This window comes from Carex rostrata, chromosome 10, assembly GCF_964058835.1.
Source record: "Carex rostrata chromosome 10, lpCarRost1.2, whole genome shotgun sequence".
Lineage (NCBI taxonomy): Eukaryota > Viridiplantae > Streptophyta > Magnoliopsida > Poales > Cyperaceae > Carex > Carex rostrata.
In genome coordinates this window covers 7,553,958-7,607,350 of record NC_135927.1, presented here as the reverse complement: position 1 = coordinate 7,607,350, position 53,393 = coordinate 7,553,958, and the positions used below count along the sequence as shown (strand labels likewise).

The 53,393-nt window shown below is 32.7% G+C and overlaps 6 protein-coding genes across 8 annotated transcripts; 2 read left to right on the top strand and 4 right to left on the bottom strand.

Annotated features, from left to right (window-relative positions):
- The first annotated feature begins 5,478 nt into the window (after positions 1-5,478).
- On the top strand, positions 5,479-7,692 carry LOC144560991 (non-functional NADPH-dependent codeinone reductase 2-like). The gene is made up of 4 exons (XM_078310212.1): positions 5,479-5,874; positions 6,149-6,398; positions 6,791-6,976; positions 7,433-7,692. Exons 1-4 carry the CDS (start codon positions 5,552-5,554, stop codon positions 7,661-7,663), a joined length of 990 nt encoding a protein of 329 aa, XP_078166338.1. The 5' UTR covers positions 5,479-5,551; the 3' UTR covers positions 7,664-7,692.
- An 11,931-nt stretch (positions 7,693-19,623) lies between these two features.
- On the top strand, positions 19,624-23,125 carry LOC144560453 (alpha-1,3-arabinosyltransferase XAT2-like). Of its 2 annotated transcripts, XM_078309653.1 has the most exons (7): positions 19,624-20,114; positions 20,275-20,334; positions 20,529-20,624; positions 21,075-21,194; positions 21,561-21,894; positions 21,998-22,617; positions 22,721-23,125. In XM_078309653.1, the coding sequence occupies exons 1-7, from the start codon at positions 19,910-19,912 to the stop codon at positions 22,975-22,977; spliced, it is 1,692 nt and encodes a 563-aa protein (XP_078165779.1). In that variant the 5' UTR covers positions 19,624-19,909; the 3' UTR covers positions 22,978-23,125. The 2 variants fall into 2 exon arrangements, with proteins under 2 accessions (XP_078165779.1, XP_078165780.1); XM_078309654.1 differs by lacking the exon at positions 20,275-20,334 and having other exon boundaries at positions 19,840-20,114.
- Positions 23,086-28,213, bottom strand: LOC144560454 (non-functional NADPH-dependent codeinone reductase 2-like). Of its 2 annotated transcripts, XM_078309656.1 has the most exons (5): positions 27,833-28,213; positions 27,085-27,328; positions 26,508-26,678; positions 26,025-26,265; positions 23,086-23,115 (listed from the first exon to the last, which is right to left on the bottom strand). In XM_078309656.1, exons 1-4 carry the CDS (start codon positions 28,147-28,149, stop codon positions 26,035-26,037), a joined length of 963 nt encoding a protein of 320 aa, XP_078165782.1. In that variant the 5' UTR covers positions 28,150-28,213; the 3' UTR covers positions 23,086-23,115; positions 26,025-26,034. The 2 variants fall into 2 exon arrangements, with proteins under 2 accessions (XP_078165782.1, XP_078165781.1); XM_078309655.1 differs by lacking the exon at positions 23,086-23,115 and having other exon boundaries at positions 25,834-26,265.
- On the bottom strand, positions 23,127-24,511 carry LOC144560224 (NADPH-dependent codeinone reductase 1-4-like). The gene is made up of 3 exons (XM_078309395.1): positions 24,237-24,511; positions 24,048-24,108; positions 23,127-23,357 (listed from the first exon to the last, which is right to left on the bottom strand). The coding sequence occupies exons 1-3, from the start codon at positions 24,509-24,511 to the stop codon at positions 23,127-23,129; spliced, it is 567 nt and encodes a 188-aa protein (XP_078165521.1).
- Positions 28,214-31,376: 3,163 nt separating the features above from the next.
- Positions 31,377-34,358, bottom strand: LOC144560455 (7-acetyl-epi-neemfruitin B aldo-keto reductase-like). The gene is made up of 4 exons (XM_078309657.1): positions 33,978-34,358; positions 33,049-33,292; positions 32,453-32,623; positions 31,377-31,784 (listed from the first exon to the last, which is right to left on the bottom strand). The coding sequence occupies exons 1-4, from the start codon at positions 34,292-34,294 to the stop codon at positions 31,554-31,556; spliced, it is 963 nt and encodes a 320-aa protein (XP_078165783.1). The 5' UTR covers positions 34,295-34,358; the 3' UTR covers positions 31,377-31,553.
- Positions 34,359-43,895: 9,537 nt separating this feature from the next.
- On the bottom strand, positions 43,896-46,529 carry LOC144560989 (cytochrome P450 71B22-like). Its single transcript, XM_078310210.1, has 2 exons — positions 45,559-46,529; positions 43,896-44,552 (listed from the first exon to the last, which is right to left on the bottom strand). Exons 1-2 carry the CDS (start codon positions 46,489-46,491, stop codon positions 43,935-43,937), a joined length of 1,551 nt encoding a protein of 516 aa, XP_078166336.1. The 5' UTR covers positions 46,492-46,529; the 3' UTR covers positions 43,896-43,934.
- Between the last annotated feature and the right edge of the window lie 6,864 nt (positions 46,530-53,393).

Below are 53,393 nucleotides of genomic sequence, written 5' to 3'. Positions count from 1 at the left end.
TGCAATTGTTGTCACAACGGTTGGCTCTGGATGTTTGAGGTGCCAAAATGATTTGCCGCATTCAGAAAGAAAAGGGGGAGACGGTTATGTCGATTAAACTTTCCATTGATGGTCGTCTCCCCCTCATTGGTAATTATCAACTGCGGCAAATCATACATAATTTGAGATTATCTAGACTTTTCAATTGGAGATCCCACTCCTTAGTCCTCACTCTCAAAAATAAATAAAAAATAAAAAAAAACACACTAACTAACTAACTAACACTTCATTATTGCAGGATGTACGCTTTGCCGCAGTTTTAAAATGAATCTGGATTGACAACTACTAAAATATGTATAGCTCTTGAAAATTAGTTTTTGATTTAGTAATAAAAATAATATTATGCGTGTGAGAGATTGCAAGTTTAAAATTTAATAGAATTTTTTTTTTTAGATATTAAATAGTTAGATGGTTAATCTCTAATCTTCACTAAAAAAGAATATTATAGTTCTCAAAAGTGGAATTTAGTTGAAACAATTAAGTATACATTCTGCAATCTGAGTGTATATTTTACAATACATTTTCAATACTTGAATATACATTGTAAGGTATGAAAAAAACTTCGATGTTTAGAAATTAATTGCAGAATCAGTCTGATCTAGTGACAAATACACATATTTTTTATATGAGATCGAGCATATGTGCTCGAAACTCAAATAGAATAAATTATTTTTACAAAAGTTGAAATAAAGAGTTATTGTAGCTTGAGCTTCATTACTCATTTAAAAATAAAAAATAAAAAAATTGCTTTCTTTGAGGTATTTAATTAGCTGACCCGTTTCTTGAAAATACTAGTAGACCCAAAATCAAACTATTATTATTTTATTAAAATTAATTCTACACAATTAAAATCGTTTATTTAGAACGATTTTAGTTCAGTTTAAAAACAAATTAACTAACCATTTAAACCGAAATTTTTAAATGCCCAAAAAAATAATGAAATTAAGGAATCTACACCGGTTTGTAAAGAATTTCAAAATCTACCCTATCCGGTTATCCAATAACCGGAATAGGCCCTTCTTTCCGGTCACCTAATTCCCGAATTTATTACTTTGGTCCGGTTAATGGTTAACCGGAAATAATTTGAAATTCATAAGGTCTGGTTGATAGTTTACCGGATTTGTAGATTTTTTTTTAAAACATAATTTTTTTTTATTTGTTGTATTAAAATATTAGAAATGTTGAATATATTTCTTTGAAAATAGATGGAATACAATATAATTTAATTGATTAGAAAGATTGCAACAAATAACCCGGATCAACATTTTTCAGGCCGAATTTTTCGCGGCTGTAAGAAAAATTAATATATTTCTTTATGTGTTATTGTAAAAAAAATATAAATGCCTAGATTCTGAGTTATTGATCCCGGTTCAAAAGTGACTTCTAGGTAATTCAAAAAATATTGTGATCCTTCTAGTACATTTAATTTATAAAAAGTTGTATCTATTTTGAGAATTCTTTTTTAATAACAATCATTAAATAACTAAAAGTTTTTATTTTTTTTCAAAAATAGATACAACTTTTTATAAATTAAATGCACTAGAAGCATGACAATATTTTCTAGATTTACCTAAAAGTGACTTTTGAACCGGGATCAATAACTCACAATCCAAGCATTTTTATTTTTTTCCAATATCACATAAATAAATATATTAATTTTTCTTACAGCAACGAAAAATCTGGCCTGAAAAATATTGATCCGAGTTATTTGTTGCAGTCTTTCTAATAAATCAAATTATATTGTATTTCATCTATTTTAAAAAATATATATTCAACATTTCTAATATTTTAATACAACAAATAAAAAAAATCTGTTTAAAAAAAAAGCAAAATCTACAAAACCGGTAAACCATCAACCTGACCTTATGAATTTCAAATTCTTTCCGGTTAACTATTAACCGGGCCAAAGTAATAAATCTGGAAATTGGGTGACCAGAAAGAAGGGCTCATTCCGGTTATTGGGTAACCGGATAGGGTAGATTTCGAAATTCTTTACAAACCGGGGTAGATTCCGTAATTTCATTATTATTTTTAGCATTTATAAAAAGAGTTAGGCTGGGGTGCTATGGATGGCATAGTGGCCTCTATGCTACGGCTCAATATTCGAGTTTTCAAAATCCAAACGGTCGATCCGAACCGTTCATCTTATTCTCCATATTAATATCTGCTTGGAGACCAAATTTTACATTTTTCTGAATTTTTTTACTATTTATTAAGTATTTTACAAAATTCTTGATCCAACGGTGGCTGCACAAAACAGTAAAACCGTTGGATTAGCGATTTTCAAAGTGGCTTAATAAATAGTAAAAAAATTCAAAAAATTATAAAATTTGGTCTCCAAGCAGATATTAATATGGAGAATAAGATGAACGGTTCGGATCGACCGTTTGGATTTTGAAAACTTGAATATTGAGCCGTAGCACTGGAGGCCACTATGCTATCCATAGCAACCCAGCCTAACTCCTTTTATTAGATCTTTAATTATGCAGGATCATGATTTCACATGCTAGGAGGGAACACCCAGTACACCACCAAATGGGATCATGATCAAATGGGACAAAACCAATAAGCATGCAACTATCGTTCAATGAAAAAAAAAACATTACAATATTCAAGCCATAAATCAGTGATATATGAGAATGATTAATTGAAGTGGGCAATACATAATAACAATATTACTAATTTATTTTAATAATAGTAACATTTTTTTTCAAAATATACACCATGACATGCACGTTGATGTGAGTCACATAATATTAGAATAAGATTTTTTTTACCACACTTTCAATATAATATTTAGACAATCTTATATTAAAGAAATAATGTGAAAAAGAAAATATGTATGCATTTAAAGCAGAATAAATTAGCAATCATATTTAATTATATATGAGGAGGTGTTGTTTAGAAAATCAATATACGAAAATACTTTATAAATTCATTTTTGAATTAATAAATTAAAGAGAGGAAAAGAAGCTTCATAAAAGTGATTGTGTTCGTGTTCTTTGTTATACTATTCTAGTAATTTTGTCAAAAATTAACAGAGAAGTACAAAAATAATGCAGTGTCCGGCAATATAATCTTTAAATGCAAGGATAAAAAAATAACTATTTTTTAAGCATTTCAATGCATGTAGTCAACGCTATCCTAGAACAGATTCTGGACAGTAAATAGCAAGATAATATAAGATAGCAACATGTGCTATGGCCAATTAGGGCTGCTAATGAGTCGAGCTGGCTCGTGAATCAATGAGTTAAGCGGCTCAATATTTTATAACGAATCGGACTTGAAAGTAAAAAATATCCTAACTCGACTCGCCTCACTTTTAAAAGAAAAATAGTATCGTGCGTGGTCAGAGGCTCGGTCTACGGGCATTGGGATCATATGCGGCGCGACCAATGCATACTTAAGTGTTGAAGCTCATAATTTGAAAATTTTATCTATGTGCGATATGAAAATTCAATGACTGAGCATCATTCCGAAAAAAAACAGTAAATCAGGACCCTTATAGGATCTAGACATTAAGCTCCTTAATAAGGAGGAGAGATATCCGTGTTGTAAAAACGTTCATTTAGACTGATTAATCGACCGATTAGTCGTTGGTGGTGACCAAACCGTTATGAATTTTTTCAACTAATTAAACGATTATTCCTGAATATGACCAATTATTTCTAATTATTCTCGATTAATCGCTTGACGGTACTCTATTTGTCCAACGACCGCACAACATTATTTACAATACTGATTTATATTTGTATATGATACGTATTGGATATCGACACGATATCCGTACCCGTATTGCTTTTAAAATTACTGTATTATCATGTCGGCATCATATATGATATGATACTTGAACCCGTATCATTCGACATAGCTCTAATTAGAAGCCTTTCGCTCTGAGTTCAAATCCAATGAAGTACTACATTCCGTAGAATTAGATCCAAACAATTTATTTTTAATCCAATAAGAATTTTAAAGAAGCTTTGTAAATTCTAAACAGACCTAAATAATATTCTGGCTCAATACGAATTATAATACGGATTTTATCTAAATAAGTTTATCCAAAATAATAGATTTTTTTTTCCCTTTATTACCTAGCTTGAGAAATTATATATACTTTTTTTTCTAATCTTCTCCGAATTTGATATAAAATTATATATAAAAATTTGACTTCGATTGATGATGAAGAAGATAATTTTAAGGTCAATGCCTTATAACAAAAAATATATTTATATTCAGTCATTTATCGATTTTTTTTTATTAATTATGTAGTTAGGATAATCGGTCCAAAAATTCAATAATACATGATATGCTTCTATTTATATTGCCTTCCAATTAAGCTTGTTTCTTAAGGTACAACAATTGATCTTTATAGGTGACACTAGAAGAATCCACATCACTTAAGGCAACTATTTTGGATCTCAACCGTCCGATCAAAATCTACACGAATATTAAAGATGCTCGTGCATCACACCATGGAAAGAATTGTTCCGGATTGTGATCAGACGGTCCGGATCATCTAAACATAAAATGTTTTGTTACCTCAGAGGATATGAAGTTCCAAGGATGCCATATTTGACAAGACTTTAGAACTTTGACATCGAATTTTTTTTATAAACCATAATTAACTAAATTAATTTTAGCAAAGCAGTATAATTGCTTCTTTTTTTTTTTTTTATAAAAACCATAAAGACCGAATTCCCAATTTGGTCTCCCTTTATTTTGAAATAGGGGCTGTCCCTAGCTAAAACAGCTTGTTTCTAGCAGAAACATGGTCTGTCCCTGGCATAAGCAGGCCGAAACAAGGGCTGTCCTTGGCTGAAACAGGTCGAAACAGGGGACGAAACAGAGAAAATATATCACAGAAACACAGGGTGTTCGAGAAAAGCTGAAACATGACGAAACAGGAGCCAAAACAGGTCAAAACAGGGACCGAAATAGAGGAAAATGTGGAGACCGAATCTCTAATTCGGTCTCTCCAAAAAGTAAAATTTGGAAACCGAATTGGAGATTCGGTTCTTGTGGTTGTGGTAAAAAAAAAGGAATATGTCCACCAAAATTAATTTAATTAATTATGGTTTGTAAAAAAAATTCTTTGACATTCCACCAATCTGTCCAAGGCTTATCCACATCAATCCAATTTTTTTATTTATAGAAATATTATAAAATAATAACTGATAGAGAAAAACTATCATAACTTTTAAATATATAGAAAGATCGGCTGAATTATACTTATTCAAACTAATATATTTTTTTTTCACTTGAAAAGAAATAACAGAGTAGTATATACAAGGTAATTAAATATTGTAAAAAACAGAAGATTGTTTGAGAATAAAAGTATTTTGGACCGGTAGAATTTTTACCAGTCCAAATTTGAGAATGAAAACAATTCTATCAATACTTTTCTATAAATGGAAAAACCATAGTACTCTTTATATTTTGTCATCAATCTCTTTCCGACCTACTCTCCTTTGTCCCCTTGTTATCATTCACTGGCTAGCAGAGAAACAGAGAGATGACAACAAGTGAGATGATCCCAAAACTGACACTGAACAACGGCCATGTGATGCCGGTGGTGGGCATGGGGACCACCGAGTTCCCGACCACTTTGACACCGCCTCTCTTGAAATCGGTGTATCTGGATGCAATTGCGATCGGGTACCGCCACTTTGACACCGCCTCTCTGTACCAGACAGAGCAGCCACTCGGAGAGGCCATACAAGAGGCCATAAAACTCGGCCTCATAGGATCGCGCGAGGAGCTGTTCATCACTTCCAAGCTCTGGTGTACAGAGAACCACCCGGACCTCGTTCTTCCTTCCATTCAATCCAGTCTCAGGTCAGTTCAAAGATCAAAGAAATTAAGATCAATTATCTAATCTGTACTGTTTGATTGAAATTGTATTGTCAAAAAACCAATCAAGGTTCGATCGGTAATATTGGGCACAAATTGCTTCTGATAAAAGACTGAGCCTATCTTTACAATAATTCATGGTAAATAATTTGATATTTGAAATTCTGATTCTATGGTACAAAACTTGAACAACCAATCTGATTTACAATTACAAATCTGAATTCTTCATTTGCTGATCTTTTCTTATCATGCTGAATAGGAATCTGAAAACCGATTACCTCGACTCGTACCTAATCCACATGCCGTTTAGTGTGAAGGCCGGAGCGCGTGACTTCCCTTTCCCTATCAAACGAGAGGATGTGGTACCACTAGACCTGAAGGGTGTATGGAAAGCAATGGAAGAGTGCCAAAGGTTGGGTTTAACGAAGGCAATTGGAGTGAGCAATTTCAATACAAGAAAGCTGGAAGAATTACTTGCATTTGCTAAGATACCACCTGCTGTTGACCAGGTATACAATGCAAATTTACAGTCTTGGGCTAATTATAGTAAATGAGGTTAATTATCCCCAAATTTTTATTTAAACCATTCCAAAAAAAAAATTAAAACAAAAAAATCACGTTTTCTGGAAAATTCCAAAAATACCGGGGCCGCCCTTCTTAGGTGGCCGTATATTGAATTGGATACTCCCAAAAAACTCAAAAATGCACTGTAATATACTTATATTTAGATTTTTTTTGGGTCCTCCAATTCAATTTGCGGCCTTCTAAGAATGAAGCCGCATATTGAATTGATGGTCCGGGTGTTTTTGGAATTCCCCAATTTCAAGGGTGTTTTAGTTTTTTTTTTTTTTTGTCAAATGGTATTAATAAAAAATTTAGTTAATTATGTGTATTAATGCAGGTTGAGATGAACACATCATGGCAGCAACAGAAATTAAAGGAATATTGTGCAAAGAAGGGGATATGTATAACTGCCTACTCTCCATTGGGAGGCCAGGGGAGCCAAGAATTGGTTGGTATTAATCCAGTATTGACATCTGATGTGCTCAAAGAAATAGCTGATGCTAAAGGAAAAACCACTGCACAGGTAATTTCTCTTCTGTCTATTAATATAGAGAACCTAATAGGTTCGTGGATTACAAGACCGATCGGTCTACTTTAAAATCCGTGCACACAAAAATTGACATGAGCATGCACAAATATTAAAGCATAGCGCACGGATGTTAAAGTGAATCAAACAGTTTTGGAGTCCATTGAACCTAAAGTAGGTTCGATGTCCATCAGACCTACTCTGCAATCATTAATATGTTCTCTCTATCTGACGTCCATCGAACCTAGAGTAGGTTTGATCATATTCTTTTGCCTTCGGCTTATTTTGTTGTAAAATAAGGGTTATTAGAAGCATTTGTTACACAATTATGGCACAGGTGTTCTGATTTTACGCCTATTTGTAAAATTGATCAAGGGTAAGTATACTCAGTATACCATGTGATATGATCTTGATTGTAATTTTCAAATGCTAATTAATATGTTAAATTTGCAGATTGCTCTGAGATGGCTGGTGGAGCAAGGAGTGAGCATGGTTGTAAAGAGCTTCAATAAGGAAAGGCTTCAACAAAACCTGGAAATCTTCGATTGGGAATTGGCCGAAGAAGAACGACAGACGATCAGCAAAATTCCACAGAAAAATAGAGTCAGTGTAGATTTCATGCTCGCTAAAGAAGGATCATTAAATTCAATCGACATTTCTGATATAGAGATCAATGAGGTGTAAAGTTAATTTGTTAATTCTCTAAATAATTCATGATCTCCACCATAAGATAATTAATACAAAATAGACATTTTTTATATAGAGATCATTGAATAAAAATGAATAAATTTTGTTGATCATTTAGCTAGTAGTTTTCTTATTATTATTTTTTTTAATTAGCTATGAGACTAAATGAAATGTGAATTTAGTGGCACGAGTTTTCGTCTTTTGTCAAACAGACAAGTTCAATTCTCAAAAATATATAATACCTAAAAGATGTTGGAGTGTACATAAAAAAAAAAAGCTCTAATAAGATATTATATATACTTTTTGTTCTTATCTTCTAAGATTTGAACATAAAATTTTATATAAATGTATTTTAGAGAGTATATAACATTTAGATTTGGTTATAAAATACTAATGTTTTTTTTTAGTCTCATTTACTTTAGTAACTCAAATTTTGAGTTTAAATCCAAACCGTTGGATATGTTTTGACACGAATATTAAAGGGATCATACGCATTTTATCTCGAATCCAAACTCACTTGGGATCGAGTTCAGATCCTTTAATAAAATAACTCGAGTTTTGAGCTTGGATTCGGCTTGCGGTCAGCTTTGGCACACATGTTACAGCAGCTTCGTAAATTTTCAAATTTGTCCAGGTTGATTCCAAATTCTAATTTTCCGATTCAGATACAAATTTAATATTTGAGTTTGAAAATCTAGATCCGATTGGGACCCGCACCTCACCGGTCCAGAGTAGGACTGGCAAAAAAGCTCGTGGCTCGTGGCCCGCTTGGTATTCGCCCGTGACTCGATCGGTAACAGCTCGTTCGTTAGTGGATCGAGTTAAAATTAGCTCGCTCGCTACATACTCAAGCCAGAATTAATGAGTTTGAGTTTGGTCTAGCTCGGCACGAGCCAGCTCGGTCGGTAACGAGCTATTTAATGTACATAGTTTAATAGTTTAATCGGATCCGTTCACTTCAGATTGGGGATATTATGATCTATGGATGTTATAGCCAGTGTTATGACAATTGCACTTTGGACTGTGTTTAAGTTGATTGGTAATTTTATATGGAATATGTGTGAATTAATTATAAGCAATTAAGTTAATTTGTATGAATTTGTTTGATTTGGTATGCATGAATTTATTATGTGAATATATTTGTATGAATTTAGGATTTTGATATATTTGTATGTATGAATTTAGCTGTAAACTTAATTTATAGTAGTTGATTTACTTAATAACAATTGAATTAAGATCATTCCTCATTAATTAGTCATATAAATATTATTTTGTTTTAGCCATAACTAATAAGATGTGTTATGAAAATTTAAGATATAGCAGAAAATAAAATATATAAATTTATAAATCTGCCAAGATAATAACGAGCTAGCTCGGCTCGCTTGGACAAGTCACGAATCGGTCTTGAGCAATAGTTTTAGCTCAGGACATAAAATCTAAACTCGCTCGCTCAGCTTGATACACTAACAAGCCGATTACGAGTGTGACCTAGCTCGCTCTTTAACATCTCATTGCCACCTCTAGTCCAGAGGCACGTAGCATTTAGAATCTCCGAAATCATCCCCCCAGCGTGAACTCCAGCGGTCTCCGCGACAAAATGAAATCTCATGTGTAAAGATTTTTACAAACCAGTTTTCACTTTGTGCAGTACATGGAGTATAAAATCAAAAATTGCATTACATAGGATGTGCGCTGCATAACGGTAAAACTACTCTGTTAAAATATTTACCCAATTGCCTTGTTATTTTCCCAATGTATTTCTTTTTGAACTCTGGAATCGCCTGAATGTATTTTTTTTTTAAAGCACTAAGGTAGAGTTGAAATGACTTGTATCTTTCATGCTTCATCCGTGACTTGTATTTTGTATTTTTGTTTTTAAAGTTCTGACAGTCAATTTTAATATTTAACATAATCTTCATATTAAAATGAAAAGGGTTCAAATGCCTCTATTTTTTGTGCCTCCATCATGCCTCTATTTTTAAAATTTTTAATAACTTAAAATTAAATCTTAAAATTCAAAATAAAACCGTTGGATATGAACTACATCATTTTATCTATGCACGTGTAAACAATTATGGCATTTCAACTTTATTTTGGTTGTCATCTTGAGCTTGTAAAAATGTATATTAATGTGGATAATTTCTAGACGTTGATTTTTTAACTTATTGATTAACATAAAAGCAAAAATAAAATGTGATAATTTTTTATGGGAACATAGAGAAAATAATATAGATCACATCTAACGGTTATATTTTAACATTTAAGTTTTAAACATTGAGTTATTTAAGTTTTTAAAAATAGAGGCATGATGGAGGCACAAAAAATGGAGGCATTTGAACCCTCCTCTATTAAAATATGCTTGGAGACAAAATATTATATTGTTTTGGAATTTTTTAGATGGTTATAAAATCATTATTTTTGGATGGTTCTGAGCTGTGTGAAAAATAATGATTTTGTTACTTTCTAAAAAAAAATAGTAAAAGTTTTTCAGAAAAATAATTTAAAATTTTGTCTCGAAGTACATTTTAATAAGTTCATCAAAAATAGTAGTTTTCATAGTTTTTTAATTAGCTCTGAGAGATTATATATACTTCATTTTTCTTATGTTCAAAGAATTAAATATAAAATTATATATATAAATTTTACTTGAGCTGGTGAAGAAGAAGATAATTTTGAGGTCAATACCTGGTAACAAAAATCATTTCTATTCTGTGAATTTATCGACTTAAAATACAATAATACATGATGTGCTTCTATTTATATTTCCTTCTTAGCTTGTTGCTTAAGATACAATAATTGAGAACTAGAAAGCATGCATAAGATAATACAATTAACCACCCTATTGGTGATCTATAAAGTTCTTCAAGGATGCCATATTTGATGTGATTTTGGGTTTTGACATCCCACCAAATCACCAACTCATTTTGTGTCTATGGATTGATTCTCCAAAAAAGATACTAGTTATAATAAATAAGAAGAAAACAACTAAATTTGTATATTTGTTTATTTGAGTTAATCCGGATTAAGTTACTCCACCTCTCTAGATGGAGTAACTTATTATACTTGTGGATTCCGCGGTTAGATTAACACCATTTTATGATTTTCTCTCTCTTCATGAGCTTACTCTACTAAACTCCAATCAAACTCCAACCAAACATGATTATTTTAATTTACTTTAGCTTGAAGTAAGAAAATTAATCTGGATTAACTTTACTCCATAACCAAACATGACCGCAATGATCTATTTGGGTAAAAAGGTTTCATAAGGTAATATATTTTTATTCTGTTCTTCTACAAATTTTATTATGTCAATTTTTAGCATTTTAGAAAATATTTATTTATGTCAATGACTTGTGGATAGTGGACTAGCTAGCTGCAAGATCACTTTCATCAAAATTGTCTTATTATAACTTTTTTATCTTTTTTCTTAATTGATATTTCTCTTTCACAGAGCTAACCCTAAAGTAATTTTAGTTATTATAGGTAATAAGTGTGACTACTGATAGGTTTTTTTTTTTTTTGACAAAGACAATTTCTAGGAAGTTTTTATAAAAGGTGCCTCAAGGCAGAGCATCAATTTTCATTACTTTATGATTGTTAAAAAAAAGTTTATCCATAGTATAATGAATTTTGGTATATAAAAGAAAATAAGTTTTATTATGTAGCTTAATTAACCTCAACTATAAAAATAAAATAAAATTGAGGTGCATATTGAAAATGCAAAAATAGATGCTCCACACATTCATTATGAGAACACCCCAAAATACACACATCCTCCTTACCCTTTCCACCCCCTTAATATGATTATTTTTTGTCATGATCTTATTGTTAAGTCCAAGCCAGATAAATAGTTTATTCTGAAAAGGACAATTTTAGTGTACATTAAACTTTTTGTATTTTAAAAATATTACTCAAAATAAAAGATTTAATTATATATGTGAATTTTAGATACAAATTAATTTGTAATGAATTTGAGTCAATTTAAATTTAATTAACCTTCCCTAAAAGACCCGTTAAAACTCAACTGGCAATTGAAATTTTTTAATTATTTTATGGAAAGATAAAAAAAAAAATTAATTTATACAAATTTGATACACATCTTATAATTTTACTTTTTAAAATATCTCTACAATTTTTGAAATTTTGGTTTCAACTTTGAACAATTTGTTTTACAATCATCTAATAAATGTGTGTCTAATTTGGTTTGTTCATTAAAGGCAATGGTTGGTGTGTGTACAACCCGGTCAGGTCTGAAATGATGCAATATTATATTGTGGACCGTGGAGGAGGTCCAATGCTTATTGGATCTACTTTTGGTTTAATGAGCTTCAGAACCATCGGATTTATTTTAAGATCCATGCGATCTGCTTTAATAGTTGTGTGCATTTGTGTTAATTTTTGTATATGCAAATTTTAAAGTGAATCAAATAATTCTGAAGCAATCGGACCTAAATAGTTTCGATAGACATTAGACCTACTCCGTTCTCAATATGATGTGTCAAATCTCTTATTTTATACATCGTTTCAAATTAAGTGCCTCTAGTTTCCTTTGTTGACTATAAAAATATTATCAAACAATTACATAGCTTTAAATATTTGAAAATTTCTTCTTGTTTTAAAATATAAAAAAATTCTTATTTGTTAAATATGACACTAATTTCTCAAATGGAGACACTAAGAGCATCTACATCCCAGCAACTTCATTAAGTTTTTAAATAACTGTTAACTACTTTTTAGAAATTATAATCTCTAAAGTTTCTAACTCTCACATCCTTGAAATTAATTTTAAAATTTTTATTAAGCCACATCAGCAATAAAATTAAAAGGAGAAATAATTTCAACCATTCATTTGGCTAGCATAGAATTTATAAACAGTTTCTTAATAAGAAACTTTCCTGCATAGTTTCTAAATAAGAAACTCTCTTACACCTCTGAAACTGGATTATAAACTATCACATCAGATTAGAAAATCTCATAGTATAAGGGATGTAGATGCTCTAAGACACAAATTGTGTTTAAGATTCTAATAACTAACTTTCAACTATTGTTATTGCATTATGAATAGATTGATTATGAAATTGGTACCGTGGGCCACACAATAATAAGGTCGTTTTATATTGTTGTCACCGAATTGTCAGTAGCATTATACTTTTAGTCCTTTCATGTCACCTTTTTATTATTTATGTTGTCTTATAACTACAAACGAAAGCAACCTTGGTTGGAAAAACTTTATGTTGAATTGCTTTTTTGAGAAATATAATCAAGCTAAAGTTTGAACAATAAAAATTCAAGTTGAGGGAGACGGTGTCTCAATCAAATTCGGTACAATATTTGGTTTGAACTGCTTAATTCGTGTTAAAATTCATATATAAAATTAAAATTATAAACCATCTTGTGAATCTAAATGATTATGCAACATTCAATGTGAATTGAATGATTCAAATTAGACATCGAACTGAATTTGATTTAATACCCTCCAATACAGAGATTCAGACTCTTAAAATTTTCATGAATTGTTAAAATTCATATGTTAATTAAAGTTATAAACCATCTCGTGAATCTAACAAATATGCAAATTTCGATGCAGATCGAACGGCTCAATCTAGACATGAAACCGAATTTGATCTAATACCCTCCTAAACAGAATCCGGACTCTTAAATTGAATAATAGACCGGGTCTAGGCAGTCCGGAATTCATCTTGAGCAAAAGCACATTTGGTAGTGCACTAGTGCCATTATTTAATAGAAGATGTATATGTCAGCACTACTAAATTTTATTAATTATTATATACATGCCTATAACGAGGGAGCTAATTTCAGATATGCTATCAATTATCTAGACAATCATTTAAGTGCTAGAAAACCTCTAAAAATGTGACATGTATAAGCTATAGTCGTAATTATACATTAAATAAAAATTGTGTAAATATCCAAAAGCTCTGCAAATCTATTTAAACTAAATATTTTTAATTAGTGATAATAATATATAAATCTGTACATAAAAGTTGGTTAATGTTTTGCTGTGTCTTGTGTACAACATAGTGTCATAAACCCTTTTTTGTAGCATTAAAAAAAGAAATTATATTCATAACATAAAATTGTCATATTAAAAAAGATAGCAAAACCTGTAGCGGCTCTCTTCTTGATTTTTTATAATATTTTTGAAAAAGAAAAACCTAAAATGTCTGAAAATTTGCTTCAGTCCACCTTTTATGTTTTTTTTATTTAATATATATAAATAGATCAAAAAATAAATAATCTTAGTGAAAATAATTATTTTTATTATATTGTAATCAACATAAATTAATTTTGATATCATATTTCGATGAAGTTAATTTTCCAAAAAATAAGGCAAATGAAAATTTGAAATTTAAACCGCCATAACTTTTAGGAGAAAACTTAGAGTTCATTTCAGTGTTTCACCCCAATCCGAAAAGCTCATAAAAAAAAAAAAAGATCTACATGAAGACTTTCAGGTCATAGTCTAAAAGTTTTATGATTGGAAGTTGAAATTAATTTTAATTATTAATAATACTATTATTTTAACAGTACACATATAAATAAATAATATTATAATTATTACCAATACTAATACAAAAAAAAGATAAATAATATTTTCACGGAAAAATATTTATTTATTTTTATTATACCTTAAATGAGAAAAGTTGGACCGAACCAAATTTCAAATTTCTAAATATAAATAATTCTCTCTTCATTGCTTGGTAAAAGCATCATTTTTGTAGTAGCATCAATTGGTGTGATCTATGCTATTGATGCGTGCAATTAATGATCTGCATCAATTGTAAAATCATAGAGAACAGCAATCATATATACTATTAGTTTCAGTAATTATGTACTGCAAATCCATTGCTTTTCAAATTAATATTATATATGATGGTCTCCCAATTCCCAATGTAGGTTGGGATTCTTGAATAAAAAAAGCACATGCATGAAAGAATGGGAAAGGAGAAAGCGCATGTAGAGTTCAGATCCACTGAAGTAACTCAATTTTTGGGTTTTAAATTGGGACCATCCGATTCGAATCTGTGGTAATCTATCCGAAGTAAAGTGCACACATTCTGAGAGATAAATTTGAATCGTGAAGCAATCTTGAACGACGGATTCGAATCTGATGGTATAGATCCAAAATTCAAAGATTAGGTTACTTTAGGGGATCCGGACCCGCACATGTATGGGTGTTGATGATACCCTTTTATCTGTTTATCTGATCTGTACCATATCAGATATGGATATAGGTAAAAAAAAAAGAAATCTTTTTCGTCATCTAGATGAGTAAGGATATAAATAAAACCTATTTTGTATTCCTTATTTGGTCGGATAATTATAAAATAAAATTATATATATATATATATATATATATATAGAGTACGGCTAACGCGCTTCCTCTAGCATATGGGCCGAAATGCTTCCGGTGGAAAGTTGAAATTTCAAAATCCAAAAACTCGATCTGAACCGTTCATCTTCTTCTCCATATTAATATCTGCTTGGAGACCAAATTTTACATTTTTCTGAAATTTTTTACTATTTATTAAGCCATTTTGAAAATCGCTGATCCAACGGTAGCTTCTGATTTTTACTGTTTGGTAAGCCACCGTTGGATCAGCAATTTTCAAAGTGGCTTAATAAATAGTAAAAAATTTCATAAAAATGTAAAATTTGGTCTCCAAGCAGATATTAATATGGAGAAGAAGATGAACGGTTCAGATCGAGTTTTTGGATTTTGAAATTTCAACTTTCCACCGGAAGCATTTCGGCCCATATGCTAGAGGAAGCGCGTTAGCCGTACTCTATATATATATATTATATATATTAATAAGCATTGAAACAAGTCTTTCAATTGGTTTACTTGTGCTTAGTATGATCAGAACCATTTTTAATAAAATATCAAAATATTAATTATAAAACACACACACACACATGTTTTCAGGGGTTAGAGCTAAACCTCAAACAGTAGGAGCTCAAATTATTTCTATTGCGAAATTTTGGGTGACTTCAAAAGATAATGGGTCTGTTCTTAAATTATCGTTAGTACTTCCTACTGATGTGTTGCATATTCCTGTTTTTTGTGATGATTTACTTCCACAGGATGATGCTATGGATGGGACAGTGCAGGAGCACAGGGTCCCTCTGCTTACAGATAGATCCGACATAAGGGAGGACGGTGAAATTTGATATGGAAGTGCAGCAATTTTATTTTAGTTTAGAGGCAGTTTCTTGTATTAGTGTTTGATAATAGTTGGATGTTATTTTTGTCTCTTGCCTTTTGGATATATGTTTTGTTATGTTGTAGGGTTGGTTTAAAAACGCACTTGTGTAGTTGGTTATTATAAGTCAAGACTGGTACTACTGGTATCAGTACTTGTCTAACAATGTATGATTTCGATTTATGAAATTGGTGTACTTGTCTAACAATGTATGATTGACTGTTTCGAATTTGAAAACTTTGAAAATGGAGAGTGTAATTCGGTGTCACCAAAAAAGGGTATAATTGGATCCCTCCTATATATATATATAGGACTTGGCTACGGTGCTATGGGTAGCTAAGAGGCCTCCCGTGCTACGGCTCAATATTCGACTTTTCAAAATTCTAACGGTCGATCCGAACCGTTCATCTTGTTCTCCATATTAATATGTGCTTGGAGACCAAATTTTACATTTTTTGGAAATTTTTTACTATTTTTTTAGATTTATTGAAAATCGCTGTTTTTCAGACAAATCTGGACCATAAAAATCGCCGATCCGGTGGTCCAGAAATTTTTACTGTTTTTACTGTTCAACCAGATTTTCATATTTTCAAAGTGGCTTAATAAATAGTAAAAAAATTTCAAAAAATGTAAAATTTGGTCTCCAAGCACATATTAATATGGAGAACAAGATGAACGGTTTGGATCGGTCATTTGGACTTTGAATCCGTGATTTATGGTCCAATGCAAAAGGGTGCCCATGCATTGCAATGCACCATAGCCCATCTCTCTCTCTCTCTCTCTATATATATATAGATGGGCTATGGTGAGTTGCGAAGTAAAGCGACTATTTTACTTCACACTCGTATTTTGCAATTTTAAAGTTTAAAACGTCGACTGAACCGCTTAACATGATCTCCATATTGAAATGTGCTTGAAGACCAAATTTTACATTTTTTTGGAATTTTTTTACTATTTATTAAGCTATTTTGAAAATCGCCGATCCGGTGGTCCAGAAATTTTTACTGTTTTTTACTATTCATTTGGATTTTCAGATTTTCAAAGTGGCTTAATAAATAATAAAAAATTTCAAAAAAATGTAAAATTTAGTTTCCAAGCATATTTTATTATGAAGAACATGTTGGAAGGTTCGAATCGGCTATTTAAACTTTGAAAATGAAGATATTGTGTGAAGTAAAATAGTTGCTTTACTTCGCAATTCACCGTAACTTATATATAGAGTGTGGCTAATTTGCTACAGGAAACACTTCGGCCGAGGTGCTTCTGGGGTTATATTTTAGTGTGTGATGATCAAACAATAAATATAAACCGTTAGATGTCCAATCTATTATAAAATCTGCTTGGAGACCAAATTTTACATTTTTTGGATTTTTTTTACTATTTATTAAGCTAGTTTGAAAATCGCTATTTTTATTAAATTTCTGAAGCATTGAAAACAACGGTTTTCAAACCAGCTTAATAAATAGTAAAAAAATTCCAAAAAATGTAAAATTTGGTCTCCAAGCAGATTTTATAATAGATTGGACATTTAACGGTTTATATTTATTGTTTGATCATCACACACTAAAATATAACCCCGGAAGCACCTCGGCCGAAGTGTTTCTTGTAGCAAATTAGCCACACTATATATATATATATATATATATATATATAGGGTCCGGCTAATTTGCTGCCGGCAGCATTTTAGCCGGAGGTGCTGCCGCCCATTTTTTTATTTTCTAATGTCCAAACAACAAATACAAACCGTGAGATGTTTAATCTATATTATAATCTACTTGGAGACCAAATTTTACATTTTTTTACATTTTTTTACTATTTATTAAGCTGGTTTGAAAACTGCTGATTACTGAAATCAGCGGTTTTCAAACCAGCTTAATAAATAGTAAAAGAAATTCCAAAAAATGTAAAATTTGGTCTCCAAGTAAATTATAGTATAGATTAAACATCTAACGGTTTGGATTTGTTGTTTGGACGTCACAAAATAAAAAAACGGTGGCAGCACCGCCGGCAGCAAATTAGCTACATCCTATATATATATATATATATATATATATATAGAGGTAGGCTAATATACAATCGATTGTTCCTGAGGTCCCGTACAACCAAGTCATTTTCCAATTTTTAAAGTCCAAATGATCGATCCAAATCGTTCATCTTGTTCTCCATATTAATATGTGCTTGGAGACCAAATTTTACATTTTTTTGATTTTTTTTACTATTTATTAAGCCACTTTGAAAATCGCTGATCCAACGGTAGCTTCTGGTTTTACTGTTTTGTTAAGCCACCGTTGGATCAGCGGTCTTCAAAGTGGCTTAATAAATAGTAAAAAAATTCAGAAAAATGTAAAATTTGGTCTCCAAACACATATTAATATGGAGAACAAGATGAACGGTATGGATCGATTATTTGGACTTTAAAAATCTAAAAATGACTTGGTTGTACGGGACCTCAGAAACAATCGATTGTATATTAGCCTACCTCTATATATATATATATATATATATATATATATATATATATATATATATATATATATATATATAGGAATATGCTAGCATGCTACGCGTAGCATAGCCCCCCTCCGTGCAACGGCTCAATATTCAACTTTTCAAAATCCTAACAGTCGATCCGAACCGTTCATCTTGTTCTCTATATTACATTTTTTGGAATTTTTTTACTATTTTTTTAGATTTATTGAAAATCGCTATTTTCAGCAAATCTGGACCATAAAAAAACAGCGATTTTCAATAAATCTAAAAAAATAGTAAAAAAATTCCAATGTAAAATTTGGTCTCCAAACACATATTAATATGGAGAACAAGATGAATGGTTTGGATCAACCGTTAGGATTTTGAAAAGTCGAATATTGAGCCGTTGCATAGAGGGGAGCTATGCTACGCATAGCATGCTAGCAAATTCCTATATATATTACTTATGTCATAACATAAGTTGTTGAACACTTCATACATAATTTTTTTTAATTTTCTTCTATAGTGATAAATAGAAATATAGTTAATTTCAAAATTAAAACTATTGGATAATTGATAACTGATGAATTTCTTGGAATAGTAATAATTATAAGTTTAAGGGGCAGTAAATTATCAACCTAATCTTAAGAAATGATAAACTAAAAAGATTAAAATGCAAATAGTAATTAAACTGTCCATTCTAGGCATGTACACCACACATGCAAAACACAAACATTGAATTATATATAGGTGTTGATCTACATGTGGCAACAACCAACGTTGAAATTACATGATTTATTATATGACCAGGAAATATATGGAGAATTTAATTTTATATGAAAAAGAACTACCACTATTTGAATTATATGTGACCTCTAACAGCAAAAAGGAAAAAGTATAAAGCAATACACTCACCTAATTTCGTGGACCTACAAGAAAAGTTGCAATACCAAATTCCACGAGCATTCAACTACTACACTAAAAAAATGTTTAACTAATGCACAAAATTATTTGGGAAAAATACAGGGAAATGTGCTATAAATTAACTTATACTTTTTTTTTTAAAGAAAATTGACTATGAAACATAGTTTTACATACTCCTTTTTACCTAGCAAATTATTTATAATAAAAAATGTTGATGTATTTGATACTAGTTGGAAAACTGATAAGAAAAAGCTGATAAAATTATTTTAGAATGCACCAATTATATATATTTTATTATAAAAGATGTAATAAAAAAACTGTTCTGTAAATTACAGGTTGAACAAACATGAAGCTTTAGAAAAATGACTGTGCTGAGAGTTCTGTTTGACTATTTTATTTTCATCTTATAATCTAGAAAGAATATGTACACCCTTATCCACTTTTAGATCTAATTTTAATTGCAAAATATATAATTAGGAAACAATATTTATACAGACAAACACATTACATGATTTACCGCGACCAAACCCCATCTCCTCTTTCGCTTTCTTTCTCTTTTCTTGTTGCAACCAAAGACTAATTGTACTAAAATTTGTTGCAATAATTAATAGCTCCTCCATGCCCCATGCACAGATCAAACCTACTGTCAACCAACTGGAAAAAATCCAACATTCAAAAACAAAAATATATGGCTCAAGAAGTAAGTATCATAAAGAGTATTTGCCGGTTCGAGCCAAGAAATCTCGCTGTCGGTTTATTGATAGCATGTTTTGTCATCACATTTTCATACTTCACCATGGCAAACTTTGATAGTTTCCATTTCTTTGTAGGTGAGTTCATCATTTCCGTTATACGATTTTATTTATAATTTCCTTTTCATTTGGTAAAATTTTAAGCATTTCTTACTTTCTTTCAACTGGATTTGGAACAGAGTACCACACTATTGCATTTTATTTCTCATTCAAACTCTCTGTTTATTATCTTTGTCAGTAAATTCAGCATCAAATGAGAATGTAGCTACTCATAGAATGGCAAGCTCAGAGAAATTAGGTATGAAACTATGAATGACACACACACACAGAAAGAAAGAGAGATGGAGAGAGGAAGAGATTGACCTATTATTTATTGTACCATATGGCGATATTTTTTTGTTTTATTTTATTTTTTGATTTTATATATGGACAGAGCATAGTCAAGTATAAAAAGATGTTGGGTTTTAAAAATTCTTACAATTTCTAATTCAGATGTAGCAGATACAATTAATTCCAAGGCTTCTCCCATCTTCTCCAAACATGCAACAACCAGTGAAGAGTCTATACAGAATATAGTTCAAGAGTTAGGTAAATAATCCATTTTTTTTTAGAGATTTAAAGATGTTTATTATATATATTTTTTAAGAGAAGTTAAGTTTGTGTGCTTGTGCACTATGTTATAAGAACTGCAAAGGGAAACCAAAAATCAGAACTGCAGTTTTTTCTTTTAATAATATTGAGGAAAAAATCAAACAGGAAAGTACCAGCAGCATTAGCTAAACCAGTAAACAGGAAACAATGAAATTAAGTTTCAAAGTGAAAAAAAAAGTTATAAAGTGTTTTTTATGTATTTTTATAGTAAGAGAAAACCAAAAAACTAGTAAATAGGAAACATATAAATGAAGTTAGAAGGCAGATAGGGGTATAGAGAGTCCTTTTTTTTCATAATAAGTTATAGAGATTCTTAATCAGCTGTTAAGAGCAAAACAGAGAACATTTCGAAAGTACCAGTTGGTTCTAATTCTGTTGCTTTTGCAGATAGTGATATTAAGGAGGAAATCAAGGATAATACTGAAATATGCAAACAAAAACCTGAGCTATGTAAAGCTGGAAAAGATACTGCTTCCAGTAAACCTTCCATTGGTTCTAAGCAACAAGGTAAAGTTATCTTATATCCATTATTTAGGAATGCAAATTTTTACATCCTACTATCTAAATAGTTCATAAGAAATGTCTATTTAGTCCACTGTACTTTGGCCTGTTGGCTTTTGAATGGAAATTTTCGATAACAATTTAGGTAACATTTTTTTTAAGCGAATATAGGTGGTATTGGTTGAAAAACTGATTAAATGACTTCAGGATTAGTACTGTGTAATTAAAGAATGTTGATTGTGCAACAACCAAATGATTCATGCTTTCCTTGACTATTAAACACATCATATGGTTCATGCTTTCCTTTATATAAATTCAAAACTTGATTTTTTTATACTGAAAAGTTTTCCTCTTTTTTCAAATTACTTTTAGGTACAACTAAAAGTATGATACCTCAGAGGGAAAATAAGAAGCAAGTGCCATTGTGTGACCTATCCCAGAGAAGAATAAATAAATGTGAAATTGAAGGAGATGTGAGAATTAATGGAAGAAATGCCACTGTAATGTGGGTCCCATCACCGGAATCAGACGATGGTCCAGATTATGAGAGGAAAGTATGGCACATCAAGCCATACCCTAGAAAAGAGGATCCGAGGGCAATGGATCCAGTGAGAATGGTCACGGTGAAATCAGTGAATGGTCCAGATGAAGCCCCTGCTTGCACAAATCACAGCGACTTGCCGGCTATTGTGTTCTCTGATCGCGGGTACACATACAGTCCCAAAGTAGAATCATGATTTAGTTATCAATTTGTATGTTGCATCTTAGAATATATTGGTTGTGCTAGTAATATTGTAGTGTCATTGTAGGTATGAAGATAACTACTTCCATGACTTCACTGATGTGCTGGTCCCGATGTTTACAACCGCTCAAAGGTTCCAAGGAGAGGTTATATTTCTCGTGTCGGACTTGACAATTTACCGTATTGCCAAGTATGCCCGGGTATATAAAAACCTTACAAAATATGACCTTATTAACTTTGATTGTGATGAAGAAGTTCGGTGCTACAAAAAAGTGTATGTCGGTCTGACGAGTCATATGGATTTTGATATCGATCCTGAGAGAATTCCTGAAAGATACACTCTGGTGGATTTTACAAGATTTATGCGCACAATTTACGGGCTCAAGAGAGACACAGTCGAAATGCCGATACCAAAAACATTAGGAAGGAAACCAAGGTTGTTAATTGTGTCTAGAGCAAAAACAAGAAAGTTTGTGAACCTAGACGACATTATTGATACAGCCGAGAGACTAGGGTTTGAGGTGGTGGCCACTGAGGCAACGGATGGATTGGACCGGTTTTCGCTTGTTGTTAATTCTTGCGATGTGATGATGGGTGTGCACGGTGCCGGATTGAGTAACATGGTGTTCTTGCCTATTAATTCAGTGCTCATTCAAATCCTCCCTTGGGGTGATCTCCAGTGGATTGGTTAGTTCCTAATTTGTTTTGAATGTATTTTGTTTTGTACAGACTGATTAATTTCTGAAATTATTACTGATGTAAACTATAATTGTCTCATAAAAATATGTAGGGAATTTAATCAAGAGGCCAGCTGAGAGGATGAAGCTCAAGTATATACAGTATGATATCACACAAGAAGAGAGCACTCTGATAGAGCAGTACCCGAGAGATCACGCAGCTTTCACCGACCCTGCATCGATACAACGAAATGGGTGGGGTGCACTCAAAGAGGTGTTTCTTGACAAGCAAAATGTAAGATTGGACATAGAGAGGTTTAAACCAACTCTGAAGGAAGCACTAGAGCATCTCAATTCTGAACATTCATAAATTTAATATGTACAATGTAGTAAAGGTTATTTTTGTTCTATTTAATTTGGTGTTTTCCTTATGCTGGAAATCAGTGTATATAAAAAATATATGTTACCGAGCTTAATGTGAACTGCAATTATTTAGATTATTAACAAATATTAGGCAAGTTACACCTCATGGATCTCTAAATTGGAAATGTTGATTGAATTTAAAGATTCTTCTTTGGTGAGTATCAATTCTATACCGCCTTTATTTTTCTGTGGAATTGTGCTGATTTTCAGTCGTTCTTCTTCGGTAAATTCCCAATCGAAGATTTCCAAGTTTTGTTGAAGCCTTTCCTTGTTGAAGCTCTTTACAGCCATGCTCACTCCTTGTTCCAGCAGCCATCTCAGTGCAATCTGCAAATTTAACATATTACTAAGAAATATTTAAGCAAGGTTCTTGAGAGAAATTACATTTGGCTGATGAATTTTGTCAGTAGCATCTGATAATGAGGATCTAGATCATAGGGTACTGAGTATTTATCCTCAATCAATTTTACAATTAGACGTAAAATCAACACACATTTACTAGTATTGTGTAACAAAGGTTTCTAATCATCTGCAATTTATACCACGCAATTTTCAACCAGATTGTGTAATAACTTAGGATATGCGGTTGTAAATGTGATTACACAGATTGTGTACAATTTGGATATGCGGTTGTATACCACGCAATTTTCAACCAGATTGTGTAATAACTTAGGATATGCGGTTCTAATCATCTGCAATTTTTACTAGTATTGTTTTTTTTTTCAATCAGCAAAATGTCTAGACAAGTCAAGAGTTGTGCAAATCAGACCGCTCAAACTGAAACAAATCTTACATTTTATAGGCATTGTTCTTGTGAATTTTTCCATTGTAATTGATTTGTGTGAAACATGAAATGATTCAAAAAAATTAAGCGATATGATACTGGTATGAAATTAAATATGTAATAACGTATACTTAATCCTTTCCTAACAGGTATGAAAAGATTAGTGCAGATTTAAATCTGTTTGTGCAAATCGGATGACCTAGACCGAGCATCAGTCCAATGTCCATTAGAACCCTGCTCCCTATCACCCAACACAATTTTTTTCTTTTCAAAAAACCATGATCGCTATTTGGACTATAAGAAATTAAGAAATTAATGGAATTATCAAACAGTATAGATTAAATCATTAAACAATTGCAATAATATTGATAATTCATCCACAATTTTGGTTACATTAATAACATCTTTGACTTTGAACTCACCTGAGACTGGATTGAATGGAAGTAATGAACATCTCTTCCCGAGATCCTATGAGGCCAAGTTTTATGGCCTCATGTATGGCCTCCCCTAGCGGTTTCTCTGTCTTGTAATGGGATGCGGTGTCAAAGTGGCGATACCCGACCGCAATCGCATCTAGATATGCTGATATCATCTTCTCGGATACCTGTACGGCGGGGTACTCTGTAGTCCCCATGCCCAGCACCGGCATCACATGGCCATTATTTAGTGTCAGTTTCGGAATCTTCTCACTGGTCATTATCTCATTGTTCTCTCTGTTTCTCTGCTAGCTAATTTTATGATGTAGTAGTTGACTAACAACAAGAGAGAGAAAAAGAGAATCAGAAAGAGAGATTGACGGGGGCAATTTAAATAAAACTATTGGACCTGAGTTACCTAAGCCTTTGAGTTTGAATCTGGTCCCTTCATTATATATTAGGATGAATCCTAAAGAAATTTGAGCATTATAGGTTCGGCCTGGGTGGATCCGAATTTTGATCGAATGGTCTGAATTCAATCTCATACAGTAAGTTAATCCAGAATAAATATTGTTTCCTTTAAGCCCAATATTGCACATGGTTGTAGAAAGAAATGGTTTGGTGCCTCTTGGAAAACTTTGGTCTTGGGCTTTGCTTAGAATTAACACCTTGAGTTATAAAAATGCCCAATGTTATTAACAATATAACATATATACCACTGTTGTAAAATGTGATTTTATTCATACATGTGAAAGATATACTGTATATGCGGATTTTAATGTGGACTTATATATGCAGATTTTTAAAATATAACTAAATTATCAAATTAATCAACTGCAACAAAATTAATTAATTAACCAACTTATACCACCAGATTATATAACTTTTAAAAAGGAAATCAGAAAAAGAAATTAAACAATTAAGAAACTAAGAAAAATAAATCAGAAACTGAAAAAATGAGTAAATGGAGTATCCGAAGAGTGTAGAAAGGGTGTTAAGAAATGGTCCAAATAGAAGAAAAATAAATGCGCATTCACGTGCATGCTTAAAGGATATCTCCATTTAGAGAATCACGTGGTCCATATGGGAATTCGCTTTTTGACCGACTCACTAAATTTGTTAGTCCCACAAGTAAAAGACAAACTTTATTTAGAACCATAATAACTAGTGTATTTGAGAAAAGAAAACATCAGTAAAAAGCATGTGCGGCCATATATTATTTGCAGATCCGTATATGGACCACACAAATCCACCCATTCCGCATATGATTTTTGTGCGATTTCCTACTGCAAATACATATGCGCATTTGCAGATCCGTACGGCCACATTTAACAACACTGCAAATCTGCACTATATATTATTAAGTATTCAAATCAGGAGATTTTGTGTGTAGTTATAGGAATTACATGTTAAGAATTCAATTAATAACTTTCAATTGATTATCCTAATCCAGGTACATCTGGATTGATTGGATCTCCAGCATATCAATCGAAATTGATTGTTTCAGACTTTCAGTTGGAATTGATCTATCTGAATTTGGCTTGAGTCTCTATATTGAAGAACAAACAATATTCAATTATTTCCAACTCTGAAGAAAGCCGAGGAGCATCTCAAATCAGAACATTCATATATTTAATATGAGAAATGTAATCAAGGTTTTTTTTGTATTCTATTTTGTTTTTATTTTATGACGGCGATCAGTGCCTAGGAAATATATATATATATATATATATTACAGAGCTCTATATGTGAACAGGAAATATTTAGATTTTTTTTTTTACAATTATTAACAAACTTTAGGCGATTACACATCAAGGATCTCTAAATCGGAAATGTCGATTGAATTTAAAGATCCTTCTTTGGTGAGCAGCTTCTCTATACTGACTCTATTTTTCTGTGGAATTTTGCTGATTTTCTGTTGTTCTTCTTCGGTCAATTCCCAATCGAAGATTTCCAAGTTTTGTTGAAGCCTTTCCTTGTTGAAGCTCTTTACAACCATGCTCACACCTTGCTCCAGCAGCCATCTCAGTGCAATCTGCAAATTTAACATATTAGTACATACAAACTTTGAAGCAATGTTGCTTGAAGATCATATGGAACTGAGTATTTACTCTTGATTAATTATTATAATTAGGCGTAAAATCAGCACAGTTGTACCAGAATTGTGTAAGAAAGGCATGTAATGACCCTTAATTTATACTGTGCAACTATCAACAAGATAAGCCATAGGCAAGATTATAAATTTATGATCATTGCTTGTGCTTTTACAGAATGTACCTGTGCAGCGGTTTTCCCTTTCGCAGAAGCTATTTCTTTGAGCACATCCGATGTTAATACTGAATTAGCACCAAATTGGCCACCCAATGGAGAGTACGCAGTTATACATATCCCCTTCTTTGCACAGTACTCCTTTAATTTCTGTTGCTGCCATGATATGTTCATCTCAACCTGAATTCATCGGCATAATTTACCTTATTTACTCTAATTTAGATGGAAATACTGTCAATAGAAACTTCAACTTTTCTGAGGTGTTGGCAACTGTTGATGATTCATAACAAAACACACAAATTGGAGATGTTGTACATAAAGCAAAAATCAAATTGGAAATTTTACAAATTACACCCTCTCACTTTTTCCTTATCCCTTCTCTCTGTATTTGCTCTTTCTGGTTATTTTCTCAATGGCTATTTTGCTATTTCTGTCTTTCCCTCTAACGGCTATAAGCCATCATATCTATTACAAATAGGACTTAGAATTTGCACAACTTTATTAATGTATTACAATCAATCAATGGAATATTTCATTTTCAAATTGTATATAAAATTCTAACTGACTGTACATTTGCATTGCATACCTGGTCAACAGCAGGAGGTATCTTAGCAAATGCAAGTAGCTCTTCTAGCTTTCTTCTATTGAAATTGCTCACTCCAATGGCCTTTGTTAAACCCAACCTTTGGCATTCTTCCATTGCTTGCCATACACCCTTCAGGTCTAGTGGGACCACATCATCTCGTTTCAAAGGGAATGAAGGTGGTCCAGGCTTCACACTCACCGGCCAGTGGATCAGGTACAAGTCGAGGTAATCGGTTTTCAGAATCCTATGAAGCAAGATAAGTAAAGAGTTCAGATTTCGACAAAATATGTGGAATAGGAATATAAATTGCTTGTGAATTTTCCATTGGAATTGATTTATGAAAGATGAAATGATTCAATAAAATTAAGCAATATGTTACTGGTATGAAATTACATATTTAGTCATGTATCTTATTCCATTCCTATCGGGTTTCCAACAGGTATCGTACCGAAATTAGTCTATTGTCTGGTCCAAGTCATTCCAACTGCATCAAGATTTGTGAGGACAGTTTTAAATTTGTTGTAATATAAATCGTCTCATAAATCTAAACCATCTGCACAAATCTCGATACAGATTGGATGGCTTGGACCGGCCATTGGACATATTTCGGTCCGATGCCCATTGGAACCCTTCATCTCCATTTCAAGTTCTATACTACATAATAATCAGAGCTTCAAATATCGAATCATTTACCATGAATAATTAATTGTTAAGACATGTCCATTCTTTTTACAAATTGAATACTTACTTGAGACTGGATTTAATGGCAGGAAGAACGAGGTCCGGGTGGTTATCTGGGCACCAGAGCTTGGAAGTGATGAACAGCTCCTCCCGCGATCCTATGAGGCCGAGTTTTATGGCCTCCTGTATAGCCTCCCCTAAGGGCTGCTCTGTATTATACAGGGAGGCGGTGTCGAAGTGACGGTACCCGACTGCAATTGCATCCAGATACGCCGATTTCCTCTTCTCCGGTGTGGACGGGTACTCGGCAGTTCCCAGGCCCACCACCGGCATCACATGGCCGCTGTTCAGTGTCAGTTTCGGGATCTTCTCACTGCTAGTCATCTCTCTGTTTTTCTCTCTTTCTCTGTAGCTAGTATGTGATTGTAATGAAACTGTATAAATATAACTATTTTATGATCCGATCTGTTAAGCAACAAAAGAATGAGTGTTGAATTCATACAGGCTAAGGTACCTTATTTTTTTGAGCATGAGTCTTACAGAGACTCGTCAATTATTGGCTTGATCTGAATTAGTTCAGAATTTAATTGGACGGTCTGGATTAAACTCAAACTTTGAGGTAATGCAGAGGATATGGACTCCAGATATTTTAAGATAAGAGTAGTTGAGCAACAAAAGAGAGATTGACGAATCTTAAAGCGACCTATGTATAATAAGATTGAGATAGAAATCGACTAGTCACAATATATAGATTAGTCTAAAGAAGAAAAAAAAAGAGAAGAATTTGTTACACTTAATCTGACGGGTTAGTCAAAAGGATATTTTTTTTTCTTTCGTTACTGCTGACGTATGCTAAGCTGTTTTAGATGATTATTCAGTATTCTAAATGAAAAGAGCTCACAAAATTATGATTGAAGTAATTATGTGTAATTATCATCTAAAATGTTTTCAAGTAATTTTATATATCTGCTATAAATAATTATCACACTTATCACATGTAATTAAATATGTAATTCCTACAAGGCAGTGTGTGTAAAACGGATCATTCAAATTGGGCCCAATCTAGTAGCAAAAATGGTCCGAATTGGGCCTTGGTTTGGGCCTTGAGCCTTATGTGTTAATTGTCAAACAATTTCGTCTTTCTCAAGTTGTTTCATCTTTTACTTTTAGCTCTGATAACTGTCAAACAACTGGTTCATTATATATCATATCAAGACAAACATTAGATTCCTTAATTAGGGAAACTATTTTTTGAATCAAAAGAAGTAATAAAGAGATGTATATATATTGGTCATTTTCGCACTTAAAATTTGTTGTTGGTTATATCTTTTAAGTAGATATTAAGTTAATGAAAGAACATTGTGTTTTGTCATGCGTACTAAGTACTGGCTTAAAATATTTAAAATTTAATTTGTGCATATTTTATTTTATTTTTATCTTTTTGCATTCTTATAAAATAAGTTCTGTTTACTTCATTAATATATATATGAAGGGCCCTGGGAGGCTTTATTACTATTTGAGGATCACAAAGTATTTCATTAACATTTTGGCATATATATATAACAGATTACGGTCCATAAATTAGATCCAGGGTAGAGATAATTCTTCAGTTTAGGACCCTAAAATATAATAAAATTTCTTCGATTATATAATAAAAAGTCTCTTTTTTTGTAGCTTAACGCCTGCATCGGTTGCATATATACATAATAATCTAACGGTTGATATAGATTTCTCTTCCTATAAATTAAAGAGGTTTCAATAAGCATTAGGGTTTCTAATCTAAGAAAGGTATGCTAGATTGCTAGTACAGCGAGAACGGCGCTAACATTTTCATACTCAAAACAACAAACCATATAAGAAGAGATCGATCACAGCTTAGAAGTGGTTGTTTGCTTGTTGGTTTGCTAAAATTCTCTTATATTAGTAAGAAATTTAATTATATCACCTTGGAAAACTTAAATTATATTTCATAGAAAGAAATGGTTTGGTGCCTCTTGGAAAACTTAATTTGGTCTTGGGCTTTGCTCAGAATTAATTAACACCTTGAGTTATAAAAAATGCCCAAGAGGTTTTCTAAGGAAACTAATCTCGTGTAATCAAGGATGTTAGAGAATTAATTACTTGAAGAAAGAATTACAATATCAGGTTTAGAGATAGGGGTGTCAATGGCACCCTTTTACCCGTTTACCCGTTTACCCGACCCGTATCGTATCCAAAAATACGGGTAAGGGTAAGATTTTTTTTTCGTTAGCTAATCAGGTACGGGTAAGGGTAATGATTTTTTTTCGTTATCTTACCCGTTTTCGTATAAGATAATTTAAAAAGAATAAAATTATATATAGATATATATTTGTATGAAGATGATACATGATACAATAATTTTTTTATTAAATTTTCATAATACAAATTAGTTGTACTCATTATTATTTTTTTCTTATTTTGAAAATTATTTTATCAAAAACACAAATCGAAATGTTAATGTCACTTTTTTATCCGTTTATCCGATTACCCGACCCGTACCATATTCGAACATACGGGTAAGGGTAAAGAATTTTTTTCATTATCATAACAAGTACGGGTATGAAAATATCTCCACCCGACCCGTATCGTACCCATTGACACCCCTATTTAGAGATGGATCATTTGCAATCAGGACATTTCCAGCGTCTCATTTTTTTGTTTTTGAGTTATTAACAATGTAACATATACCAATGTTGTAAAATGTAGTTTTGTTTATGCATGTGAAATGCCACTACATACTAAATAAGTTGATTTTAATGCAGACTTATATATGTAAATTTTAAAATACAACTAAATTATCAAATTAATCAACTGCAACCAAATTAATTAATTAACCAACTTATACCACTAGATTATATAACTTTTAAAAAAGAAATCAGAAAATAAAATTAAAAAATTAAGAAACTAAGAAACTAAGAAAAACAAATCATAAACTGAAAAAAATGAGTAAATGGAGTATCCATGGAAATGAAAATGGAGAAAAGTGTAGAAAGGGTGTTAAGAAATGGTCGAAATAAAAGGAAAATAAATGAGCATTTATATCCATATAGTAATTCGTTTTTTGACCGACTCACTAAATTTGTTAATGCAACAAGTAAAAGACAAACTTTATTTAGAACCTTTGTATAGTAATAACTAGTGTATTTGAGAAAAGAAGACATAAGTAAAAAGCATGTGCAACCTTATATTGTTCGCAGATCCATATATGGACCACACAAATCAACCCATTTTGCATATGTTTTTGTGCGGTTTGCTACTGCAAATGCATATGCGGACCATGTGGCCACATTTAATAACATTGCAATATATACTATAAGTATTCAAATCAGGAGATTTTGTGTGTAGTAATAGGAACCTATTGATATGACTCTGAGGATGCAAAATTACATGTTAAGAATTCTATTAATAACTTTTAATGGATTATCCTAATTATCCAGGTACATCTGGATTGATTGGATCTCCAGCATATCAATCGACATTGATTGTTTCAGTTGGAATTGATCTATCTGAATTTGGCTTGAGACTCCATAATTGAAGAACAAACAATATTCAATTATTTCCAACTCTGAAGAAAGCCGAGGAGCATCTCAAATCAGAACATTCATATATTTAATATGAGAAATGTAATCAAGGTTTTTTTGTATTCTACTTTGTTTTTATTTTATGATGGCGATCAGTGCATAGGAAAATATATATATTATAGAACTCTATATGTGAACAGGAAATACTTAGATTTTTTTTTAGAATTATTAACAAACTTTAGGCGATTACACATCAAGGATCTCTAAATCGGAAATGTCGATTGAATTTAAAGATCCTTCTTTGGTGAGCAGCTTCTCTACAGTGGCATTATATTTCTGTGGAATTTTGCTGATCTTTTGTCTTTCTTCTTCGGTCAATTCCCAATCGAAGATTTCCAGGTTTTGTTGAAGCCTTTCCTTGTTGAAGCTCTTTACAGCCATGCTCACTCCTTGCTCCACCAGCCATCTCAGCGCAATCTGCAAATTTAACAATGTTCTTGCGAGATATTACATTTGATTGATGATTACAATGAAGAAGATCATATGGTACTGAGTAATTACCCCCGATTAATTTTACAATTAGGCGTCAAATTAATACACTTGTACCAGAATTGTGTAACAAAGACATGCAATCACCCTAAATTTATACTGTGCAATTAGCAAAAGAGGTGGGATCCACTTACATCTTTTTTTGTGACATCAAATTGCACCATATATTTTAAAAGTTTTCAAAGTTTAAATAGTTGATCCAAACCGTTCAATATAATGGATATATTAAAATGTGCTTGTAGATCAAATTTTGCATTTAAAAATTTTTTTTTTACTATTTATTAAGTATTTTACAAAATCGCTATTTTCAGAACATTGAATTTTTGTACCCATTTTAATAAATAGTAAAAAAATTTAAAAAAAATGTAAAATTTGATCTGCAAGTACAATTTAACATATCCATTATATTAAATGGTTTGGATCGACTATTTCGACTTTGAAAATATAGGGTGTAATCCGGTGTTACAAAAAAAAGGTGTAAATGGATCGCTCCTCTTAGCAAAAAGATAAGCTAAAAGCAAGACTATAAATTTATAATCAAATTTGCTTGTGCTTTTACAGTGATACTATAAATTAATATAGAGAACATAATGTACCTGTGCAGCGGTTTTCCCTTTCGCAGTAGCTATTTCTTTGAGCACATCCGAGGTTAATACTGAATTAGTACCAAATTGGCCTCCCAATGGAGAGAAAGCGGTAATACATATCCCCTTCTTTGCACAATACTCCTTTAATTTCTGTTGCTGCCATGATATGTTCATCTCAACCTGCATTTATACGCATAATTAACCTTATTTAACCTTGTCTACTATAATTCAGATGAAAAGTACTGTAAAATTGTATGCTAAGTTATCTGAGGTATCGGCAAATATTAAAGATTAACAACAAATCAAACAAATTGGAGATGTTATCTTGGTTACACCAAGAAAATATCAAAATGGAAATTTTGCAAATTACACCATCACTTTTTTTTTTTATCCCTTCTCCTGTTATTTTTTATTTTTGGTTATTTTCTCAACGGCTCTTTAGCCAATTCTATCTGATCTCTCTCTAACGGCTATAAGCCGATATATCCATTACAAACAGGACTTAGCATTTTCACAAAGATTGAATGTATTATGATCAATTAATGAATTACTTCTTGAAATTATATCTCAAATCTAACGGTGACCGTAAATTTTGCATTGCATACCTGGTCAACAGCAGGAGGTATCTTAGCAAATGAAAGTATTTCTTCTAGCTTTTTTGATGTGAAATTGCTAACTCCAATGGCCTTTGTTAAACCCAACCTTTGACACTCTTCCATTGCTTGCCATACACCCTTCAGGTCTAGTGGGACCACATCCTCTCGTTTCAAAGGGAACGAGAGTGCTCCGGGCTTCACACTCACCGGCCAGTGGATCAGGTACAAGTCAAGGTAATCAGTTTTCAGAATCCTATGAAGCAAGATAAATAAAGAATCAGCAAAGTCAGAATTCAGATTTCTACATAATGTGTGGAACAGGAATATTGCTTCAGGATTATTAATACAAGGGCAGGCCAAGCTTATACACACGCTGATCTTTGAGGGCAAGCATGCACCACCAGATGTGGTCGCGCAATCGGTAATCAGAGAAGCAACACTCTGGGAGAAAATTGATAGAAGGAAGGCAGCCTAATTTTTAGATTGTTTCTTTGCTTTTTATTCTGCATTTTTGGATACAGGGATATTGTATGTTGTTGAACAATAGGTAGGCAGGGCTGTGGGGACGTTCATGCGCTGCATGGCACTGTGCCAAACAGTAATCTGAGTATTAAAAAAATCAGTGAATTCCTTTGCCGCCATATTGCCCAACATGTATTGGACCGAAATTAGTCTATTGTCCGGTCTAAGTCATTCGATCTGCATCGAGATTTGTGCGGACAGATTTAAATCTGTATAGTAATATAACCGTCTCGTAAATCTAAACCATCTGCACAAATCTTGATGCGGATTGGATGGCTTGGACCAGAAATCGGACATATTTCGGTCCGATGCCCATCGGAACCCCTATCTATTTGGACAACAAGGCTTCAATCGAACAGTGTGGATTAAATAATAGCAACAAAATTGATAATTGATCCTCAATTTTGGCTACTTACTTGAGACTGGATTTAATGGCAGGAAGAACGAGGTCCGGGTGGTTATCTGGGCACCAGAGCTTGGAAGTGATGAACAGCTCCTCCCGCGATCCTATGAGGCCGAGTTTTATGGCCTCCTGTATAGCCTCCCCTAAGGGCTGCTCTGTATTATACAGGGAGGCGGTGTCGAAGTGACGGTACCCGACTGCAATCGCATCCAGATATGCCGATTTCATCTTCTCCGGTGTGGACGGGTACTCGGCAGTTCCCAGGCCCACCACCGGCATCACATGGCCACTGTTCAGTGTCAGTTTCGGGATCTTCTCACTGCTAGTCATCTCTCTTTTTTTCTCTCTTTCTCTGTAGCTAGTATGTGATTGTAAGGAAACTGTATAAATAGAACTATTTTATGATCCGATTTGTTAAGCAACAAAAGAATGAGTGTTGAATTCATACAGGCCAAGGTACCTTACTTTTTGAGCATGAGTCTGAAATAGTTCAGAATTTAATTGGACGGTCTGGATTAAAACTCAAACTTTCAGGTAATGCAGAGGATCTGGCTGGACTCGAGATATTTTAAGATACGAGTGGTTGAGCAACAAAAGAGAGATTGATGAATTCATATTAGATAAAGTACCTTACTTTTTGAGTTTGAATCTGATTGGTTCATTTGTACTAGCTCGAATCTTAAAGCGACCTATGTATAATAAGATTGAGATAGAAATCGATTAGTCACAATATATAGATTAGTCAAACGAAGAAAAAAAGAGAAGAATTTTGTTACATGCACTGAATCTGACGGGTTAGTCAAAAGGATATTTTTTTCTTTCGTCACTGCTGACGTATGCTAAGCTGTTTTAGATGAATATTCAGCTATTCTAGATGAAAAAAGAGTTGACAAAATTATGATTGAAGTAATTATTCGTAATTATCATCTAAAATGTTTTTAAGTAATTTTATATATCTGCTCTAGAAAATAAGGATCACACTTATCACATATGTAATTAAATATAGAGAAATTTAGATATATACCCATCATAACTTCTTAAATTAGTTATTTTCTCATCCAAACTTAAAAATTAGTTATTTTCCCATCTAAATCCATTGAATTTATTAATATGCCCATTCGGATTTTTTCTACTAAAAATTACATATTAATAATAATTAAAACTTTTGTTTCGTAAGTCTGTCTCTCCTCTGTGTTTCTCTTCTCTCATCTCTCTCCTCTCCTCTCCTCTTCTCTCAAGCAAGCAACAAACCTTGCCTTGCTGAATATTCTTTATAGCATTTAGTATAGAGGAGAAATCCTTAATCGGGTTATCTAAGTCCATCTTGCTATCTTAAATAAAAAGAAGTAATAAAGAGGATGTTTATTGGTCAATTTTGCATTAAAAATGCGTTGTTAATTATATTTTTTAAGTAGATATTAATTAAGTTGATAAAAGAACATTGTGTTTTGTTATGCATGCTAATAGGATTCAAATATCTAAAATTTTATTTCTTATTATTTCATTTTATTTTCTTCTTCTTGCATTCTCTTGAATACATTCTGTTTTCTTCATTAACGAAGGGCCCTCGGAGGTTTTATTACTATTTGAGGACCACTAAGTATTACATTAACATTTTTGGCATATAACAGATTTGATCCATAAGTTCAATCCAGAGAAGGAGATAATTGTTCGGTATAGGGCCTTAAAGTATAATAATATTCTTCAATTATTTACCGAAATATTGTGACCTTTTTACATGACACCTCTGGTGTCAGATATATGGAATCTAGAGGCTAGACCTCTACATTTCTTTTTCAAAAAAAAAAATTATTTACAGAAATAACAGGCCGTTTCTTCATGCCAAAAGAGTTATGGACCACGATGCATGCATCGGCTGTGTATTTCTCTTCCTATATAAACGTTTCAAGAAGCATTAGGGTTTCTAATCAAAGAAAGGTAAGCTTGCACTGCGAGGGCGGCGCTAAAATTGTCTTGACACAAGATAAACAAATATGATAAGAAAAGATGCCAGTAAAATGTTCTCCCCTAATTTTAGGGGCGCCCTTAGAAGTAAGATAATTATCACAAAATGAATTAGCAAACTGTCATCTTTTCTTACAAGGGCGGCGCTAAAATTATCTGGATAAAATTATCCAGATAATTCATTTTATGCCATGCTTAATTAGGGGAGAACATTTTACTGGCATGATACATGGAATATAGTCTCCCAACTGGATACCCTTGAAATATGGAGGTTTTGTCAGTATCGTTTTCTCCCAGAGGAATTGCATGGCTCAATGATGCAAAGTCAAAAAGCATAGATCTATTTGGGTTAATCAATAAAGCATACAAGGAACAGATGCTTCTCCTTATGTTAGATAATGTGTTATAATAAGCTGAGAGCAAAATGCAATATATCCATCTCTCTAGCCATGCAATTGTATCTTCTAATCAGCTCCTATGTGAAATGGAATGGGAATACCACATAAAAGTGGATATCATGTGGCTCTTCTGTAGTTCATCTCAATATGGTTGTTTTGGCAAATTCGTTTTCCTTGTGCAGGTATGCGATTTTACTCAACTATAATATTTTTAATATTTCTTTAGTTAGGTGCATTTAATTGTTCTTCTGTAATGGACATTATTGGAGAGAATTTAAAATTTCTTGACACACAAGTGAAAATTTTGAGTTAGAATTTAAACTTTTTAGATTTTATAATTTGAATTATCACCATGACATACAATAGATAATAAGTATATAGAGATATAATAAAGCAACTCCTTGGAATTGTAACTTGTGTTTAATCATTGGTAGTTTGGGGCTAAAGTATACAATTCTTTGTCTCATGGGGTCTGAATTTAAACTCAGGCATCTATACATAACCAGATCTTGGTCTAGTGACAAAGGCAATGCCATATGTGTGGGAGATTTTAGATTCAAAACCTGACTGAGGATCCCTTTTGGATAATAATCTAGTTCGGAGGCTCGAGTACTCCCAACTTTTCAAAAAAAAAAAAAACTCAGGCATCTGTAGGAGCCCTAATATTCTTCATTACTTCTCATTGTACAGGTTGCTCAATTGGGAAGTAGATGGGAAGACACCATCAATTGTTGCTACTCTTCCTACCAAATTATAAAAGGACCGGTAAAATGAACTTGACATATGGTGTTGGCCATCCAGTATTACCTCACCGCAATACAAAAGAAAAGTTGGTAATGATTTTTGTGATGTGATGAAAGAAATCAAATGATTAACTGAAAAACAAATTTTCTTATTGAAGTTCTGATCTGTACAAAGGTATTACATGGCTCTTTATAGCCTAATTCTTTTAATTTGTAGCCGTTGGTGGCTTGCTTAAAACATTGGATTCGTTCTTTTGCCTAATTGAGGGAATTAAGCTAGGTACCTATTTTAGCCTAATAGCTATATTTTTTATGCTACTTGAATTTCCTTCCTAAATAGCCTATGATGATTTTCTGAGGCAATTTCCTTATTTCTCGACAGTTAGGTACAACAAAAGTTTACTAGATATTAACTTGTTTGGTTTCTCAATAAGTTCGTTGATATGTTGGAGGATGGCAAGGCTCTATTATGCAAAGTTGAAACCATGCAATGATTTATGATGTAATAAACATATGTTGCCCTCCATTTCAGATACTATACTTGAAGCTGAGAGCAAAAGTCCATCTTTCTGAAAACTTAATTTAGTAGTTGATAGAGAGTGCCAAACAAATAATTCACAAGTATTGCTTGTACTTATTTACTTTTTATTTAGCTTAAAATAAACAGCGGTGGAACTTGACAATTTTTCAATAAATAAATTAAATGACATTGACTCTTCTGTACTTTCGATATGGAGGCTTTGGCGAATTCGTTTTTCCTGAATAGGTAGGCCATTTTAATCAACTAAAATTGTTATTATTATGTCATTATTAGTTTAATTGTTCTTCATTGGTGTTCGATTATTATTGGAGATAATTGAATTTTATTGACTAAAAAGTGGAAATTAACGGTTATAATTTAAACTTTTTTGGATTTTGTAAATTCAATTGTCACAAGGACATACCATATATAGATAATAAGTACATAGAGCTATAGTAAAATTAAATCTCTAGTAAATAATTGTAACTTGCGCTTTATCATTGTCAATTTGGGGGTAAGGTATACAATTTTTTTCCAATGGGTTTGATTTTAAACTCAAGTATCTCAATTACTTTTATACAACAGGGGCATCAGTAGGGAGAGGATAGAAAGACACCTTCAAGTGTTTCTCCTCTTCTTACCAAATTATAAAAGGATTAGTAGAACGAATTTGGGCTATGGTGTAGGCCATCCAACAGTACGTCACTGCAATGAAATTAAAGAGATTCATGAATGATATATATAATAAAAGCTAACTACATGTTAGCTTGTTTTGTTTATCTCTAAAAAGTGCTAATATGCTGGAGGTGGATGGCAAGGCTCTATTTTCAGCCCAAAACCCTAATTCTTGAATTTAAGGTATTTATGGTCCAAAATAAATATTAGTGACCGGATTTTAAACATTAGTGACCACTATTTTAGTCGCTAAAAATAGGTTTTAGCGACCAGATTTCAAATATCAGAGATCAAAATATTGGTCGCTGAAAATAGATACCAGCAATGAGATTTTAAACATCAGCGACTGAATAATCACTGAAGATGTAATATGACGTTAGCAAGCGGCATCAGCGATAAAAAAAAATTGGTCTCTAAAACTGCATTAGCGACCGGGATGACGTCAATCAATGATCGAGATGATGTCATCAGCCAATATCAGTGATGGCGTATTAGTGACTGGCCATCTGCGACCAAATTTGGTCACTGATACCCATCAGCGACCGGCGCAGTTATTATCAACAACCAAATCCCTGGTCGCTGATACCTTTTTTGCTATTGTGAGTAAAAGAATATAATGTATTGAAGTATTAAATTTTACTTTGAAACAAAGTCTATAAAATATTTGGTTTGAAATTTAATCCGTTTTTGAACAATTAAACCTCAAATAATAATTAATGCATTACATTAAAATTCAACTTATAACTTTGGAAAATGAATTGGCATATTTCTTTGAAAAAAATAACAGGTTTGTTTTGATTTCACTATCAGATCCTTTTTTAAACCCTTTATCATTCCTTTATATTACGGAATATTGATGAAAATGTATGTCAAATTTGCAATGACTCATCCGATTTCTCTTAGAGTTAAGACTCAATCAGGGGTAGGTGGAACTCAGATCTGCAAAACCCAGATCAAAGCAAATTGTATACATGTCCAGTGTTGTTTTACAAATTAATTATATGTTAGTTTGTTTGGTTATCTCTATTAAGTGCTATAAAGTTGAAGGGGGGCTGTTCAATGTTTCATTTATTTAAATCTATAAAGCAATGAACAGATGCTGCACACATATTTCAGATACTATACTTGAAGATAGCTGAGAGCAAAATGTCATCTTTCCTCAGACTTTTAGCTGTCGATGGAGTGCCAAGAATAAAATAGAGACTATGGTGGCAGTTGATATTTCCATACAATAACAAAATGTTCATTTTATGTAATGCTTAGTTCAGAACTTTTGGGGTTTTGGCTGAATCGTTTTCTCCGAGTGGGATTGCATGGCTCTATGATGCAAAATAAAATGCATAGATCTATTTGGGTAATGCAAAGAACAAATGCTGCTCATTCTTTTGGATAATGTGCTATATGCTGACAGGAAAATGCAATATATCCGTCTCTTTAGCATTCTAATTAGTATTATGTACGTGGAGTACTGCAAGATGAAGGAGCTAGTTATAAGCATTGTCTTCTAATCAGTTCCTGTGTCAAATGGAATCAGAATACCACACATAAGTGGATATTATTATTGTTCTTTAGTATTTCTTTTCAATATGGAGGTTTTGGCTGAATCGTTTTCTCCCTGCAGGATTGCATGGCTCTATGATGCAAAGTCAGAAGGCATAGATTTATTTGGGTAAATAAGTCATATAATAGATGCTGTTCTTTATGTTAGATAATGTGCTATAAGCTGAGAGCAAAATGCAACATATCTGTCTCTAACAAATTAGTAGTATATATATAGAATGCTAGACAAAGGAGCTACTGGCATTGTATCTTATAACCAGCTCCTGTGTAAAATGGAAACAGAATTCCACATTATAGTGGATGTAATCTTGCCCTTCAGTATTCTCTCGATATGGAGGTTTTGGAAAAATCGTTATGTGCATTTAATCAAATATAATTATTTTGATAATGTCTTTAGTTATGTGCATTTAATTAGTCTTCTTTAATGTTCACTATTGGAAATGAGTGAAATATTCTTGACACAAAAGTGAAATTTAAGGGTTATAGATTTCAAATATTGAGGTTTTATAATTTGAATTGTCACAATGACATACCATAGATAACAAGTATATATAGTGCTACAATGAAGGTAAACTCTCTTGTAATTATAACTTGTGCTTACAATCATTGTAAATTGGGCATAAACTATATATTTCATTGTTTCATTGGGTTTAATTTGAATTTAAACTAAAGTACCTGTATATGCACTAATATTCTTTACAACTTATTTAACAGGGAGGCTCAGTTTGAAAAGGAAGTGCATGGGAAGACACGATGAATCTTTTCTAATCTTCCTACCAAATTATCTCTGGACCAGTAGAACCAAGGAATTGGATGGTGTCTGCCATCCAACAGTACCTCAGTGCTATAAAAAAACAAATTTCATGATTGGTACAACAAAAGCTTACTACATGTTAGTTTGGTTGGTTATCTCTAATAATTTCTACTACGTTTGAGGGGGGTGACAAGGCTCTATGATGCAATTTTTTTTTTTTTTGGAAAGAAGAATAGGGGTCATGCCCCTATTTCTCTATGATGCAAAATTGAAGGCATGATTTGTTTGAATATATGATGCAAAGAACATATGTTGCCCTCCATTTCAGATACTATACTTGAAGCTGAGAACAAAATGCCATCTTTCTCCAACTTTTAGTAATTACTAGAATGGAAAACAAATGAAATAACTCATAATAACTGGATGTACTTCTGCTGGTGAAACCTGGCAATTTTTCAAAGAACAAGCAAAGTCTATATCGACTCTTCAATTTTTACTCTTTGATATGGCGGCTTTGACGAATTCATTTTTCTTGCATAGGTATACCATTATAATCAACTATAATTATTTTTATTATGTCACTCGTTTTTTTAGTTCAAAGTAGGTCCGATGCCCATCGGACTTACATTTGTTCGATTGGCTCACATACTGTTCAATGTGCATTAAGATTTGTGCAGTCCACTTTAATATCCATGCGTATTTGTTTCAATTTCCGTGTGCACAGATCACAATGCAAATCGGTCAGTGTTGGAGCTCATTGGACCCAAAAGTAAATCTGATGAAAATTGGAGCTACTCCGTTCTCTTTCTTCTTTTTTTTTTTTTTATTATTATACTGGGTCAATTCTCAAACGATAATATATATATATATACTGGCTAGCTAGGTCAAAAGGACTAATGCTAGCTTATCATAGAAGTTATATTTAGATAACGACACTGATTTCAATTAACCTTCTATTTCACTCTACTTTTTGGTTTCTTACTGGAACAATTGTCCTACCTAGGCTAAAAGTACTGCCTATCATATAAGTTAAATGAGATTGAAGCTTTAAATGAGATAACGACATAATTATTATTTTTATTTTTTTGATAAAAGGCTTTTGTAGCCCGTTTCATTTAAGAAACATGGTAACCAAAGTTTTATACAAACCAAAAAGAGCCTGTCTACTTCCCAAAATATGATACAGGCAACATATCTATCAGCATGACAACAAACCAAAATCTGACAATCATCCAAACATGCACAAAGGTCCTAAAGAAATTAGAAAATATATAGCATATGTAAAGTTAAGCTAGCAGAGTCAAGCCACACAGGAATAACGACATAATTATTTTTCTTCGGAGAGGGTTTAATAGATAAATATTTTTATAAAAAACAGAAATAATGTTTTTCAACATAAATAAGTAATATAAAATAGCTTAATTTGATTTCTAAGAAATAGTAACACATGCTAATACATATTAGATAAAACAGTAAGGAAATAGCTAATATATACTTAATATTACGAAGAAAGGTAAGATTGTAAGTTAGGCCTGCAGGCTTCTTAGTTCTTACCAATTCTAGACATTCAAAATACAAGTTGTCGATTTCCGTCTCAGCTGTGCTGTCTAATCAATTTTAGATAGAATTTTAGAACACCTCATATATTGGTAGCTAGGGTCCTTTTCCGTTTCCTAGCTGTTTATATTTGCTTATCTATTTTTTTGGTTTGAAGCAAGTTATTCAAAACATACAGTAACATTTAAAATTTAATGGTATGTAGGGAGTCAATTTTTTTATTTTTTTTTGATAAATTTCCTCTTCAAAAGAAAAGATACGGCCTCCCGACCTCAATCTCCCAAATTGTCCCCCAACTTCCAACTTCCAACTTCAAAAAAAAAAAAAAAAAAAAAAATGTCCCCCAACTTCCAACTTTAGTAACCTTTTTTTAACTTTCTTTCTCTGTCCTGTCAAAAATGAAAATATTACTTCTTTTGAATTCTCTCTTATCTTCTGATGCCGTCATGAGGCCACAAACCGCACCCTCTCTTCTCCACCTCCGCCACGCGGATCCCTCTTCCTAACCTCTACTTTGATCTCTCTCCTCCACCTCCATCGTCAAAGACATCTTGATTCATCAACTCCTTCATTTCCTCTCTCTCCTTCCAGTGTCAAACTTCTGACCCTAAACCGTATACACTGAATACTTGCACTTTGATCCTTTTAAAAAATTGATATAAAACCTTCATATGGTAGGTATAAAAACTTGATATATTATTTATAAAGATTTGATAAGTGTATAAAAACTTGCACTTTGAACCTTTAAAGGACTTGATATGTTATGCATGTATAAAGATTTGGTAAGCTTAGTATAAACACTTGATAGGCTAGATATAAAGTGTTACGGCCATTAATAAAAGTTTAAAATCAATTAATTTTCTAGTATTTCACACTAGTTAATCTTATGTTTAATACATATCATTATGGAAGATTCAAATTCAAATTAAAAGCCCAACTAGTGTCATGTCCAGTCTTCATAAAAAGTTGATATGTGCTGTATTTATAAAGGCTTAATATCTTAGATTTTAAAACTTGATATGTTATGCATAAGGACTTGCATGGGTAGCTATAAAGACTTGAATGCGCCATCTTGTGCCAGCTGTAAATGCACTAGCGACATTCTACTTTCTAGCGCCATCTAGATGTTTTGGGAGGAGATTTCGTACGGGCTTTCTGCAAATACCAAATAGGGTACGAATGCTGAGAGGAAAAATACATCTAGATCTTTGTGAATTTTATTAAATTTTGAAAATGGTTAGATAGATGAAATAGTTCTTTGAAGTTGAAGAACGAGGTTGGTTCTTTGAAGCTTTCAGCGGGTATTGGAAAAGATAATATGCACTAGATCTGGGGTATATATTATTCAAATTTTATCGCAAACTATATTTGATTAATGAAATATATGACTAAAATATAGTGGTATATGACAAGCTAAATTTACTGAATTCCTAGACGTAGAAGATATATATAAAAGAAAACCGAAATTCTAGTTGACATGCTTGTAATCCATAGTGTTCTTTCTCCAAAAGAAATGGATAAATAAGGACAAACAAATAGAACTGACAAGCATATAACATAGCGGAAAGGCAGTCAAAGTAAATAAAAACTATATGATTGCATCTATCTCCATTATAAAACTTTCACTGTATAGTTTTATCATCTGTTAATTTATTGAATACAATACCCAGCGATTTCAGGAAAAGTAAAAAGAAAACATAGAAATAAAATATCTTCTCTTTACGTGCATGGCACATATAGAGGTTATTGAATATATATATATTTTTTTAAATTACAGTGATTACACAATATCTGTAATTTAAGTTGTGATTTGCCTAGGTGTGGCAACCAACTCAAGATCCTCCTTCCTCTTAAGCGACAAGCTCGGAGTCTCGGTCATGTCTACATCCTCCGGCTTCATCCCACTTGGGAGCTCCCAATCAAATATCCTCAAGAGATTTGCCAGTGCTAGCTCGATTGTCAGAAGCGATAGCTGCATGCCGGGGCAAATCCGTCTACCTCCTCCAAAGGGAACTATCTCGTAAGTGCTGCCATTATAGTTGAATGGATTATCGACAAATCTCTCAGGCCGGTATTCCAATGGGTTGTCCCAAACCTCTGGGTCTCTGCCCATGGCATATGTATTGACAAAGATTCTCGATCCTTTTGGAATGTCATAACCTTTGACGTTACAGTAGTCCATGGATTCTCTGGGAAGTAATAGCGGGGTCGGGGGGTGTAACCGGAAACTTTCGGTGATGGCGGCCTTCAGGTATGTTAACTTGCTGACCTCTTCGGATTTAAGGAACTCATTTTGTGACGGAATCTGACGCACCTCCTCTTCTAGTTTCTTCAATACTCTGGGGTGCCTTAGGAGCTCTAGCATGGTCCACTCCAAACTTATGGCAAGAGGTTCTGACCCGGCTGTCAATGATTGCTGCATACAGAATTAAACAGTTAATGAATTTATTTTTAGTGTGATGCAAAATGAACATTTTATCTTGAGAGGGTTCAAATGGCTTTATTTACATAACTACAATAAATTAAAATTTAAACTTAAATGTCAAAACAAAACAGTTAGATATGATCCACATCATTATTATATACACACGTAAAAAGATCATGTCATTTCGATTTTGTTTCAATTACTATCAAGAGCTTACAAAAATAATATGGTTATATTCTGATGTTGTTTTTTCAACTTATTGATTTATATGAAACCAAAGTTGTAAGTGATATTTTTTATGTGCATGTAGAGAAAATAATATATATCACATTTAACGGTTTTATTTTGACATATTTATAGAATATTTGTTATTATTAATTTAAAGAATTAAAGTATGATGCAGACACATAAAATAGAGGTATTTGAACCCTCCTTTTTTTATAAGATGTTTCTTTAACAAAGAAAGATGTATGTATTATGAACTAGCTAGGATATATATATATTTTTAGAGCAAAACTAGGGTGTGATGTGCTCACTAAGAGGGGTTGGTGAGCACATCTCCAAAAAGCTATCGGATTGAGTTCGAACTACAAATCCAAACCATTGAAATCCAAGTATTTTGTGAGTGATGCATGTACATCAAAAAAATTTAAAGTTTTGAATCTATTTAGCACATGGTCAAGCGGTCAAAACAATGAGTATTTTATAAGTGACTTTTTTAATTGTTGTGTGTATTCATTTTTCATTATTTTTTTGACCGCTTAATCATATACTAAATGAATTAGAAACTTTAAAATTTTTGTATGTACATACATCACTCACGAAATACTTGAATTTTAACGGTTTGAATTCGTAATTCAAAGTTAATCCGATAGCCTTTTTTGGAGGTGTGTTCACCAATCCTTCTTGGTGAGCACATCACACCCTAGTTTTGCTCATTTTTTTAACTTTAAGATTTTGTTCTTATGGAATATGATGAAAAGACAAAAAAACTCACATAGCAAAGTGCTTTGATGTGCAAATCATTTATCTGGAATTCTTTCTTTTGTTTTTCATCCTTTTGAAGTTTGAGTAAGATATCAAGAAAATCTTGATTACCGTCACTCCTCCCTTCAATACGATCATTGAGAATCTCGGTCATCATTGCATAGCCCGCCAAAAATATTTTTCGTGCTTCATTTCTCACCTTTGCACCAATAATAGGGCCTATCCATTTGAGAGAAGGAAAAATATCCTCTGGATTAAACTTGCCAAGGAGAGGGACACTTTCGAATACCATGTTCATCAACTTCTCCTCCCTCCCTTCTCTCCTAAACGACTCTCCAGTTATCATACGACAAATGATATCATTAGTTAATTTGTAAAATATTTTTCGCATATTCACGATGCCTTCGGGTGATGCTGCTGCATCTTCTTTTACTTTGTTTAACATGAACAACACCTCTTCCTCCCTTAGCGTCTTGAAAGTTTGCACAACTCTTTTGGAACTAAACAAGTGCATGCTGGTGATCTTTCTCAAAGACCTCCATTGCTCACCGTATGGCGCAAATGCAATGTCATGGTGATTATATGACAGGATAGTGGCAGCTTTAAATTGTGGTCGGCTTGCAAAAATGGAGTCATGTGTTCTTAGAACTTCACGTGCCATGTGCGCGGAAGAAACAACAAGTGTTGGTATTTCTCCAAGGTGAAGGAGCATGATGGGTCCATACTTCTTCGAGAGCTCTTGGAAAGACTGATGTGCTAATGGACCAAGTTGGTGGAGGTTACCTATTAGCGGGAGCTTTGGAGGAGATGGAGGGGGATTGAGCTTCTTTTTAAGAACTTTTGTGTACAACAGGAGCAAAAGGATTAAGGTGGTGATAAGAGAGATGAAGAATAGTGGAGGAGAAGAGTAGGCATGTTCAATAAGGAGAGCCATTGCACTCATTTTGGGAGTTCACAAATTAAACAAAATTTCTGTTTTGTGAAATTTGGTAGTCAATTACTCATATATATATCTGAGTGGGGGTAGTTAAGGTATCTTTTGCATCATTCTAGAAGAACCTTTTACCATTTTTTTGCACCACCTTTTGTGCACGTATGGTTCCAAATGTTGACTGTCATGGTCAATGTACAAATACGATAGAATTTTATCCGTTGTATCTGTTATGATGACGAATATAGCATGATATCAAATGTTCTTCGGTGGAAGTTATGTAGCTAATTAGCCAGAAAATTGACAACAAAAACCCTAGATAAGACAGCAACAGTGATGTGTAGTGATAGTTGTCTCTGTTATGATATAACATATATATTGGAAATGTTGCATTCCAGTTAAGAGATGATAAACTCTACTGTTAAACGTCAGAAAACAATGACTGTAACGCTAGATTACATTTTACCTACTGTTTGATAGAGGTAGTTAGTGGACTTAACAGATGTGTGATAGAATGCGTATCCTCTGCATTAACTCAAAACAGAATCTTTGGAGTTAATGAATCTCAACCATCTGATTTTAAACGGAGCCAATCACTACAGCAAAATTACTTATCTGGGACCGATTTTTGGGACCGGTCTGATCGCCGGTCGCAGAAGATCCGAAAAAAACTAAAAAAAAAAAACAACGGGGACGAATTTGGCCCACAAGCTTCTGGGACCGGCGCCCACACCCTTCTCGGACCGATTGGCCCGGTCCCAGAAGGTCACCTCTAATACGCGCCAGTACGTCTCTCTCCCGCATTTTGTGTTAGGTTAGCAAAAAAAAAAAAAAGAGAGATCGACACACGCCGGCCACCTCTGCCGCGAAATCGACGCACGCCGACTACCTCTCCAGCGAAATCGACGCATGCCGACCACCTCCGTTCATCTCCTCCTCTCCACCGATCATCTAGCTCCTCCTCTTTGTTCTCTCCGTTCTCCACCGACCTCGTCCTCTCCGTTCAATCACCGACCACCTCCTCTCCGTTCTCGATCTCCTCCTCTCCACCGACCACCGACGACCGATCGTTCGACCACAGACCATTGGCTCTGATCCCCTTTTCCCAAAGGTAATATTTTTTATCTTCTCTTTTTTTTCTTAGTACTGAGGGGACGGAGAGGAAATTATTGTGATTCTGTGATTTCTTTTTTTTTTCTTCTTTTTTTTCTGTGATTTAGGGGTTCTGTGTACCCTGTCCAGTACCAAGATGCTTGTACCAGTACCAGTCTGGTACCGAATTGATAATGATTCAGTCTGGTACCAACGCCTAAAATCCAGTACCAGTACCAGTCTGGTACCAGCGCCTAAAATCAGTGCTTTTTAACAGTATTTAATATGATTCTTCATTTTTTGAGTCTTGATTTTAGCTCCACGCTAAAATTCAGCTATTGAATGGGTCAAAGGAAAACAGATGGAAGAGGTGGTAACCATTAAGAACACGTAAGTGTATACCTTTTATGCAACATTTTGTCTTTCTATTAAAAAAATGTACAGTTCTGGTATACAAGTGATGGTACATTTTTTTTTTAATGTGTTATGATTTAGATTGTATTAATTTTAAATGTTTAACCTCAAGTTATTTTGTTTGTTATGAAAGAAAAAAAATACAGAAATCTGGACTGTTACTTAATAGTTACCAGTATGGTGCTTGATGTGTAATTAATACAAGTGGACCCTTTGTAAGCAAAGTGTAATTTTGTTACTAATTAAACAAGAAGCCATTTTGACACTAAACCAAGTTAATCTTTTCCTCTCTGATTTTGTTTCAGGTCAAGAAGCAATTTGCAATCTTGATTTCAAAACTGTCATATGTAAGAGATGAAGCTCCTTATTAACTTTTGCAATTATAAGTGATCCTATAGGAGGTATTACTCTGCACCTATTTCATTTTTATATATGTGTCACTATATCAGTAAATGTATATATGTTTTGGCACCTTGCCATGTGCATATAAAGCTTCTCTATATTAATGGGCTAAATTGCATAATATACCTTTTCAGAATCAGTTGCAGGATGAGAGAAATTCATGTCCAATTTATTGATTTTCATAGGCATGAGGTAAATTTGAGAGATTTTGATTGGCATTTTTTGAAGTATTGGTAGACTTGTTAATATGACCAATCTTTTCAATTTGATTGGTTTTATAGGGGAGATGAAAAGAAGTTCAAAGTATAGCCGGATGTCCATTTTTCATAAATCTGATTACGTTCCATTTTTACTCCCTTCTGGATTGATAGGGTTATTTGTTGAATGAGTTAATTCAGGATTGGAGGGATTTATGTGATCGTGAGCGATAGTTGTAAGTGGTGCATTAGATTTAACAAAGAAGGTATGGTTTAAATTTTACAGTTTTACATGGATTGGTTCTATGAATGCTTTTGCAAAGAAAATTTTACAAATGTCATTTCTTTTGCTATTTTATCTTTTTGATGTATTTTAACTGGTTCTACCATTTTACAAATTTTGTGATTTTTTTCTACCTTGTATTTTAGGTGCATGTACTGAGCTGACACCTTTTCAACTGGATAGCATACTATCAGAAGGCAACACCACTAGATATTTGCTGGTCTGTTTTTAATCCTGTTCATTTTATTATCTACCTCCCTTTTTTCTACTTAGTTAGAAATTCAAAAGTATGATATTTATCTACAAAATAACTCATTTCTCTTAATGTTTAATTGCAGGGTGCTGCCCTTCCATTGGTTGTGCCATCAAATGTTTTGCAACTCTAAATCGCAATTTTAATTGGAATTTTTGCTTCTTTTCCTGATGATTAGGTACTGAATGAGTCTAAATCGCAATTTTGATAATATATTATTGTTTATTATATCCACATGTATTGAAATTGTAATAAAGAATATTCAGATAATGTGTATTTATGTGTATTGTTTGATTGTGAATTACGTTTCGTACCAATTGGGAATGGAGAAAAATATATAAACAGAATGGGTTTAATATTATATTTGTTTGATACATTTTGTATCAATCGGGAAAAAATAAAATAAAATAACCTTCTGCGACCCATTTGGAACCCTTCTGTGATCGTCCAGTCGGTCTTTGATAGGTCTCTAGCCACGTGAGCGTGTCGCATTCGTGACGGATTTAGTCGGTCACTAAAGGGGTCATCTGCGACCGGTGCCATACCCTTCAGAGACCGGTGACGTCAGCAGGGCAGTCATCAGTGACGGAGCAACTGCGATCGGGTCATCTGCGACCCATTTTGGTCATCTGGGACCGGCTGCCACCTTCTGCGATCGGCGCTTCACCCATCTGCGACCCATTTGGCCGGTCGCAGAAGGGTATTTCTGCTGTAGTGAATCCGGTTTCTGTCTATAATATGTGGGGTCCGGCCTTTAATATTAGTGCAAATCTAGTCTGTACGAATCTTAAAACAGATCAGACGGTTGAGATTTATTAACTCAAAAGATTCTCTTTTAAGTTAATGCAGAGGATATGAATTCTGTGTGATCGATAGAGGTAGTTAGTGTTTTTGATCAATCAAAGTGACGTTGAAGAACGACCATTGCCGATCAATACTATCAACTTCTTTTGACGCAGCGCATACCGCTAACTTATTTAGCATGAACGCATACAATAAAAAGAAAATTGGATTTGATTATTAACTATACATCCCGCTCTCTTAAAAGTCTGTTTAGATTTCAAATAACAAATATATATATATGCTAGCATACTATGCATAGCATAGAACCCCTCCATACAACGGCTTGGATTTCGAGTTTTCAAAATTCTAATGGTCGATCTGAACCGTTCATCTTGTTCTCCATATTAATATGTGTTTGGAGACCAAATTTTACATTTTTTGAAATTTGTTTACTATTTCTTTAGATTTATTGAAAATCGCTGTTTTCAGCAAATCTGGACCATAAAAAAACAGCGATTTTCAATAAATCTAAAGAAATAGTAAAAAAATTCTAAAAAAATGTAAAATTTGGTCTCCAAACACATATTAATATGGAGAACAAGATGAACGGTTCGGATCGACCGTTAGGATTTTGAAAACTCGAAATCCGAGCCGTTACATGAAGGGGCTCTATGCTATGCATAGCATGCTAGCATATTCCTATATATATATATATATATATAGTTTATTATTAAGCACGTTGGGCATCCGATTTGCCAACGGCTACGATTGAGAGATGAAACTTCGGATTTGATCTCAGCTCTCCAATTACATAATTTGTCTTTTTTTGATTAAATGCATCTATTTTATGTATAGAAGTCTAAAGTTAGTTAAAAACATATCCACCACATGTGCTGCCACACGATACGTTGCAATTAAAATTAAATAAATTCTGAAATTTAGCGATATATTTATCTGTTTCCTTATTTCTTTATTTTTATATTTCTCCTCTTCAATTTAGAAGACTCCACCTTCTATTTTCTTATTTATTGTTTCCTTATTTCTTCGTTTCTATACGGATCACAATGGAAATTATTATTTTTTTAATTTCCTTATTTATCTTTCTTTGTTTCTATACATATTGGTGTGGGCAATTTAGAATATATTTCCAATATAGAATATATCAATGTGTGTATGTGTGTGTGTGTATTCTAAATTGAAAACAAAGAAGAATATAAATTGGAACATGTGTGTGAATATATATTTTTCTTATAATATGTGTGTGTGTGTGTGTGTGTATATATATCCTATACATACACACGATAACACTTTTTATTTATGTTTTTTGATATCATATTATATGTTGATATTGAATTGTTGTATGATATTTGATATTAGATTCGAATCAAGCTATTATTTGATATCATTGGTACTTAAAAATAAAGAATCATCACATCATCAAATTGTTATCAGAGATCACGATTAAAGTTAATTAAAAATACATAATCATATAAATTTTCTATTAACATGTGTTTTAATTTTCAAATAATTATTATTTTCATTGATATATTTGTTTCTTATAATATGTCTCCGTTGCAACGCACGGGTATGATACTAGTATATATATATATATATATATATGTATGTATAAAATCAGTTATATATACAATACTCGTAAGATAAATAAAATAAAAAAAGAATTTCAACGAAATTTGACAAACTTGAGATGATATTTTTTAGTTTAAATGGCTGTACTGGCTTAAGTTGATTTTTTTGGGTGGTCTTAAAAAGAAATCTAATTCTCCCATCAAAAGCTTGGAAGTCTTAATTTCATTTGCACTTGTTACTAGTTTTAAAATGACACACATGTACGGTAAACTCCGACCTCTCTTGATCAGATTATTTGGTGTTAGTACCTTGTTTTGAAACATTTCCAAAATCCATTTCCAAAATTTCTAATAAATCCATTTTGTCATGCATAACATTTCTAATAAATTCATTTGCACTTGTTACTAGTTTTAAAATGACACACATGTACGGTAAACTCCAACCTCTCTTGATCAAATTATTTGGTGTTAGTACCTTGTTTTGAATCATCAACCATGCATGCAAATATCTTCATTCTCATTCTCGACCATACATTCAATTTCTAGATCTTATGTACATTTGGCCTCACAATAGGTTCATTAATATTCATCCTGAGATGCACTGATTTGACTAAGAATAGTACTGATGCAATAACCTGTAGAAGTGCACCAACTTCTGTTGATAGGGATGGCAATAGCTGTGAATGTTGCACCAGTTCAGATGATTATCTGAATAATTCTACTGTTGCCTGTTCTAATAACATACCAAGAAAGAGCTTATGATGTTACAGATTGTGAAACAATATAGTATTTTTTATGAGTGAGTCTATGGTACTATGCATATCACGGGTTGTTACTGTGCTATGGCTCTATATTCGAGTTTTCAAATCCTAACGATCGATCCGAACCGTTCATCTTGTTCTCCATATTAATATGTGTTTGGAGACCAAATTTTACATTTTTTGAAAATTTTTTACTATTTTTTTAGATATTTAGAAAATCACTTGATCTGAAAATTCTGGACCATCCAAAAACAGTGATTTTCAATAAATCTAAAAAAATAGTAAAAAATTTTCAAAAAATGTAAAATTTGGTCTCCAAACACATATTAATATGGAGAACAAGATGAACGGTTCGGATCGATCGTTAGGATTTGAAAACTCGAATATAGAGCCATAGCACAGTAACAACCCGTGATATGCATAGTACCATAGACTCACTCATTTTTTATTATGCTATACTTGTATTTGACAAACTGTAGTTTGTGTTGGAGTTTGAAATTCTTGTTGAAGATTATTTTCTTGATATGAATTTTATATTGTAAGCTAACATTGAGAATATATATTTCTAAATTTTAAATCACAATTTGGAGATAGATTATGTGATAGCTATTGGTTGTTATATGTTAGTTTTTTTAATTTTTTCATGTCCTTGCCATGACAAAAATGCTATCAACTGAAATGGTGCCATATATACAACCCTTATTATTTTATCTGAATATAAATCTTCTTTGTGTTTTATTGTAGCTGGTTGCATCTGAAATGGAGTGACAAAAAAAAGAGTCGGTAACAAGATTCATCAAAAAGAAAAAATATCAGAGATGTGTAAGTTCACATTGCTTGTCATTGGCTGTGAAGACTTCTCTGCTACTTAACATCATGTAAGCCTTCTAGACATTGTATTCAATATGAAAATATCACAGATATATCGTTACCTAGAAAAAATCACAGATATATCATTGCCTATCTTGAAAATAAAATATACAATATGAAATCCAGGTGTCATTCGTTGGTACTAGGGGTACGGATTGGATAGTGGTAAAATCATATTTATATACGTATTTATTTTTCGAATACAGATACGGATCGGATATTAGACGGATACGTACATATACGGATCGGAAGGTATATATATAAATATTTTCA

Coding starts and splice junctions, on each gene's coding strand:
- LOC144560991 (XM_078310212.1), top strand. CDS start 5,552: ATGACAACAAGTGAGATGATCCCAAAACTGACACTGAACAACGGCCAT. Junction 6,399..6,790: donor TACCACCTGCTGTTGACCAG/GTATACAATGCA, acceptor GTATTAATGCAG/GTTGAGATGAACACATCATG. Junction 6,977..7,432: donor AAGGAAAAACCACTGCACAG/GTAATTTCTCTT, acceptor TTAAATTTGCAG/ATTGCTCTGAGATGGCTGGT.
- LOC144560453 (XM_078309653.1), top strand. CDS start 19,910: ATGCACAGATCAAACCTACTGTCAACCAACTGGAAAAAATCCAACATT. Junction 20,625..21,074: donor GAATATAGTTCAAGAGTTAG/GTAAATAATCCA, acceptor TTGCTTTTGCAG/ATAGTGATATTAAGGAGGAA. Junction 22,618..22,720: donor GGGTGATCTCCAGTGGATTG/GTTAGTTCCTAA, acceptor AAAAATATGTAG/GGAATTTAATCAAGAGGCCA.
- LOC144560224 (XM_078309395.1), bottom strand. CDS start 24,511: ATGACCAGTGAGAAGATTCCGAAACTGACACTAAATAATGGCCATGTG. Junction 24,109..24,236: donor TCCATTCAATCCAGTCTCAG/GTGAGTTCAAAG, acceptor AATTTCTTATAG/TCCAAATAGCGATCATGGTT. Junction 23,358..24,047: donor GTTGGGTGATAGGGAGCAGG/GTTCTAATGGAC, acceptor TTAAATTTGCAG/ATTGCACTGAGATGGCTGCT.
- LOC144560454 (XM_078309656.1), bottom strand. CDS start 28,149: ATGACTAGCAGTGAGAAGATCCCGAAACTGACACTGAACAGCGGCCAT. Junction 26,679..27,084: donor TACCTCCTGCTGTTGACCAG/GTATGCAATGCA, acceptor CGATGAATTCAG/GTTGAGATGAACATATCATG. Junction 26,266..26,507: donor AAGGGAAAACCGCTGCACAG/GTACATTCTGTA, acceptor TTAAATTTGCAG/ATTGCACTGAGATGGCTGCT.
- LOC144560455 (XM_078309657.1), bottom strand. CDS start 34,294: ATGACTAGCAGTGAGAAGATCCCGAAACTGACACTGAACAGTGGCCAT. Junction 33,293..33,977: donor GCCATTAAATCCAGTCTCAA/GTAAGTAGCCAA, acceptor CTTGCTTCATAG/GATTCTGAAAACTGATTACC. Junction 31,785..32,452: donor AAGGGAAAACCGCTGCACAG/GTACATTATGTT, acceptor TTAAATTTGCAG/ATTGCGCTGAGATGGCTGGT.
- LOC144560989 (XM_078310210.1), bottom strand. CDS start 46,491: ATGAGTGCAATGGCTCTCCTTATTGAACATGCCTACTCTTCTCCTCCA. Junction 44,553..45,558: donor ACATCAAAGCACTTTGCTAT/GTGAGTTTTTTT, acceptor TTCTGTATGCAG/CAATCATTGACAGCCGGGTC.